The sequence below is a fragment of the Lytechinus pictus genome, chromosome 8 (genome assembly GCF_037042905.1).
Source record: "Lytechinus pictus isolate F3 Inbred chromosome 8, Lp3.0, whole genome shotgun sequence".
Lineage (NCBI taxonomy): Eukaryota > Metazoa > Echinodermata > Echinoidea > Temnopleuroida > Toxopneustidae > Lytechinus > Lytechinus pictus.
In genome coordinates, this window is record NC_087252.1 from 3,167,055 (window position 1) to 3,239,143 (window position 72,089).

The 72,089-nt window shown below is 36.7% G+C and overlaps 1 protein-coding gene across 2 annotated transcripts; it reads right to left on the reverse strand.

Moving 5' to 3' along the window:
- Positions 1 to 9,926: 9,926 nt before the first annotated feature.
- Positions 9,927 to 18,554, reverse strand: LOC129267360 (UDP-glucuronosyltransferase 2A2-like). Of its 2 annotated transcripts, XM_064103039.1 has the most exons (6): positions 17,906 to 18,528; positions 15,578 to 15,898; positions 14,626 to 14,877; positions 12,804 to 13,026; positions 12,428 to 12,647; positions 9,927 to 11,810 (listed from the first exon to the last, which is right to left on the reverse strand). In XM_064103039.1, exons 1-4 carry the CDS (start codon positions 18,227 to 18,229, stop codon positions 13,018 to 13,020), a joined length of 906 nt encoding a protein of 301 aa, XP_063959109.1. In that variant the 5' UTR covers positions 18,230 to 18,528; the 3' UTR covers positions 9,927 to 11,810; positions 12,428 to 12,647; positions 12,804 to 13,017. The 2 variants fall into 2 exon arrangements, with proteins under 2 accessions (XP_063959109.1, XP_063959108.1); XM_064103038.1 differs by lacking the exons at positions 9,927 to 11,810; positions 12,428 to 12,647; positions 12,804 to 13,026 and having other exon boundaries at positions 13,164 to 14,877; positions 17,906 to 18,554.
- Between the last annotated feature and the right edge of the window lie 53,535 nt (positions 18,555 to 72,089).

The following is a 72,089-nucleotide window of genomic DNA, read 5'->3' on the forward strand; positions in this document are numbered from 1 at the left end:
CGGCGTACGTGAGCAGCACGTGTAAGTACGGCCTCCGTTCCAAAATGTGTCGAACGCACGGAGATCGTACGTTGTAAGCAGGTACAACTCACCCCACACGTGCGCGACGTACATTGCACGCAATCGCTCACTGCAAGGCGTGACACGCGGGCAGCGCACGCACTACGTACTTACACCTTGCGTAGTCGTACGAGTGACGTGCGTCGATGCACTTGCTCCCTGCGTTCGCCACTTTTCCCTACGTTTTCAGAAAAACGCAGCGACCGTAGCCTCCCCCAAAAAACGTACGGCCAAAGAAACCGTACGGCGGCTTGTGACCAGGGCTTTAGTAATGAAATATGGTGTAGTCTTTGTTCCAGCCCCGGATATTTCACAATTGCATATCATAAAGAACACTATTAACAAAGACCCCACTATCTCATTGATGTTGAATAACTTGAAAATATAGCGTAGTCTTCCTTCAAGACCCAGTTATTTTAAAATAACAAATCATAGAAAAGATATATAATAATAATAAAACAAAGGCCCCACAGTCTTATTGATGTTGAATAACATGGAAATATAGCGTAGTATTTCTTCCAGACCCACTTATTTCAAAATTACAAATAATTTTTTAAAGAGTCAACAAGAAACAAAGACCCCGACTATAATATTAATGTTAAATAACATGGAAATATAGCGTAGTCTTTCATCCAGACCCAGATCTTTCAAATAACAAATGAATAATAATAATAATAATAATAATAGATTAATAATAATAAAAAGAAACAAAGACCCACGATCCTTTTCATGTTGAATAACATGGAAATATAGCGTGGGCTTTTCTCCAGACCCAGTTATAAAAATCATTAAAAAAACACAACAACAACAACAACAAAACAAATAACCTGCAATCTTATCAACATTGAATAGCATGGACATATGGTGTAGTCTTTGCTCCAGACCCAGTTATTTCAAAATAGGAAATTATAAGAAACAATAAAACAAACAAACAAACAGTATCAGCAAAGACCCCACAATATCATTGATGTAGAATAACAATGTTGTTGTTGTTATCCTGGATTTTAAGGCGCGTATCATATTAATATTAACGCCTATGATTAATTTGTCGTCTTTGTGGTATACGTTATCACATGATTTTTATAGCTTGGCTTAATTATTATTTTTAAGAGAACTGGCTGTGGGGTAAAGACAACATTCTAAACCCAAGCATTTTAACTGGGTTTAATTTTGAAGATTGGTCTTGGCCTTGATTTTTTTTTCAATATTTGTTTATCTTTTAAATAACCGGGTCTAGACGAAAGACTAAGCATAATACTCGTGTTATTCCATAGGAATAAGAATATGACAAAGTTTTATGTTTTTATGATTGTTTAAATTATTTTTTAAATGACTGGGTCTGGAATAAAGACAACGTTCTAAACATGTGCTTTTCTTCATGGTCTTAATTTGGAGGATTGTTTGTTCTTAGATTCGTTGTTGGGCATTGGGTTTTTTATTGCTTTTTTATTCTTGAAATAACTGTGTCTGGAGGAAATTCTACAATTGATCTTCATGTTATTCCACAGTAATTAGATTATTGGGTATTCGTTTTAGAATATTTGTAAAAACTATTATATTTTTTTTCAAATAATAACCAAGTCTTGGGAAAAGATTATTGCTTTACCAATGCATTATTACAATGTTTTGTAGGGGTCTTAGTATTATTTAAAAAAAATGGGTGTTGGGTAAAGACATATTTTTTCTGGGTGTAACTTTTAGAAATTGGTCTTAGATTTGAAGTATTTTTAAATTCATTTTTTAAATAGGAAAGAGTACGTTTTGAATCTCGTCTTATTCCACAAGAATACAAATATGATAGGGTCTTACGTTAGAAGATTTTTTTGGTAATTTTTTCAATGATTAGGTCTGGAATAAAGACCACGCTCTTATCCTCTTTTTAAAACAGGTTTTTAGGTTGAATGATTGCTTGGTCTTAGATTTGTAGTTTTTTATTATTACTATTTGCGTTATTTTGAAGAAAAAAAATAACTGAGTCTGGCTGAAAGACTACGCTTTATGTCCATGTTATCCATCATTAACAAGATTATGGGGTCTTTATACTGTTTTTGTTGTATTGTTATTTATAATTTTGGAATAACAGGGTTTAGAGAAAAGACTAAGCTCAATTTCCATTTTAATTCCACCGGAATATCATTATGGTATCTTAGTTTGGACATATATTATGATTTTTGAAATAGCCGGGTCTGGAAAAAAGACTTTGGACTTATAGTATAATTTTTTAAACAACCGGGTCTGGAAAAAAGGCTTTGGACTTATATTATAATTTGTTTTACTCAAATGGGTCTGGAAAAAAGACTTTGACTTATATTATAATTTTTGAATTAACCAGGTCTGGAAAAAAGACTTTACACTTTTGTGCTATATGAACGCATTACTATAGGGTTTTAGTTTTGAATTTTTAGTAACTGGGTCTGGAGAGAAGACTAAGCTTTATTCTCGATTTACTCTTAGCTCATATATTCTCGATACGCGCCGTACAAGTTAAAACCACAACAAGACATTAATTCCACAAGTTTAAATTAACTGGGTCTGGAGAAAAGACTAAGCTCGATTCTCATTTTTATTCCACTTGAATATCATAATAGTATCTTAGTTTGGACTTATATTATAATTTTTGAAATAACCGGGTCTGGAAAAAAGACTTTGGACTTATATTATAATTTTTTAAACAACCGGGTCTGGAAAAAAGACTTTGGACTTATTTTATAATTTTTTTAACAACCGGGTCTGGAAAAAAGACCTTGGACTTATTTTATAATTTTTGAAATAACCGGGTCTGGAAAAAAGACTTTGGACTTATATTAAAAATTTTTAAACAACCGGATCTGGAAAAAAGACTTTGGACTTATTTTATAATTTTTGAAATAACCGGGTCTGGAAAAAAGACTTCAGACTTATATTATAATTTTTTAAATAACCAGGGGCGGTATTCTGAAAACGTTCTTATCTTAATTTTGTTCTTATCTACGTCACGTTCTCAAATTGGTATTCTGAAAACGTTCTTATCTTTTTCTTATCTTTTGTTCTTATCTTTTTCTTATCTTGCTTTCCATCGATGCTGAGCGCGTAAATTTATAATTCGCGCATATGATACAAAAGCGCGCTAAAAGATAAGAACAAAATAAAGATAAGTGGTATTCTGAAAACGTTCTTATCTTTTTTCTTTCTTATCTCTTTTCGATATTTATGATAATATTTAAGATAGCTAGATGGTTATCACATCTTACGCTGTCCGCCTTCTTTCTTGCTAAAAATCGATGGCCACTGGTAGTAATAAGTATTCCTCCCAACCTTTCTTTCATTCACCCTTTATTTTGCCTGTCTCTTTTTTCTATCCCTTTTTTTTTTCTTTCTTTCTTTTTTTCTTTATTTCTTTCTTTCGTCCTTCCTTTCGTTCTGTCTTTCTTTATTTCATTTAGGCCTATTTCTTTTCGCTTTTTCTTTTCTATCTGTTTGTCTTTTTTCATTTCTTTCATTCTTCATTTTGTTTTATTTTTTTTAATCTTTTAACTTCTTCCTTATTTTTCTTTTGCGTTATTTTATTTATTCTTTCTTTTTCTTTTTTTAATTGAATTTATTTCCGTTAAAAACCAATAACATAAATACATATGAAATGATACATGTGAATTGATAAATGAAAAACGGGAGGATGGCCTAGCTCAGCAGCATCAATCATGGTGCTGCTGGTCTACCGAGGGGTCCTTCCTTTTTTATTTTCCCTTTTCGATTTTTTCCTTTTTTTCTTTACTAAGTTTTTTTTTCTTTCCCATTTTCTCTCTTTCTTTCTGTTTTTCTTTTCCTTTCTTCCTTCACTTTATTTATTTTTTGTACTCTTTTTATTTCTTCATTTTTTAGGGTAAATTATATTTTATTTTTTTCTTTATTCTTTCCATTGATCTTTCTTCGTTTTTTTTTCATTCATTCTTCATTTTTCCTGCCTTGTTATTTTCCTTCTTTTTCTTTCCTTCTTTGAATTTACCTTTCTTTTTATCTTTATTTAGTTTTCAATTTTGCTTTACTTTTCCTTTCATCTTTTATCTTCCCTCTCTTATCTCTTTCTTTCTCTCCCTCTCTTTCTTTATTTCTTTGTTTCATTTTCCCCTTTTCTCTCTTCCGTCACTTTTTACATATTTTTATTCCTTCCTTTTTTTGCTTTCTTTCATTCGTTTCTTCTAACTTTTTTTGGTTCTTTATTCCTTCATTTTATCCTTTTTAATCTTTTTATTTTGTACTTTTTCGTTTTTTCCCTTTAAGTTTTTTTTTTCCTTTTCCTTCTTTATTTTTCCTTCAATGTTTTATTCCTCTTTTTATCATTGATTATCATTCTATCTATTCCTCCTTTTTCTTACTGTATTCTTTACTTTTTTTTATTTCTTTTCATTTTTTAAAATTTTCTTTTAAGTTCCTTTTGCTTGCTTTCTTTCGTTTACCTTTTCTTTCTTTCATTGTTTTCTGCATTGATCCTTTTATTTTTTAAATTTCTATTTCATTCTGACCCTTTTCTGCCTTCTTACTTACCTACTTACTTTACTTCTTTCTTCCTGTTTTATTCTTATTCGTAACTGCTTTCTTTACCTTTTTTCTTTAATTTCTTTCTTTCTTTATTTTGTGCACATGTCTCGAAATAATAATCACTCATTGCGTATAAAATGCCTATTTCGCGCAGTGCGCAAGAAACAGTGCACGCGCAGCGCCCATGATATTCTCTTCACATAAGGAACGCTTTTATTGGTTAAACTGCCAATATAAAGCGCATTTTGATTGGTAATATCTTAAAAATGGGCGTGTTGAAGATAAGAAGGAGGCAGTCCTTACAGAGATAAGAACGCGTTAAGAAGATTTTCAGAATACCGATTTGCAATGATTTTAGCGTCTTCTTATCTCATTGAGATAAGAACAAAGATAAGAACAAAGATAAGAACGTTTTCAGAATACCACCCCAGGTCTTTAAAAAAAAGACTTTAGACTTATATGACAATTTTTTAATCAAACGGGTCTGGAAAAAAGACTTTGGACTTATATTATAATTTTTGAAACAACCGGGTCAGGAAAAGACTTTGGACTTACATTATAATTTTTTCAATTAACCGGGTCTGGAAAAATGACTTTGCACTTTTGTGCTATATCATGAACCTATTACAATAGGTCCATCGCTATATGAACGCATGCATCACTACAGGATTTTAGTTTCGCCAAAAATCCCTATAAATTTATTACATTTGTGGGTAAAGTCATTATTACATTTGTGGACGATCAAAAATTATTACATTTGTGGGTAAAGTGCATTATTACATTTGTGGGTAAATTTTAATTACATTTGTGGGCGTTATTACATTTGTGGGTAAAGTGTTATTACATTTGTGGGCGTTATTACTTTTGTGGGCGTTATTACATTTGTTGGTGCAACAGGGGTACACCAAATCTCAGGAGGGAAGGGGCACTGCCCCCCAGGCCCCCCGTAGCTACGCCACTGTGTCCGAGCTGAAATATATTTTGTATATTGACTTCAAAACTTGATATTTTAAGCTCCATATCAGCATATTGAGCAAGATATAAATATCATCGAACAGGCAGTTCGAGCACGAAGCGTGATCGAAAATTTTATTTAGTAACATGATTTTTTTTGCAAGTCTTCCCCCAATATTATCTTATTCATTCGTCCTCCTCTTATTTTCCTCTTCTTTTTTTCCTTTTGTCTTACCCCTTCTTCCTTTTTTCTTTACTTCTTTCTCCTTTTATTTTTGCTCCGCCAATTTTTTTCAGGGTGGCACCAGAGGGGGGGGGGGGGCACGCCAAATCTCGGGGGGGGGGGGGATGTGCCCCCAGGTCCCCCGTAGCTACGCCTCTGCGTCTACACCCTTAGGGGCAAGCTAAGGTGCAGATGTACACCCCCAAATAGGAGTGGGCTCTGTACACCCATATTCGGGGTGCACGTGCGCAGCGCTAGGAGTACTCGTATAGTACTCGTATAGGGACAAGCCTGTGCACCCGTAGGCATGCTAGGGGTGTATAATTGACGAACCCGAATTTCTTAGTGTGTAGGATGGGCGACGAGACGACTGTCGCATATCACCCACCCCGGATCGCATCCACTGATCGGTATTACTTCACAATAAGGCTACAGCGAAAAATGACTCCTCCAACATCGACGTGACTACGACGAGAGTTATTTTTTATTTATTTTTGTTGTTTAAGTCCGCGGTAAGTTTATTTATTACCTTTTAACTTATCAAAAAAAAAATTGTATCTACCAGGGTAAAATTTGTTTGTGATTTTATCTGAAAGGCTATGCTCCTCCTGCTGAAAATGTTCACATAATTTACGAAAAGCATGCACAAAATCCTTCAATTTTACTTGGCAAAAAGCAAAACACGCTTCAATTACAAGCTCTGTCGCTTTGCTCCCACGCTTTTGATTTTTTAAAGGTGTTTGCGTGCTGCCACCCAAACGAGAGATGTCTGCGTACGTTTTTTAAGTCAGCTAACTTAAATCAGGTCTAAGATCACTGACATGTGTACAAAGGGGACAGTAGTACAGTACAAGAAATTTACATCACTTGAAAGGGTGTAAATGTAATACACTTTAATCTTACTTAAATGCAAAATGCAATGCGATACTAAAATTCGGTCTCCTGGCTCTCAAAACATATCAGATGTATCCTTAGTAGTGAGGTCTAGCTCAAATAATGAAAAGGAAAATTTTAGACACAAAACATTTCAAGCTAGCGAAGAGAGAAAAAAGAAATCCATGCTTACAGCACCCTCCTGCCTAAAAAAAATATTTATAAGTTAGGGTAAAAAAAACAAAAAACAAAAAAAACATTTTAATGATTTTTTTTTTTAATTCACATTACATGGGAAGCTTCTCGATTATGACGTCGCAAATAAAATCCAAATGAATTATAAAATCTTTATAACTCTTTATTTGATTTTCCTCAAACTTTCGCCTATATTTTTTCTGCTATATTTACAATAAACTTTGGCGGGGTGAACTTTCCCTTCAATACAATCGGAAAGTACTACAAGCGCGTGCAAAAAGTCGCGTGACTAGACGACGATCGATATTAGCGAGAAAAAAAAGAAGTTATAACAATTAGTGGGCGAATGTGGGGCGAATTTCATTATAAAAAAAATAAGCCAACCCTCCATATAAATAAAATAATTGGATATGTGAATTACGTTTCATTTTGAACGGGGAGGGTGATGGATCGATTTTTTAGGGGGTAGGGCAAATGGGAAATTTTGAGTCTCTTGGGGGTGATATCGGGACCTTTTTTCTTAACTTTGGAGGGATAAATGATCACACGCACCTCTCACTATCTCCGGCACAGTTTAATATGTGAAAACCAATGTAAAATATCTTATTTCTGGAAAAATATGAATTGTGAAAAGGGGTGAAAAATTAAGGCAGATTGCTCAAAAGAAAATTAGCCCTTCTTCCTACAATGGTTTGTAGATATATACGTACACAAACACACACACATATATGTATATATATCCTATTCTGTCGTCGCTCCTCTGCTGATATATTTGATATGCCGCTGGCATATGATGGGAATTAAACCGTCAAATATAATTTCATTACAGATGTAAATGTTACCATGCTTTCGTGAATGCAGCAGCCAAATATTAAAGGAGAATGAAACCCTTGAAACCAGCTGAATCCATATTAAAGAGAAAAATCAAATAAACATATTGTTGAAAGTTTGAGGAAAATTGAATGAATAATAAGAAAGTTATGAGCATTTGAATATTGAGATCACTAATGCCATGTACATCCTCCCATTGGCAATGCGACCAAGATCTGTAATGTCACACACGTAAAACTCCCTCATTACTTTAGTACTTATTTCACTTATATTCTCATTTTTATAGAGTCTATCACAAGGTGAGGTGTTCTCTTTATGAGAGGACAAGTACAGAGGTTTCACAACATTATATCATTGATGAATCGTTTGTCATATGATTATAGAATGAGCAAAAAGAGATGCTTTGGGGTATATTTTCAGTGTCCAAAAGGGAAGAGTTGTTCATCTGTGACATCATAGATCTTGGTCGCATTGCCAATGGGAGGATCTCCATAGCATTAGTGATCTCGACATTCAAATGCTCATAACTCTTCTATTGCTAGTCCTATTTTACCCAAACTTTTGTTGATCTTATTCTTTGATTTTTCTGCTTTCACAAAAGCTAACTTGCTCCAAGAGTTCCATTCTCCTTTAATTGATCAATTGGAAGAGAGATAAACATACACAGAATAAAAGCAAAGGAAATGATAAATACGTGTTATCATTGAGTTACAATGTTTGTCTAATTTAGGTGTATACATTAAGGCCTCCTGTTAATGAAATGTTGTAAATATTAATATTACATCAAATTATAGTATGCATTTACATGCCTCATTTTAAACTGTTCAGATGATTATAAATATTCAACTATTCCTTTTACACTTTTATTATTTTTTTTTTAATATGAGACTTTGTTAAATATGATAACATAAGTTCAAAGCAAGCTACGAAATTTGTTCACTGTCATATAATCTAACAACATATATTTTTGCCATAATTTTTAAATGGGGAAATTTGTATAAAGTGTAGATAATACTGATCCAGGGCCCGTATTAGTCATTTAAAATGACCCATTACATATTTGTGTGTAAACTGTACATAAAGTAGAATTAATATTTTATGTTGTAATAACGTTAACATTGTAACAAATGCAATTGAAATATGCCAAAATCTGTAATGCCTATATTCCACTTCTGTCGGTCGATGTGTTACTGCGATACCCTACCCCCCGGTCCAATCCCTTATTATTAATTTTTCCCTGGGTATAAGCTTAAATGGGGCATGCTCTTTGCTTGTTGATGGGTCTTTATATTTGATGGGTTGTGTTTGTGAGTCATCTTATTAGGGGAGGGGGGATGAGTGATTGTATGACTGTGTGCGTGTGTGAGGATTTTAGAGGGAGAGGATAACTGAGAGGTAATGTTAAATCTAATGTACGTCATTTTAAGGGACAGTGTTTTCTGCCCCCCTCCCCTTCTCTCCTCCTATCTCTCTCTAACCGTTCCTCTTCTCCACATGTATATCGACACATTCACCAACCCATGCACGTTTTAGGAATGCACCCCTTCCCTCTCCTTTCCCTCCCAAACCTCTCTTTATCTGTCTTTCCGTTACTTGTTATTGTCTTCTTTTGTCTACGCCTTCTTTTTTCCCCTCTTTCCTTAATACTCCTATTCCTCCTGGGGCCCGTCTTACAAAGAGTTGCGATTGATCCGATCAATCGCAAGTATGGAAAGCCAGCAAAGTCAACATATAAAATGCATGTTTGCTCAAAAAAATTCTAGATATGAATGTATATCCATAAATTCATTGATTTCTTGACAATTTGGAGTGCCCCCTTTTGTTTACAAAGGGCATTTTGCAAATTTCCTGTAGAAAAAATTATGACACTGATGAATTTCCATAGAGTTACGATTGATTGGATCAATCGTAACTCTTTGTGAGACGGGGCCCTGGAGTCCTTTTGCCTCTTCTTCACCTTCTTATAATTCATATAATTCTCCTCCGCCCTCGTTCTTGTTCTCTATATCTTTGAATTTCTTTTGCCATCTTTAGGATTTCAATATATATTTTCATACTCTCTGGCTGAGACTCACAGAAATGGTTGAATGAATGCCAATGCAATAGTACGAATATGCATTATGGTAAGCATTCAAATGAGTTAAAATGGAATAATTACACTTTCCTTTTCTCAATGGAATAAAAAGAAGCAAATGCTGTTTGCAACGGAGCGTACAGTTATTATGTACATGGTATGCTCGGAAGTTCATGAATTGATAAAATAAAATAAGATTTTGGATCTTTAAAAGAGGGAGTTTTTAATACATAATGGTTGGTCTATGTTGAACAATTTAGTGTTTTTGTAGTTTGGATGTAAAGTAGGCCCTTTGCGTTGAAATCTGAATAGATAATGAGATACAAAGCAAGGTTGTGCTCATTCGAATTCGGGAGCCAAAAAGTATAAAAAATTCCAGAATGGCTCCTGACCGCCTTTTTTAAATAAATCTGTTTCTGGAGGCCTAAACAACAGTGATACTGAAAAATGGATTACGGGGGCTTAGACGACAAGTCCATCCCAACAAAAAGCTAACTTGAATAAAATGAGGCAAAATCAAACAAGCATAACACTGAAAATTATATTTCCTGGCTTTATCGATAGTTGGCTCGCCCGAGTTTAATCTATACTTTTGTAATTGGTATAACTGACATATTTTTAAATGATTATTTATACCTCAAGGTACATCATTAGAACGGAACTTTGCACTCTATCGTCAAGGAAAACAATTTAGTGTTACAAATGACCCAACGATCTAACGAAGTTTCCAATGTGTTTAGCAAAGCATACAGAGATTATATGTTAACGTGCAATTAAGTTGTCGGTCTTTAATAAAAAAAATAATAGAATGATGGTCGTTTTCACTTTCTTTTTCAAGTGAGAGAGAGAAAAAAACCTGACGCGACCCTTATTTACAAAAAAAAAACATTCGGATATGCATGCCACTTATGAAGAAGCGTACAAGAGGCTGATTAATTCATTCTCCATTTCATATTGCTGCAAAAGTGCATGATATAAAAACTTCCCGATATTTTTTTCGCCATGTTGTATAACTATCAAAGCTGAGCAATGCTACTTTTATTTATGAACAAGAAGCACCGTTTATTATTATTATTTTTGTTAAAGAAGCGAATAGCAGCTATATTTATGCACGTCACTATATAAAGCACCGTATTGTGCATTTGTTTCCATTTCCTAACAGTTTGGTTTCCTGAAAAAAATCCGATAAGACTTTAGTTACTATGTGTGATCATAAATAATATAATATTGAAATTATTTAGGAAGAAAAGTGATCGGCAATTAACCTAAACTTGAATCTTATTTGACTTTAAAAATTATTTCAGGCACCACGGAATATACAAAACAATATAATTCCTAACACGTTCTAAACATGTTAAAGTCTTCCTTTCTGTAATGTAAGGTTGCAAATTAAATTCGGAAAGCAAGCACTTGCTAAATATGCATAATTCTTATTTGTCAGTACATGATCATTATCCAAATAACTATATCCTGAAAACCAGCTCCAGGCATCTTTCTTTTAAAGCGTGTCTCGTCCCAATTAAAGGAATTTTATCGCATTAGATATTTCTTATTCTTACATTAATCCTATACCTTCCAAAATCAAGTAATATTGTGCTTGCCAATGCCAATTATGATTCACACGCCAGTTGTGTTCATTCTACCAATCGACTCCTGTTATAACGAGATGCCAAGCTCGAACACCATGATCACATATCATTATAATTCTCATAGAATCATCAATATATACATATCTTTGGAAATTGTCAATGTCAAGAATGAGAATAATTAAATTGATTTACTTAATACTAGTATTCTGTTCAATCATGTTTTTGCTTAGAAGAAGAGAAACATTTCCGTTTACAGAACCCAATAGTGCGTCGGATGCTATAGAAAGAAACTACTAATATTACTAAGATCACGGCTAGGAGAAAGGCCAAAACATCTAGCATATTACGCTGTATAAAGTTGAGTCCAATCAGTGGGCTTCTCATGTAGCCGCCTCCATGCTTCATCACGTGATTTACCCAGAATGCAGCGCGATCACCCGGATGCATCGACCTACTTTGCAGACGAGAGGACAGTAGCGTTGTCACCTCCGAGTAACTGCGAATACGAAACGTAAAACATTCATAATTCGCACGATGAAGGCGGGGAAATTTTAAGTTCAAATCTTTGTGAAGGGACAGACCAAAATTCGTGTTGTTTTCAAAGACATAGAATACTATCGGTCAGTTTGGAGTCACTTCTACGATAGCATGAGTAAAACCAATCTAAAAGAAACGCCTTTTTTTACCAGGGATTTAATAGATGTTTAGGAGAAATCGTGAAATCGAATACATTCTTTTGATGATGTGGAAGTATTATTGATAGAGAGGAACAATTAACAGCAGTCTTTAAAATAGGAACTGTTATGAGCGTTCAATAAGGTCATGGATGCAATTATATCTTTGTATCCATGGGCGTCAATCAAGGTGGATGGAACAAGGATAAACGTGAAATGATTATAAATTTACAGGCTTGTGTTTCAATAATTGTTTTTGTTTTCTTCAAAATATATTTAATACAGTATGAAATGTCGATAGGGATTTTTTTAAACATACAATGGTGTAAACTGAATCTGGATTTGACTGTACAGACTAAAGCCCGATTTCAACCATATCCCTCAAGGTTCTGAAATAGAAATCTACTCCCGTGCAATAACCATGAAAAATATTAAATACCTATTGCTGTTGAAGATTGTCTTTATTGCATCGTCTAGTACATCAACAGTTACTTTGGTCTTGTCAAGGACTATGCCGAAACCGTGATGAGTCAGTCGAGACCCCTGATCTATGGCATCCCCTGTGAGTGGTATTAGAATAGCTGGGACACCATGGTACATGGTCTCGGAAAACCCGTTGTTGCCGATATGGAAAATGAATAGACGTGTCTTCGGGTGACCTGAAAGACCACACAATTGCAAAGTTTGAATGCGTTAAGATTACCAACGACTTTTGTGAAGATTGCCAACTTCTTTTGTTAGTTGGAGACAATCTTTAGCATAATCTTCTTCAAAAACAGAACTCTGAGTAACCCTAACCCCAACACTATCCTTACCTAAAATATCATTTTGTGGCAGCCATGGCATCATCTTTACATTTGACGGTATCTTGAACTTAGGTTCACCGACGAACTGCCACAAAACCTTGTGCTGCGGATACCGACCAAAGACCTCGGCAAATGGTTCAAGGAATTCTTGTTTGATTTGGGTAACATAAGTACCGAGTGTGAATAAGATGACGCCACCATCGCCAGATGACTGCATAAGGGCCTATAGATCCTGGAAAAATAAAGGAACGGTTAAGCATCAAAATTGTAGTCCTGTGGTATTTACTCAGAAATTAATACATACATTCATACCGTTGAAATCTGGTGGAAAAAATCATATTTAAAAAAAAAACAAGTTCACACCTAGTTACCAATAATACATATAGTATTTCCATTTATTTTATAGCAGGATAAAAGAGCATTGTAGATTAAATGCCTTGCTCACGGACATAGGTGCCGCGGCCGGGGATCGAACCCGGACTTGTTCATGTATAGCCAGGCGCCTTAGACCACTCGGCCACGGCACCTCCATCGTTTAACAGAGTATATTAATCTAGCTCCCTCTTTCCTTTATGTGTATGGTTTTTTTTTCTTTTTTCTGTCTATTTCTCCTGTTTGTTGTTGTTAATGTGTTAGTTTGTTCAGCTTCGGTGTCTGATTATGCGGGGAGAGGGGAGACTCATGGGGCGGGAGAATGAAAAAAAAATTACACTCAATCATTCAATTTGCTAACGTTATGTGATAATTTCTAATTGCTTTAGCTGCATACAGTAGACGTAGAAAATGCTATTTTTTTTATGATTTTGGATTATGTCTCTGTCTTGAAATTATCTGTTATTTTTTATTCATCATTTGATTTGTGTATTCACAGCCGCAATTGATTTGTTATGTTATTTTTGTATGATATTATCTAAATTACGTATGCATGAATTTCATTTAAAGTGAATGAATAATAAAGATTACTACAAAACAATATTAATTGTTATAAACATACGTTAGAAAATAGATGTATCCCTTACCGGAGGGCAGTGGTGAATTTCTTCCCACATGCGTCAACAAAAAAAAATGTACACGATTTCAAAATGTGTGGTAATGATTAACGGTACCCCCCCCCCCTTTGAAGGAGGAATATATTTCTTTCACAAACACATCAAGGGTCCAAAATCAAATCACAGTAGGTAATACTAAATTTGATTTATTTACCCAATGACGGATTACAAACTTGGAGCAAGTTCAATTATGACCAAAAATTATTGAGGTCAATAGAACCTTGGGAGGAAAAGGCAGAGCCAGTATTGTTTACAAACCATTCGAACATCGGTGGGAATCACATTGACTTAGATAAACTAATGATGAATTCTATGGAGGATTTTCGGGCTAAAATTAATTGAATTCTTCCATGAAAATACAACAGAAAACTATTTTTTTTAAGAAACAAAATATCACCGATAGAGGGTGCTAGATAAACAATATTTTTATTATTTGAAATTTTCACAGAGAAGTGGCGGTTGGAAGATCTAAACTGTCTTTACACCTCTGTAAGATTGGTATGTTAGGCAAGACTAGATTATAATTCACATTACTGTCTCTTCACCAAAACCAAAGGCTTGAAAGTTAAGTTGCGTTTGATTGTTGGAGTTGTATTTTATTGATAGTCTTCTTGCACCACTGAGCCTCAGGATCCTGTAACACAAGGGTTAGCGATTAATCTTACTCTTGATTTTGTTTACGATTGACTGTATCATTGTACATTTTATTCAATGCAATCAAACGTATACAAAAAGGTTATAGGATGATTATTGAGCTTTGTGTTACGAGGCCCAGAGCTTACATCTGGTAATGGTGCTGCCGGCCTTGCAGTGATTCCTCCTATGGTGATGATATTCGGAAGGAGCGGGAGCGGGTACTCCACCGCAAAATCCATATTGACCAGGAATAGATCGGTGTAGGTCCCAATGAGGTCCGAGATAGATCCTGGCAAATCCTGCCTGATCTGATGACGTTCTCTGACTGTATTGAAAGGCCCATGCATGTACTCTAATACCTGGAATAATACCTGATTGGCTACTACGTTGTTCACACGCTGTAGATAAAACAAAAAACAATATAAGATTATTTTAAAAGGTGTTTAATTCGGAATTCATCTTTCAGCGATTGTCATATAAAGGAATGAAGACGTTTGGTGTGCATTTTTTTAAATTATGGTCTAACTCTAAGGATACATAATGTTGTAGCCAACAATGATGTATGTGGTAAGAGAAGACAAGCAAAATCAGAAGAACTGAAAATGGGAGTTAATATTTGATGGAAATCAAATTTTGAAAATTTATACAAGTTATGCTTCTGATATTATTTTTAAGGCATCAATTTAGGCCTTTGATGGCAATAATGAAGTTTGCAATCCAGTATATACAAATGATAATTTCCACGTGTGTAATATAAAGGGATCTAAGTTGATAAGGTGAGTATTGTTGGCTTTGTCATGCAGTATATCTTGAACATAATTTCTCTGCTACATACGTATCTAAAACTGTATTTTTAAGGGTGAAATTTATGGGCGCAAAATGCACATACATACACACACAATGTTCTTCCACACACAATATTATTTTACGTAGTAGCCAATGCGCAAAGTGTTTATTTCATCAATTTCTTCAATTGGTACACAATTGCATTTATCCCAACTTGTTGCATTTGATCTTGAAGGATGCGATTCGGGAAATATATATATTTTTTTAATGAACTGAAACATTTTGGGAAGAATATCATTCAAACATGCTTACTTGTAGAAAGGACATTTTATTTGTATAGGCATTCATACAATCTGGAGTGTAAGCCAAATTGACCGGATTTCGTGCGTACATGGACAGCATCGTCGGCACAGCCATTGGGGAAGACAACACTGCGGTTGTGTTCAGTTTCATGGCCACTATCAGACTGCACAACCAGATCATGTCATAGACGACCACGTCGAACTTGCCGTCTTCGAGTTGGTGCATGACGTCGGGGTTTCCGAGGAGGTCTTCGCAGTCGTCCGCCGCACCTTGACGATGGGTTTGCATGAGGTTGATGATGTATGTCGCCGTACTTGGTTCAAGTGCATTCTATGAATAGGTGGATGGTGAAGCGACAATAGAGCTTGATTCCAAAAGGAGCTAAATCCACTTTTGACCAAAATTGATTTTTTTTTTTTTTACAAATATACTGTATGTATCTTAGACGTGGCAATCAAATACAACATATCTCATTTGATAAAAAAAGGGAATGGTTGGTAAAAATTGATTGCAAATTTGAGTTTTGTTCCGATAGGAGCTAAATCCAAAACAGTTTTGTTCCAAAAGTAGCTGCGGTTACTTTAAATTTGTTATTTTTCCTATCTTAAATGAAGTAAATCATTCAATTTTGTAGATACATGTTGTGGATACAAGTTCACACCATCAGTGCAAATTTTGCCGAAAATATAAGAATTTTACATTGTTTATGAATATTTTTGGATTTAGCTTTTTTTGGAATTAGATATCGAAACGTCACCGTCGTTAGAAAGATGACAAAATATCATGTTTTTTTCTTTTAGTAATTTTCGATGGATAAACATCAGAAAAGATGTGAAATGTACTCTAACATCCATATTTATGAGTTTCGTGTTCAATTTAAAATATCAAACATGTCTAAATTTGCAAAAACTGACATTTTACTGGGGTTTTGTTCCAAAAAGAGCTAAATCCGTGAAAAATATAATTTCATTTTTTTTAATTGATAATAAATGCTAGATTTTTGAAATGATGATTTAATTAATCTAAGACGGTAGTACTATCATCTATATCAAAATAAAACAGCAGTGGCTTAGGTATAGTGGTGAATAAAAAAAACTCGATTTACAGAAAATACCAAAAATGGATTTAGCTCCTTTTGGAACAAAACTCTTATTGCTCCTGTGACATTTGCTCCGGTTCCGATATATTAGAGGGCAATATTATAGTTAGAATTAGATTGTAACATTAATTTTGGTTCAGAATAGTATAAAGATAATGATCAGTTTATAGAGTTATGGAGGTTGAATTGTATGTTTGGCTTAACTTGCAGATTTTCCATCGGTGCAATTGTCGCCGGAGCAAACGTCATGTAAACAAAGAAGTGAAATTTAAATACTCTTTATATGTATATATATATATTTGACGGAAATGGAACACATGTTGCCCCGTTTGACATAATATGAGATCAAGTTGCATTTTTTCATTAAGCTTTCGTTATATTCTAAGGTGGTAACCTTTCTCCGTTCATATTTCAATACATTAACGAGGTGCTTGAATGACACTTTTATATACTTCAGTTGAAAATACATTAGAATGAGAGATTACAATAAAAAAAAAGTGCACCTACAATCTTAATTAATTCCCTATGGACATTGGCTAATCCTTTTTTAATTACATACATTTTTTTATATCATGATGTTTGTATCTTTAGGGCTTTATTTAAAATTTAGTTTACTTTATCTATAAGATTGTTTATAAATTTGCATATTAGCAATGAGATAATTAAACAATGACATTAATAGAGATGATTTGATTGTTGATAAAATCTAATCATATTTGATAAAATCTGAACAATTTTCGGTCAGGCTTATATTCATTTGCATATCAGCAATGAGAAAATTAAACAATGAAATGAATACGGATGATTTAATTGTTGATAAAATCTAATCATATTTTGATAAAATTTGAACAATTTTCGGATGGGCTTATATTATAATCCTATTTGAATTATACATTTTTTTTCCTACTATGATATTTGTGTCTTTGGGGCTTTATTTAAATTTTTTTTACTTTATTTCTAAGATTGTTTATATGTTTGCATATTAGCAATGAGATGATTAAACAATGAAATGAAAACAGATGATTTAATTGCTGATAAAATATAATATTTTGATAAAATTTGAAATTTTTTGGTCGGGCTTATATTCACTAAAATGTGAGAAAGGATTATATTAACTAATTGGTCAGTACTCTATCTAATAATAATAATGAACACCTGAGACCATGAGGGATGTAACCTACATGAAAATACTACAGATATCACATGTAGGCAACACAAAATGGTTGATCAGTCTTTACCTTTGAGAAGGCCAAATGTCTTTCTTTGACAGACTTAATCTGCTCAGTCGATTGATGAAACGCAATGAAATTTAACTCCGAGTCGTCAGGATTATCTGCCCGGTGAGCATACGCTTCGCTGACGAGAACCGTCACATTATGACCATGTCTAACGAGGTATTTTCCAATCGTCTTCCCGACGAAATAGTGCGATCCTTCGCCAAGGCTTGTGGTGATTAAGACGTTGCCCGCCAGCAGGCTTGGAGGCAGGATAAGAAGCACCACACAGAAACATATTAATGGGACTGCATTCGATCTTCGCAGAAGAAAAGATGGATTCGCCATTGTCTTGCTTTCTCCCTGAGCGGACGGTCTCCGTGCTCGAGATGGATGTCTCAAACATCAAATAAGGAGTGTAATCATGATGTTTGTATCAGCCAACACAGTGCCATCATGGGGACTCTGATAAAAACCGTGCATAATTATTATTCTCATTGAAGTCCGTTGCTTGAAAGCGGATAATGCTTTCCTTCCGTTCGAGCCCTTGGTAAAAAATAAATATGAACCTTATACCGTGATTACCGTATATAGCTACGTGATGAGACGAAGCCAATCCTCGTTCTCCCACTGACCAAGTTTGTACTAACCAGCAGTCGTGTTGTCATTGAAATGATGTGAATTGTCCCTCAATTTTGGAAGGAAGGTCAGTGCTTTATAATAAGTAAATAGGCCGTTGAAGTGATCAGTTGAGCTTAGTCTGCCTGAACAGACCCTTATTGGTATTTTTAGCGGTGTTCGCAATTTCAGATCATGGCACACATATGGTAGTCGTGTACTGTACATTTCAAAATCTAAGTTTGACATATTTGGTTCGTACTTGGAACTTGCGTATTTCTGTTTGTATGCATCCACATTCGAAAATGACTGTAATTTCAAATTATTTTGAAAATTTTAGGTTTGTGCTTGTCATTGTCCGAACCCATGATCCCGTCTCGCTCGTTTTTCTTTCTCAAACTATAAAGAATAAAAATATAAATTAAACAGATGCAGTTATTTTTTCGTCTTACACGAAATTGACAGTTAATTGATTGACGCACGCTGGAGATTGCCTATACCAGAGCATAGATTTATATAGAAAAGGTAAAAGGAGTATTTAAAAGGAGTTCACTCGTCTGTGAGAATTTTTAAAACGATGTTTAATTTGTATTTTCAAACAGTTCCTATGTTTTTAAGAATTTCATTTAAATGTTAGTCAAATTTCCTCGAACGGGTAAGCCTTAGTAAATATAAGTATTAATGTAAATCTATATTAAGTTCCTAGTTCCCTTTTGTTCTGACGGCTTTGATCATGGAACATCAAAAGCGTCAGAACATGTGTGGTTTATTGCTTGTTTCAGAGCCAAAAGATCATTTTAAAGAGCTAAGATTTGTGTCTATATTCATGTAATGAACTCATCACAGCCGTTTCTTCCAGCGTACACTCTTTTTCACCGAGTGGGGGCGTTATAAATCCAAATAGAGCTCTCAGATTGAGTACATTATTTCTGGTTGAATACTCTTGCGAATAGAGGGAGAGTAAATGCAAATTAATAGGCCTAAATATGCGTATGATTGGTTTCGATTCCTGGGAATTCTTATATTCCCAATTGTTTAAAGCATCAACTGAATTAATCGGAATATAGATACATGCTTTTAAAGCGACAACATTCTAACGGGAATAATTTGCATTTCCGAATAGCATTTTTTTATATATTCAGTTCCATGACATACGGGTACTATTGATGGTTGGGATGTATCATGTGCTGGTTAAATCCTGAAACACTTTGTCGATGATACTCACTTCCTAAATTCCTCCAGAGAGATTCACTTCAACAATGTAAAAAAATCGGAACAAGCAGACTACACCATTGATAAAAGGAGACACAAAAAACTATTTACCAAAGGTGGCGCTATAATATTTTGATGAGGGTGGGGGTGTAGAATTGAGGTGATGTTATTTCTACAAAATAGAATGATATGGTTATTATATATTAACATGGCCCAGATCGATCTCTCATTCTTTTTTATAAACTAATCGTTTTACCGTTATCCCTCTGTGTTTGCTAATTAAAAAATCATGTGCTCCGCCCCGTGTAGCGCTGCCACCGATGGCCTCTTAAAAATAACAGCAATCATCTGTTTTGGAAACATATCCGCCACAAAAATAAATATAAATTTATACTAAATATTAAGAAGATGTATTTCCCAAATTTGTGAATCTTTTTCTGGCAAACCAGCACAAAACCAACAATAATTCTACAAAAATAAATGTACTCTTCTTCCAGTTTTGAAAATATATCCTAAGCTTTGCAGCTACTTTGAAATATTGAGCCCCATCATTTAAAAAACGGGAAGTCCCTCGTTTATTTTCCAGTTTTAAGATAAATCTGAAAAGGTCTGTTTTCTGTAAATCCTTTTCCTTGTTATAGTCTTATCTGTGTATTATGTAGATGGTGTTTTAATAAACTGAAAATATACCTTTATTTATTATGTTCTTATTTCACTGAGACCCATGTAGCAGAATACGCATGAGTTTTGTTCACTATATCAGAGGTTCCTTTAAATTCTTTCCATGATTTCACTAGTGTATATTCAGACTTGTAACACTAAAAGTGTCATCGGTCGTTAGTAAGTTTGACAACCCTTAAAGTTTACATGGAAAACAAAACACACGCACATACCCATACAACGTACTTGCGAAAACACACCTACGCACACACAGCGTCGCATGCCATTATAGCCTCCCACGCCCTTGCACACGCACTCACACCCACTCCCACGACCCTTGCACACCCACACACATCCTTACAGACAAATCCCTCTCTCTATCTCCCTTTGTCTTTTATCTCATTCAATTTTTCTAGTCAGTTTTAATATGCGTTGACATAGTTGGTGCATGTGCAAGCGATTGTGCTGAGCTGCAGGCGGGAAATTTAATGTACATAATAATAATTTACTATTCCAATATTAATTCTTATAATCTGGTCGCACAAGCATCGGGAAATTTTATTGTTTAAAATTAACAAACATAAATATTGCATCGATAATTATGCCGAAGAAACAGTTAACTTTAAATCGTGTTTAAAAAAATAGTTTCACCTGAATACTTAAACATATGCACAAATCTTAATTACTCGGCATATGCCTATCGTGACATTATGCGGAGACGCCGTTTCCATTGGTTGTGTAGTTTATCATCATGTGCTTGTAAAGCTGTTTATTTATTCATTCGTGTATTTGTTCGTATGTAACATTAATAGAACTGCGTCAATCAAAATATAGTACAAATACCATAATACATTATATATTTGTACGTCATAAAATTAGTACTCTTGGTACAAACCTGTAAAAAATTGTTTATTGGTACTTTGAACAATTGCAGCAGTCTATATACTCTGCATTAAAAAAAAATCAATGCGATCAGTTTGAAATCTGCTTGAGCCTAAATTACGGCGCCCAGTAAAGATATCACTTTTTTGAAATGTTAAAGAGTTTCCCTTTCCCCTAACTACCTTTAACAAAATTAGGAAACATTTGAATTGGGTTTAATTAACATTTTAAAGATCCCAACACAATCAACTCGATGAGATCTGTTGAATATTTGGATCAAACTGATTAGATCAACCGAGCACATTTTTGCTTTATCATTATTATATTTTGTTTCCCTTTGTTTGGAAGTGATGATGAGATGGGATTAATTCCTTGAATGCACTGAGCGCTGAGAGGCAGCTCGAGCTAAAGCCGGGGTAATAATGATAAACAATGCGTCTCGGAATATATTATTTCTAGATAGATGGCGCTATATAAATGCCTATTATTAGTAGTATTATTATTATGGGGTTGTCCGGTAACCAGGGATGAAATTACATCCATATTTGAAAACAAACTCATAGTTAAAAGCCATCTGCATTGCTCATCATACCGATTTTCCTAGAATTCCCATCTTTTAGCAATGATTTATTTTGTAAATAATCTATGAGGCGCGTCTCCATCATCAGATCCTACAAAGCATTTCATGGGTCCAATTGTGTGGGGACATCATGTACAATAGCGAACCTATTACGCTTGTGCATGGGCCCATATATTTCTCTTTCATACTTGATGCTGGATACGATAGTCAAGTGGAACCCCAACAGAACCGTCAAGCAACTTTTTGCTGGAAATTGTAGTATAGGGTGTCTACTGCAATATTCCGACGGGTGCCACCTGGGCACACTAGGGCATTTTGTTTTGATTGACGTCATAGGCCACGCCCACTTATCACATACCTTTAAAAGGGCCTAACCACTGACAAATCATTAGGAAATAGAGTCAATACGAAATTTGCAAAAGGTCAAATGACTTGCACAATATGATCCGTCCGTCATGAGCGCCCGTCGGACTAATGCGATAAAAGTTCGGACAGCACAAATTTGACCGAACTCGTGATGGTTATTTACTTCGGATCATCGCAGTTCCAGTTTCCAACAATCCCAATTCCTAGACTCATAGCAGTTCTCTTGATTGCTAAACCAAAATAAATAATCTCTGTGAAGTTACATGTTTCAAAGTGAAAACACACAGTTTACTTCTGGTTTGTTAGTCTACTAACTATTGCTCTCCTATAGACCTCCCAGACATGCCGGCGTATATTACATAACACCCCAGGCATGCAGCCGAGTGAAAGATCTTACATCCCTTCTCCGTTCTGAGATTAGCCTTGATTTCCCTATGATTTGTCAATGAAAGTTTGCTGTAAATATGATTTTCATATATTACGGAATTAACATGTCATGTTTGGTATCAAATTAAAGCTAATAAAAACTGAAATGCAAATTTGAGGATACCTGCGCATCTAAATCACGCATAAGTCAGTTAAAATTAATTTAAGGTCATAAAAGGTCAAATTGCCCTACAAATGTAAGTAAGACATATAATGCGGAACAAACCATGCTTTAAATACAAGCAAGTTATATGCATTTTTTTGCAAAGGTTAAGTTTGAGAGTGTGCATATTAAGATGCCAGAGCTGTGTTACTTTGTTTCACACTTGCAGTATGAACTATGAAATATATGATTCGACGGCCGACCAGCAACTGCATTAATCCTTAAAAGTTATAGAACAGGGTGACGCTGACTTGTATCGACAAGGAAGTTCTTTTAATTCCTTGGTAACAACCACTGTGTCATGAACAAGTACGGGTAGGCCCAGTGACCTGTTCCATGTACTATCAGCTATCTTCTGAAGATGTAATGACAGTAGAAGCATATACATTTTTTTTCTCCGACGACACTGACATTTCTGTTCTACCAGTTATCTCATTTTTGGTTTATAAGTCATTTGAATGCTGATGGAAAAGTAATTGACATTAAAGGTATTGCATTGAAGTTTGTAGAAAAAAGCTAGCTTTGCACAGACAATTCCCTATCAGTTTGTGATACCACATTGTGTCAATTCGGCAAGTTTTCCACTCTAAACTTGCTGTTCGAATAAGATCTTAATCTATAGAGTCCGATGCAGAAGAAGTGGACTGGATCAATTAAATGTGTAATACTCATACTTTTCATCTTTAATAACTAATATAACAAATTACGGTCTTTCTAAAATTACTAAGCACTACTTTACATTATTTAGCAAGAAGACATATGCTTCAAAGATCATGAGCCTACCCCCAACTGACAAGTCAGCAAAAGAGCATGATTATCAATGGTGCTCTTCCTCAGGAGCTTTATCTGGAGAGTAACTGATCCAAATGACTCCCCTGCAACTTGCCTCCCATGTATGGATGGGAAGTATAGGTTGGGAGGGCTCTCCTGTACTCCCAAGGAATTATCAGAACTTGCTCCATGTGGATTTGAATCGGGATCATGTACCATGCTCTAGGCTAAGCATTTGCCACTTATCATGTATCGAATGTAAAAAGTATAATTCTAAATACAAGGAAAACTGAACATGCAGTTGAGACTTCAGAGGAGGAAATCAGTCTGGAAGATGAATGAGAGAACAAAATGTAGTGAAGTTAGGATTATGTAAAATGTCAAATTTTTCTAATTGGATACTTGTCTAAGAATGTGAATTGTGTTGTAGAAGTTATTTTTTTAGGTGTATTGGCTTATGTGAAAAGTGGGCGTGGTTCGTGACGTCAGAAAATGAAAATTGCCACAGGGTGAGGAGGTAGAACCCGTCACATCCTCAATGTACACACCATCAACCAAACATGAGATATTCCACATTATATGTTGCATTAATTACATTTGTGGCACAATTTGACCTTTTCTAACCTTAAATTACCTTTAATTGCCCTGGAAAAAAGTTTTAAATGCCTCTAGTGATGCATGTATGTGGATTTTATTTTGAATTTGATTTGATTCGATATCAAACATGATAAGGTTATTCCGCTAAATATTTATAAGGAATGTAAGAAAGCTGGTGTGGTTTATGACCTCACAAAAAAATTACTCTAGATGCCAAAGTACCACCGGTCGGATTCTTGATATGCACACCCTCAGCTTAACCTTTGCCAATAAAATCACATGATATCCAACTTCCACATCATATGTATTACTTACATTTGAAAGGAAGTTTGTGCTTTCATGAAATTAAATGACCTTTAAGTGATTTATGCGTGATTCAAATGTCCATTCATCCAAAAATTTACATTAGATTTTCTATTAGCTTTAATTTGATACCAAACATGACATGTTTATTCATTAAAATTTGAAATTCATATTTAAGAGGTATGTGAAAAAGTGGGCGTGGCCTATGACGTCAATAAAAAAGAAATGCCCAAGGGTGCCAAGGTGGCACCCATCGGACTCTTGAATTAGACATCCCCATACCACAACTTCTAGCAAAGAAATCGCAGTCATACCCGATTTGACGGTCATGCAATAATTTTGATCATATCTACCCGACTATGATCACTATAGTGGGAAATGTATTATCCCTGAAACACAAAAATAAACTGAATGAAATTAAACAAACTATATATAACTAACGTAAAAATAAAACAGACCATTGTCAGACTATCTTTTCTCGGGATCCTTTATTTATTTTGCAATGATTTGTGCTTTCCTGACATATCTTGGGGAACCTTTTGAGTGACTTTGGGTAAGGAGTGGAAAAGGATTTAACACATCAAATGAAACATTTATACAAACTTCAAAACCTTCAAGGCTATGAATAGTTTTTAGTTTTGCTTTTGTTTTTTAATAATTGATACTTTCAAGCATTATCTATTTCTAGAAAGTGAAACATGTCACCCCTTCAAGAGGAGATGTAAAGAGGTCAACCAAGCACTTCCTTTAAGTGAAGTGTATATGTTTAAGGCAAGAATCGTCACAATGGAACATGTCATATTTTGCTTCAGGGAAATGAATCCCTGAAACTTAATGTTCATCTCAAAGTTCAAGTATGACTTCCACCCCCCATTTTTCGGGGAAGGGGGGGGGGGGTATTCATGGTATTGGAATGCATGTTAAGTGACATTCATTTTCTCACTTAATTGTGTGCTATGCATTCTGATATAACCTGAGAACACTCAGATTCATTACCTCAAATCAAGTTTGTGATCTGTTTGTGAAGTATTAAGAGTGGTGTGCCATATTTTCTTGGAAATGTGAAAAAAAATGTGCAAGTAAATATAAACTGAAATTATTGACCCCCTATGGGCCCCTAACTAGAAAAAAATAACAACAAACACATAAACATAATAAAATTAGCACTTCATACAGAGAAATACGATTGATTACATTTTGTTTGCATAAAACTGCATCATAACTGTTCATCATTACACACACTGTTAAAAAACCCTGATTTTACATAAAAACAAGATTTTGCGGAAAGCAATAACACAATCATTCTGTAAATTCATAAAACGTTTTTGTTTACAATTTACCAGAACAGGTCTGTTTAAAAAGGGGAAAATGGAGTTATTTAAGGAAATTAGTAAGGTTCCATACACCAAATACCAATTTCCTGTAATTTTACATGATATAATGTAAGATTACGCAATCTGGTAAGATTACAGGAGTTCTCGAGACTGCTGCAGGAACTTCTTTTATTTTAAGGATACATTTTCTAACAGTGCATAGTATTAGCTGCGTACTAATGCTCTTATCTGTGGAGTGGTATCAGTTTTGTTAATATGTGTGAGTCTTACAATTATACTGATGCCTAAGTGTGAAATTGATATACGTTGATATATTACAATACATGTATATACATTGATCGTGGATTTGACTAGCCCTACATTATATACATAAATCACAATATCATTGCCACATCTGACCCGTTCACCGATGAGAGTATGTTACATTTGGTACTGATTAGTAGATTAATCTTTCTTTCTTAGGAAATATATTAAATCATGAATTTCTTTTCCGAAGTATCGCAAAACTATTCCACGCAAAAACTCTAATTTGTCCCTCGAATGCAGTAAAAAGTGTGGTGTGGAGAATGCATTATTTTATATACATTATTAACGCATATACGACTTTTAAACTATTTTTATTAAAAAAAAAATTCTCAATCATCTTGAGACAGTTTTTTTAAGACAAATGGATTTCATGACCTGGAATCAATCTTGATATTTAAAAAGAGAAACAAATATATAATGTTCATTTTGTCAAGTCCACGTTGACTATGTAATAAATCTAGATTACAAATAGATTACCAATTCCTATACAATTTGTATTATGTCATCAGATATATTTGTATTTCTTTAAATGTATGTTCCGAAACAATACTAATTCGCTCATTTGGTGATATGTTTACGGTCTATTCTAACTATTTAAACCGCAAACCAGTAATTTTTCTAGCTATGGAATATGACAACTTTTCAATTCAATCATTGGAAAAAAGAAAAAAAATCATAAATATGTGGTGATCACCGAATCGATACCTTCTGACGCAATTCCTCTCTTGGGAAATGTTGTATGACCTGAACAGGATATGTATCCCCCGTCACAGAAATTCAACTTTTGTTGAAGTATGGCATCTAAAGTTGAACCCCCTTGCAGTGATGAAGCACATGCTGATTGTGTCGTATGTAGAAAAGAAGAGTTACCAGGTTCACTGGTTTGATGATTGGGTGGAATACCAGAGTGAGCTAATGGCATCATCTCCATGTATTCGTGAGAATCCTGGATGGTTTGCTTAGGAACCACATCACTTCGGGAAACAGCGGGATCTCCACCAACACCAGGTTTGGTCTACATTTAGGAAAAATGTATGAGATAGGAAAATTTACTGAGTTACACCTTTAAAAGTTGACCTGGAATTCAAAATAGAAATTTATTATTTCATAACTAATATGCTCTTGCCGATAATTAAGAAACAATCAAGCTGTTCGCATGGCTGGATAAAATCTAATGGCCCTCTTATCTCCAATGAGTTTCGATTTGCATCAATTTAATCGTTGTAGATGCACAATGTATAAAATAATGTCCTAAAGTGATACGATTTTTCCATATATATATACTATTATATTTATTTAAAATGTATAATTAGTAACATGTATATTAAAAAATGGCGTCGAAAATTGAGCATGATGATGATCAGCATGTGTATATATATTTTTATTATAAGTGTTGCTTTTTTTCGTCAACAATATCCAACGGAATAGTATAGCCATTTCATTTACCATTGTACAATCCACATATGATTAAATGTTACAGACCTTACAAGATTATGTGATTTGGTATTGTCGCTAATCTAGAGTGGATACTATTCAAGTATATATTCTGTTTTATGTAGAAAATAGAGCTTGATCATGATGATTTTACATGCACAATTTACTGAGCAACAGCTTTAATTTGTATTACAATATTCCGCGACCAAAATTGTCTTGCGATGAATAAAAAAGATCCAGTTGTCAGTACGTCTGTAGATGATGTAGATGGACATCTATCGCCTCAAAAGAGTTTCGATTTGCATCAACTTAATAATCGTTTAAGATGTGTCATATATATAAAAAGTCTGTATTTTACATATGATTAAATGTGACACAAAAATAAAACATTACATAATTTCGCATTGGTTTTATTCTCGAATAGGTTTTATTGAAATATATTTTTAGTTTTACTTAAAAATTCGGTGTAAAAAATTGATCAAGATCATGATAATTTTATCATTAATATTACATGGATTGGTATTGCCAATTATATTTACCATGTTGAAATCCGCATAAAGGGATTCGTAGTTCGAGTCCGTCTGGCATGTCTGGTGGATGGCGGTCACTGACACTCCATCGACTATGTCTGCGTCCCCTGCTACATGAAAAGAAAATTTGAAAATGCAAGAAATTTAGGGAGATTTCATTAAAAAACATATTGTATATATGTACATAATGTTTTGATTACATGTATTGTCCTCGAAGAAATGTGTAATCAACGTGAACAAATAATTAGAAAGAGAGGCACTTTAATATTCTGATATCATGGTTAGATATAGCAACTATAGCAAATTATTATTATTTATTATTATTATTATTTTGATTCGGCAATGAAACGTATACTAAATTGGTACAATGAAATAGAAAACATAATGAATATAACAGAGTATGGATTGAGCACCCACTGGACTGCCAAGATCAAATAAAGTTAACTGATGTATTAATAGTGAAATAATAAATCTAGACAACAGATACGCTGAGAATCACCAGAAGATCGCCAACAAAGAAACAAAAAATCTACATTGACAGAAGAATCGTTTCATCGGGAGCATGCAATGGCAAATAACTAATTGGTAATTTCAAAGTCATCTGGCGCAAACAAAACAAAACCAATTTTGTTTCCTTCTAATCTCTCGTTGCAAATTGCGTTAAAGTGCACATGATGTGCATGTTGAGCTTATCATGCTTATTAACGTTGAATATGAGTCCAAACTGGCTCAATTTTGTTTGAATTGGCCAAAAAGTCAAATGACATTTCTTGTAAATACATTAAAGTGATTGGTTAACATTGGTTTGACTTTTAAAAAATCTGAGCTAGAAGGTCACACTTGTCACCTGTTTCTGTGATATGTTACAAAAATGAAGCCCAGAAAAAATTGCGTTCGAAAATAATTATTTAGTGCTTCAAAAACTGAAATATAAAGTGACCGAAAACACCATCTTAATTTCATCCCATACACTTATGTGTACTATTTAGGCGTCTATAAGACGCCTATTTACAAAATCGGGGTTTGCCTCATAGTTTTAGCTTTTTATTCTCAATACTGGCTATTTTCAGGGTTTATTAGTTCTAATACATGCACTTGTACACATGTTTCATCTTGGTTTGAGAATTTTTTAAAACGGCTGCTCACAAAGTTAAACAATACCTTTAATAAAACAGTTGCGATGAATTATATAAATGGTTATGGTTATAGCTATATAATAGCCTTGTAATCACCATGTTCATATACAATTCCCATAGACATGATAGACTACAGCAAATATCACCAGCTTTTGTTCCTTAGAAAAGACCAGTTTATGCATACTTTCATAGATTTCAGATTTAAATTTCTGTGTCATTAATAATTAAACAACTTAAACAAATTTGATATCACATGGATATTTCTTGATTAAATAATTGAACATAAAAAATCACCTATATCTGTGTTATGTTGTAAACACTTGCGAGAAACCGTTACTGCAATTAGGCCCAGAATCATTGCACTTAATGATCCTCCCAAGATGTATATAACTATATGAAGCAGAGCACAGTTGTCTAGAGTCAAAACATAAAATTACATGTTATTTCTTCTGACAATTATAAATATTAAGTTTTCCCAAAATTGCATGCGAGCCAAGCCAAATATATATATGTCTTACCATTTCACCTCTTTCAGTAATGATATAGTTCAAACGATGTGACAATACAACCAGAATAGTTAGGTGATCAAAAATAATTGTAAAACAACCTATGTCAATTTAGATGTTGTCTGTATAGGATATTAGCACTGAAATTCAAATTAACAAAACAGATAACTCTTAAGACACATTGCTTATTAGGTAGCCTTTACGGGAGCATTCATGTAAATGAAATATTGTAAATTAAACTCTGTGAGCCATTCATTAAAGAATTGATATATATATATTAATCTTCCTTTGGAATGCCTGAAAGTATTAAAGGTTATTCTGGGAACGTATTCTTGTATTCATTTGCGAGTACTCTAAACGAGCAATGTCATGAGATTTTTGTTATGGCATATAATTTCCTCAATCATTATTGATCCGTAAATTAAAATCGGTATCAAAGCACGCGATGCCAACAATGAAATAATGATCAATGGAATAATAATAGTAATAATAAAATGACAATTATGGTGATAATACCAATAACAATAACGAATGAATATAAATATGCTAAGAATGAAACCTTTAACGAAACAAAATGCCTTGTACTGTAAGTTTGAAAACTGATATTAAATAGTAAGCTTTGACCCATTGGCGAATACCAAACATGACGGAACAATTTATTGTTATTCATTATATGGGATGGCAAGTACAATTTCAAACAACTTATCAATAATCATGTTAATCTCATAAAAAAAAATAATACTGCGGTCTACAGCCAATGACCTCCATCTACTCATGCGCAATCTGTAATTACGAAATGGCACATTCAGTCATATTTAGCAAACGAAATAAAATAAAAACAATATCAACCTTGTGCTTCTTCATCACTTGCCAGACTTGGATTACTTTTCTCAGGAGTTGTCGCAAGATATCTGATTGGGTGACTTGTTCCTACATATTTTGGGAAACAAAAAGAGTGCTTAATGTTAACATTCAAACTATTATCAACTGTATTAAAAAATACCCTTGATTGCATTCGTCATGTAACGTCATTACTTGTGTCCAGGATCCTCTAATAATCAAGGGGAACCTATGTATTGCTACATGTATATTGAAAATCGAATAACATAGATATAGCAAAAAATGTCTAATAAAATGAAATCCTGACCTGAGATGGAACAGATTGTTTACCATTTGAATTTCGCACTCGTCGCACTCGTTTTAAGAACATAATGTTGGAATTCATTATCATGAAACATCTCTCTCTAGACAAATTTTTCGAGAGCGAATCACTAGCGGATATTTGATTTTACGCATTTATACCTGTAAATGAGACATCTGCAATTACTAGCTCGTATCAAATAAATGCCATAAACGCAAGCGTATATTTTGTATAAACTGACCCCCAAAATAAAGGCAATTTTAGCGATCGTTTGTAACAATTCTTAAAAAAATAATATTCATACACTTATAAAACAAATAATACTGGTGCAATATGAATAATGCAAATTCCGTTATCAATCTCTGTCGGTTGTTTACATAAATATAAATAGGAGAAAAACTGGGAATGGTTCGAGGAAAAAAAGGAAACAAAAGAAAAAAAAAAATATTTTCATATTAGCAGAGGCGACAATTAGAACAGATTTACCTGTTTACTGTACATCTCTTCTGTGAAATATATAATAGAAGGGGAATACCTGTAAAATACATGTAGCTTTCATGTGACCAAGGAAAAAAAATTGGGAGAACGAAGGGAACAAGATATTCACTTGTGGTAAATGACAGTACACAATTACAGCAGTAGAATTTCGATATTTGTATCAAATTAAAAGTGGAACAAAAAATAATGTTGTTAATCTTCATTGAATTCCACAGTGATTATGTAAAATGAAATAACTACACGTAATCTCTTTAATACAGGGTACAATCTAATTTTCCTGCCAATGCTGAAAACAAATGTTCACACATTGCTTTGAAAAAAAAATCACTAATTAAACTCATTGACTGATTACCTTCATTTCTTATGATGACTGATGTTGTTATGTTACGATACGATTCGTTCGCCACCCTACACACTACCTCAAGCTCATCAGTACCGTTGTATACTGGTGTGAAGACGATAGTTCGTGTAGGCACTGTGAGTCGTCCATCATGGGGAACATTCACATTCTCTTGTAAATCATCATATATATTTATTCCATCTGATACATCCCATTCCAAACTGACTGGTGGTTTTACTGATCCATTGGTTTTGCAGACAAATGTCCTATTTTCCCCTTCTGCAACCGTGAGTAGACTTTGATTATGTAGAACGGCTTGGTCAACTTTGTCGATTACAATAAGTCCTTTAGGTGGAACTGAAATCATTTAAAGATATGCTCTTGAAAGGTAATTATTGTGGTGTTATTATTTTTTATGTGCAACTGATTTAGAAATTTGCTCATCATGCATGTCATGATATTAAGCCAGTTCACTGTTAGCTGATGACTTTTCTCAAATTACCTTTGCGATTTTTCAGTAGGATGAGCACTAACATTTTCAAATGTAGATGTTGCGTAAGTTTTCCCGGCAAAGCATTCAAATTCTACGAATGAAAGGCATTGCATACATGGTATAGAGCAGGTGACTAGAATAGTACATCAGGGGTAAAGTTTTTTTTTTATCTGCTTGTTTTATTGTCTGCTTCTGGCACATTTTGACTATAGTTTCGGCTACTGTTAAATTCCAGTTATTATAAAGACTTTGTTACTCTTCAGCTTGGATGTGATGAAAAAAATATTTTAAAAGTAATACATGAATAATCATCAAATCACAAATGCCTATGTCAGTAAATTTGAAAACCGCCTTCATGGTTCATCGCAAATTAACTTTTACTGCTTGTGCGCAGTTTGCAAACGTGAACAGGCTTATAGGAATATGCTGATAGGGAAAGGTTTCTATAACTTCATTATATATGATATCTTTTATTGTATTATAGCATGTCAGTATTTAATGTTTGGCCTATGATGTTCTTTCCGCAGGTAAAATTTAGAACATAATCATGATTATACAAACGATGATTGTAATAAAAAAAAAATTGATACAATTATGACAATGAAAAAAAGATTATTTTTAAAGGTAATTGGTGTAATAAAATAACAGGCATTCAATATATCCATAAACTTGATATTGCCAAAAAATGATTTAGTGAAATAGATACCATTCACTGTCAGGCTGATGCAACATGTCTTTTTTGCCGGAGCTGTCGCAGTAACAGAAAATATATCCTCATCAGCAAATGAAGTGTTTCTTATTGTCAAATTACTGACAAGCCCATGGTTCATTCCAAGCGTATGTACCGCTGTGTTCTTTCGGCATTTTGTTTTGGCATACTGGGAGCAAAAATATATTGCCGATCCATCACTCCTTTTCCAAGAAATAAAGTCTATTGAGTCTATATCACCTTCAAAATCGCATAACAGGTGAACGCTCTCTCCAGCATTTACCTTGAAATACCTGAGTTGATTACCTAAAAGAGCAAAAGAACAAAATATACATGTAATAATCGTATTTGCATTGCATAGGATGCGACTAAATATATATATATATATATTTTTTTTTTTTCTTCAATATTTTCAAAATAATATTTGGAGTAAGATAAAAGAACTAACTGCATAAAATGCCTTGTTCATTGGTCGAGCTGGGAACAGAACCTTATGTTTTAATGGTTGTCGGGTACTTTGGACCTCTCAGACACGCCACCTCTGTCCTATTACAAGATGATGAGATTATTATTTTTAATTCTATCATGACATTGTATTGAATTTGTATGGGCCTAGAACAGAACGACAAATGTAGGTCAAGCGAAAACTGTTGAAAGATAGCAAGGCAGTAAAATATGCATTCATACGAATGGATTTGTTATTCCATGGAACTTTTTTAATGAATCGTAAATATAATAAAACGAAAATAAAACAACGAAAGATAAAAAAGGCATTTAGGTACAATTGTATTATATTACATTTGTACAAACGATATTCAGAGGGATAGCATATTTTTAGGTGCTGGGCAGTGAGACAACAAAGTAGGCCTAATCTAGAATTAAAGTGAGATAAAAAGCAATGTAGATAAAATAATTATTCACCGTATGCAAAGCCATATTCACTTTCACTGCAAACTCCCATTCCATTAATGATAACGAAGAAAAATAACTGACGCATGATGAAAGCTGAAGATCGCACATTACCAAGGAAGAAAGACGACACATAATTTACCAAGTGAATTGAAATGACGATGTACTCTACAAAAAAAGGAATGTTCTTCCAAAACAGAGAAAACATGAATGGACACTAAATAGTCAAGGTTGGCGCTATTTATGACTAACATCAGTGGATCACACGCGTAAAACATTTCCATAAACATGATAAAGGTCACTGCACACCTTACGACTGTTCGCGATCCGATTTTGGAACAAATCGCACTTTCCTCATTTTCAGAAAATGTGAATGGAACATATCATTTTATTTGAGGTTAAAATTACTGGAAAGAATACTTATTTAACCATTTTGAAAGATCACATGCCTTTATTTTGGAGTAAAGGCCAAATTAGTTTCAAATCGTAGCAAATCGTGCGAATAATATGACGTCATAACGACTAGATGTCAAATTCGCTTTTATTCTAAGAAGGATGTTAGCATAGTCACATTATTTGAACACAGGTATTCGTACAATGATTTCGTACATTATATAGTAAGATATTCCAAGTGTCAATATTAGCATCAAATTCTACTACCTTTTATTCCAAACTTTGGATCGCAAAACATTCGTAATAAGGGCGGTCATCTTAACCCTAAATAGACTGGGCTATTTCGATGCCTAAGAAGACTGATGGAGGGGGGCTCCCCTTATGATCTCGGCCGTCGATTGCACGATCGCAACGAAACTTGGCACGCGCGTTAAGCCCCTTTCACAATTGACGTACGACCCGTTTACGACCACCTGCAACAGTTTTTTCTTGTTGTTGCACGATCGATCCCTTGGTGTCTTGCGAGCACTCGCAGTCGTTGTAGACGATCGCAAAAACTCGAGGTGGTCGGAGGTGATCGTGACTGGTCGCATCTGAACTTTGAACATGTTCAAAATCCAAACGCGATCAAATACGATTGATTCACTCGCAACAGGTCGTACCATCGGTCGGGCGATCATCGTGTGAGTGTTGATCAACGTTGTACGACTTGGTGCGAGAGGTGGCACAACTAAGTATAGTCGCATTTAGTCGACTGGAGGTCGTACAACACTTGCACCTGTGCTGGAGACCTACAGAGACCAGTCTTGCGACTGGGTGCGATAATATGAGACTGTTGCAAGACCGATCGAAATTACGGCTTATAGCATTCCACTACCGTTGCATTCGCATGTATGCGACCGTTCAGCCCCTTTCACAATTGACGTCCGACCAGTTTACGACCGCCTGCAACAGTTTTTTCTTGTTGTTGCACGATCGATCTCTTGGTGTCTTGCGAGCACTCGCAGTCGTTGTAGACGGTCGCACGAACTCGAGGTGGTCGTGACTGGTCACATCTGAACTTTGAACATGTTCAAAATCCGAACGCGATCAAATACGATCGATTCACTCGCATCAGGCCGTACCCGGGGTCGTACCATCGGTCGGGCGATCATCGTGCGAGTGTTGTTCAACGTTGTACGACTTGGTGCGAGAGGTGGCACAACTAAGTAGTCGCATTTACTTGACTGGAGGTCGTGCAACACTTGCCCATGTGCAAGCGACCTACATATACAGACACCTGTCTTGCGACTGGTTGCGATAATAATATGGGCCATAAGACTGTTGCAAGACCGATCGCAACGGCTTACAACATTGCACTACCGTTTCATTCGCATGTATGCGACCGTTCCACTCGCAATCCCTCGTGCAACACTCGCATGTGATCGCACGAGCACAATAAGAGCATATGCGACTTACTCGTGCAACGGGGTTTACTGGTTGTTTTTGTTGTACGACAGCTGTTGCAACTGTGAAAGCCTCTGTGCGATCTTATGAGATGACTAGCGATTGATGCCTGTTGCAGCCTGTCGCACGACCAAAAGGTCGCAAATGGTCGTACGTCAATTGTGAAAGGGGCTTAACCCATGGCATAATCTACAAAACTACAAGATCAAATTCTGCGAAAAATCTCATTGCTAATTTATTATGCTATTTTATGCGTAAAATCAAAATTTTGCTTTAATTAATTAAATAATGCCCCTAAAATCCTAATTTTTGGTACACAGCCACTTTATGAATCTGATCAAATGTCCCAAAAAAATTCAAAATCACATTTATTTTCTTATGTATTTTATTGTTTTCTAAATTTCTTGTGCATTCCTTTGTTTTTTTACTTTTCAATGGACATTGTCGGGGACTTTATTTGGACCATGAATAAGATGGAATTAATTGATTTCAATTAGTAAAAGGAAAAATAATGATACATTTATGATTTTTGGCTAAAAGTCTATTTGCATTGGATTTGTACACAAATTCACGTTTTTTGCAATTTTGGGTCTGCATGCACTTCATGCACTTACGAAATGTTACGTAATTTCGGAACTGCGTACCCGGGGGTCGCAAATTTGGTCTCAAGAGTTGCGCGAGACTTGAATGTAAAAGGTCAGTGAGCGACGCGGTCAAAAAATTTCGCGCGGCGGATTTATCAAGAAAAATGTCGAGGGGGCTGATTCAACGCCAATCCCCCCCCCCCCGTCGTTTTAGGGTTAAGACTCGTGCGTTAAAGTTGGACTGTTAAAAAAAAATCAATAAAAAGTAAAGTTGAAATCAGAGGGTCGAACATTTACTACCAGTGAATATGATAGATACCTGAAATTATATTTCTGACCAGAAAAGGGTACCTTGACTCCCGGGGGGGGGGGGGCACTCGACCAAAAAAGTGGTGGGGGTGTGCCGCGGGCGAGACAAAAACGGGGGCCTTGGAGCGGGCTTATTGTAAAAAGAGGGTCCTCGGAACTACAAATGTTTGTGAAAACGGGGGTCCTTGGAACGGATCGCCAGCGTGTGAGTGCGAATGCATCCCTATGTAACGGGTATGCGTGTATGATGCTGCTAGCCCGGCTGCACGGCCGCCGGGTGCGCTCGCGCACCCGGCGGCCGTGCAGCTCGGACAGTGCTCTGCGGCCAGTGCTCTGCGGCCGCTTTTCACAAAAATTGCAGCTCATTGTAGCGGATCAATGCGACTGGAACGGCGTAACGAAAAATATGCGAAGCTTTGGAGTGGATTTCTTTCCTCTTTTTTCTCGATAAGAAGAAAATGCTATGCTTTGGAGCGGCTTTCTTTGTTCTTTTACTCAATAAGACAAAAATGCTATGCCTTGGAACGAAAATATGAGTGTAAAAATACGGGTCCCCTCCGCGGCACACACCCACTATGCAATATATACTGAGTGCCCCCCCCCCCGGGCCTTGACTAGCTCATTTTAAAATAAATCACCATTTCTGAAGATAACCCCTGAAGGGATCAAGTTCATCACCTGAAGCAGTAAAGTACCCCTAATTTTCCCGCCATAGTCAAAAGTAGCTCCAAAGACTTTGATATATTTTTGCATTTGTTTTTCATTTAATATGATATCATTTATTGTATTTCAACATGTCGGAATTTAATTTTTTGGCAAATAATGATTTTCCGTAGGTTTTTCAGACATGTAAATTGACAATATAATCATAACAATACAAACGGCAATTGCAATATGAATGTTTATACAAATATGGCAATAATAGCATGTTATATTTGAAAGTTATTAAATAAAATTACCTTATTTGAATTTTAAATTCTTTATTTTTGTTTTGTGTTGTCTGTCTATCTCTTGCTAACCCTCTGAAAATCTTTGCAAGTGTAATGTGATATAATTATACCTACATTAGTTTTTATCTTTCATTTTCTCACTTCCGTTTAATCATAGTATTTACGATTCATTGACAATGTTGTATGGTACAATAATTTCGTATTAAATTCAAATAGTGTTGTAGCCAAAATATATGAATGTACCAGTACTTTTCCTTTTACAAATTAAAATCAATATTTCATCCTGTTTATGGTCCTGGACAATTTCCATTAGAAAATACAGTCGAAAGCAAAAGAAATACATAAGTAATTTCGAAAACAATAAAACAAATGAGAAAATAGCACAATGTTTTTTTTTTAATACATTGGATCGAAGTTTTATAAATTGATCTGATTGATTGATTGATTGAATTTATTTCTTCATTTCAAAGAAATCAACAAAGTATGTAAGAACAATCAATATATGAATAACATAAATGAAAAAAAAGGAACTAACTGGAAAGCATCGTTTGTTTATGTGAGTTCCCTGAAATAAATAGCTGAGTAAAATTTATCAAATACAACTAAAAATTGTCAATGTTCGATAGAATAACTGAAAAATACTAATGGGGTCAAGCTTTATATGTGTATGCATTATATAGAAATTAATACAATCATGACAATATAATCATACCCCTGTTATACCCCTACAAATATACAAAACAATGATTCAGATAGTGTATATGAAATAAATTAGATAAGACAAAACGGAATACTAACAGAAGAACACACAGTATACAAAGGAGGACAAGACAAGACAAAACATGACACAGAAACACAAAACACACACACAAAAAAACCACATAAAAAAATCCAAAATACCAGAACATCTCATAGTATCGTAAATTATGCCATGGGTAACGCACGTGGACATTTTCGTAGAGATCGCGGGATCTACGGCGGCTTATTATAATCACTCGCGTCGCGTTCGAAATCATTCGGGTTTTGGATTTTGGGCGATATTTTTTTGTCGGTGCGATTTTTTTTCTAACGGTGTCTTCAATGGGACAAACACGCTGGGAAAATAAAATGAAATTGAAATTCGAGTTTCGTTTTAAGCCGGCAAGTGCCTTAAATAAAATGTACTCGACAGATTTTCGACACCATAACAATTATAATTTCTTTGTCGGCGTTCAAAGCTGGGGGCCCGGGTTCGATTCCCGGCAGAGACATTTTTTCGGCATCACCAGTTTTTTCCAAAACGGTAGATAGCTCTGGGGAACCTTGGTTTAAGCTACGCCTACCTTTGTTCTCTTCATCCATTTCTGTCACACAATATATACATGATATGTATATACAATATAATATGTTCTGCACATTTAACTAACCAAGCCCACAGGTGTTTTCGCCTTGTTGTTGTTGTTGCTTAAAAGAAAAAAATATTAATGTGTAACCCATCTGTAAGCACAGGTACACTAGCGCCCCCTCGTCTATGCATGGGTGACCTAGGCATTTTTTATGTCCGAAATATCGGCACAATTTACCATGTTGAGCGGTAAGATTGCATCTTACCGGTCTATCTATAAAAAACCCGAGTAATTTCGAACGCGACGAGACGCGAGCGATTAAAATAAGCCTCTACGGCCGAGGGCTGAACCAGCCCCCCCCCCCCCGTCTTCTTAGGCCTCAAAGTCAAACGTAAGAAGCCGAGTTTATTTAGGGTTAAAATGAACTACTCTCATAGTTAATAGATGTTTCTTCTTTTCATAATTAAAAAAAAATGCATTTGTTGCTCCATTTGATTTTTCCCTCCCAACTTCTTCCTTATCTTTATGTAATGATTCATATCAAGTTCCGAAAGGTCGATATTACACAAAAGACTGGAATGAATAACGGAAATGGTCTTATAAAATATATCTAATGTATTTTACCTCTGAAAAACTCGGATTATTATTCCGGCAGCCAGCAGCATCTGCCTATCTGAAAAGTTTAACATTGTACATATTCAAAGCAATATTGTATGTAAGAAATGAAATGCACGTCTGGCTGGTCGTTGGTGTATCCGGGAGGGTTATAAAAAAGGCCCCAACCGGCTGCGAAATTATTTTTCCCACCGAGTTCTGGACCGACATATGAATATTCATGACTTGCGTCTTCGGATTGAGAGTACGCATGCGCGTGGACTTGGCCTCGACCAGTGCCGATCGTAAGCATTCACGTTGCTCAGAATGAATTAGCATCGTCAAATTACCGGTACCCTTACATATAGTTACATAGGCCTTATAGGCTTAGATCTATATATACATCCAATTCTTAAACGCTTATCAAACTAGCTGCCATTATTGGCAAGACATGTGCTAGGGTAGGGCTAGCTTAGGCTAGCGCATTAATAACTTTACATCAAATCTGGACCTGTCTAATGCCTAATACTAATAGGAATAGCCAATGCCATGGTTAACTTCGAACTTGTTAATTCCGAACTTTACGTTTGATTAGGTTTGGACCAATATTAGCTTATTTACCATGGTTTAATATGTCTAGTCCGTATACAGAACCAGTCCTAGATCTAAAATAAATATCTTAGTTCTAGTCTAGTCTCTAGATCTAGACTCTGATCTACGCGCTATCAGCATGGAACCACTATAGTGTACCAAAGGGGGGGGGGGGGGCAGACTGCCCCCCTGACGAGTCACAACTGATCCAGGGGACGTGCCCCCCCCCCTTGAGAAGCCAAATTAATAATTTGTAATGTCAAAATGCAACGAAAAAAGACGTATGTCCCCTCTTTTGAACGTGAAGATCTTTTTTTTTCTCTTGTCAAATTTTTTTCAGCTACGAAATCCTTAATTTTGGGTGAAGACGGGGATCAAGATCACTGACGTTAATTTGTGCCTGACGTTAGAATACGTTCCATGCACGCACTGGTGTACCTAGGATTTTCCAAAAGGGGGGCAATTACTTTAGAGGATATTTCGTCCGCGAAAAAATGTGACAAGCCCCCCCCCCCAAAAAAAAAAAAAGGGGTCTTCACCCCAAATTATGGATTTCTTAGCTAAAAAAAAAATTTACAAGCAAAAAAAAAAAAAAAGAAAAGATCTTCACGTTCAAAAAAGGGGACATACGTCTTTTTCATTGCATTTTTACATTACAAATTATTAATTTGGCTTCTCAAAGGGGGCACGTCCCCTGAATCAGTTGTGACTCGTCAGAGGGACAGTCTCCCCCCCCCCCCTTGGTACACTAGTGGTTCCATGCTGATACAGCGTAGATCAGAGTCTAGATATAGAGACTAGACTAGAACTAAGATATTTTTTTTTTAGATCTAGGACTGGTTTTGTATACGGACTAGACATATTAAACCATGGCAAATAAGCTAATATTTGTCTAAACCTAATTAAACATGAAGTTCGGAATTAACCAGTTCGAAGTTGACCATGGCATTAGTCGGCTATTCAGTGTTGTAGTCATGGCTCAAACCTCCAAGGCCAAGGCTTTAATACCCAATGCCAAGGCTTCAATACCAAAGGCCAAGGCCAAGGCATGGAAATCCAAGGCCAAGGCCTGAAAACCTCAAGGCCAAGGCATTTCAAACTTATGATATACAGAACAATGAACTAACAATACTTAGGCGGCAGACATCGCACATGGTAAAATGTATGTGAGCGAGGGGACTGAGCGAGAAAAAAATTAACATTTGTACATTTAAAACAAAAATAATTTCATGATATAGAGACATATTACAATAATGATATAGTTACCTGTGTACACATAATCCATAATTTTTCTATAGGCGATTTACATTGCAATAATTATTATTACCACGGTCATCTGATCCTGGCATTGTCAACGTATGTTTTTCTCCACTCCCTGGGACAGGGGCAGCAGAAAATTATTATGGGGGGGGGGGGGGGTCAACGCCAAAAAGGCACACATTTATCAAAATGAGTTTTTTGTGCAAACATATACATGTATTTTCAAATTGAGATTATGAACTGCGTGAAGTAATTGTGTGTTTTATAGAAATTAAGCTGAGCAAAGGCTTTCTAAAGTGATTTTTAATTATAAGATAGATATTTTGCTTTAGGTTTTACTTCTCAGCGAGAAAGCATAGCGAGCAAGCGGTTTTGAAAAAAAAATCAATTCTGATGTTGTAAAACTTGATTTATGGTCAATTATGGGGCTAATCATTGTTGAAATTTCCTTGCGCGATGTTGCCAGCGCGAGTCACCAGCTCAAACTTCTTGACATGTCGTGTAATAAGACATGAAAATTATTTTATTCTGAGCTGGTTTTGTAATCATGAAAAAGATGTGTATCTAACTAAAAAATAACTTTGCGCTCGCTAATTCTTTTTATATACTGACCAGTAAAGGAAGCAGTTAATTAAGCAGTTAATTACTGCATGAGTGCAGGAAGCGAGCCAAATATTTGTGATATTTCAACCATAAAGCAATATTCTATACATTTTTGTAACCATTAGCAGTATACTGTATATACTAAACAATAATTGATGCAAGCACCATTCAAAATCTGTGATTTTCGAACCTAAAATGTATTATGTTTTATTATTAAAGAAGGTATTTTTTTTTTCAGGGCATATTTCATTTGGAAAAAAAATCCTACAGGGATTTTTTTTTTTTTTTGGGGGGGGGGGGGCAAGAGAGCACAAAGCGCAAGCTAAAATTTTCAAATGCTTAAACTGAAAATGCGTTATTTTTAGGACTCTTGTCAGTTTTCCTATTTTTTTCTGCTTACAACCACTTTTATTAAACAGTTAATTAATCATTAATTATTAATACTTATTGATAATATTAATAATTATTAATTATTAAATTATCTTTTGTTAATTATTATTTCTTGAAACCATATTGACACAAAAACAAATACGTTGTTTATTTCCTTGAAACTGTAGAGAAATGAGATTCAATGTTGAACGATATATGATTAAAAAGAAGTAAACATTTTTTCCCCTTTGTTTTGTCAATCTGACCCAAAACAAATATAAAGTTTAGAAGAGAGATAGAGAGAAGAAGAAGTCCCACCACCAAGAATAAACTTAGACAAGGGGGGAAAGGGAAAGGAAAAGATGGAGTAAATGTGATATTATTTTTTAAACAATCTATTGCAAAATTAGCTTTTCTTATAGAAAGAGGGGACAAATTTTGTTCACTCGCTCGCTTCAATCGCTTTCTTCTTTTTTTGACATAAATTTTGCTCTATATATGCCGTGCTTGGCCCCTCAAAGTTTCTGGCTCATCATGCCATTGACATAACCCATTTGGATATGACAAAATTGGAGACTGTGTTCAAGTTTACCAAATCTTTTCAGAATATCATTAAGACTTAAAACATTCTTGTTGGCCAAAGAAAATAATACAAGGAAATTCCTAATGGAATAAAAATCAACCTTGTTATCGTTCTTTAGAGTTAGCTATGTTTAAAGTATGAAAATTGTTGTCAAAATTGCAGTCAGATGTAAAAATTATTATTGTCATCAAAGCACTATTATCTTGATCATGACCATTATTATTTACTGTCATTATCATCATATGATTACAACACATTACCAATACATAATGCTATTTTTCATAACTGATGTATTCTTTGTTTGAATTTCTTGATAATAGTGACAATTACAATTGATGACACTGCTAGTACACTTACTACTGCTGCTGCTACTGTTACTGGTGATTGGTAGTATTGATATTAAATATATATACAAAAAAACAATTGAAACATTTATAATTACTTATTTAAAACAAACTTGAAAGTACAAAATACAAAATGCCTTGAAAAAGCCTTGAAAATGCCTTGAAAATGCCTTAAAATTTCAAAAATCCTCAAGGCCAAGGCTTTGAAAAAGTAGCGAGACATTAAGGCGCCTGAAGGCCAAGGCCGAGCATGCACTACAACACTTAATAGTACTAGGTATCAATTAGACAGGTCCAGATTTGAGGTAAAGTTAATGCGCTAGCCTAAGCTAGCCCTACCCTAGCACATGTCTTGCCATTAATGGCAGCTAGTTTATTAAGTGTTTAAGAATTTGATATACATATATATATCTATAGATCTAAGCCTATAAGACCTATGTAACTATGTAAGGGTACCGGTAATTTGACGATGCTAATTCATTCTGAGCAACGTGAATGCTTACGATCGGCACTGGTCGAGGCCAAGTCCACGCGCATGCGTACTCTCAATCCGAAGACGCAAGTCATGAATATTCATATGTCGGTCCAGAACTCGGTGGGAAAAATAATTTCGCCAACCGGCTAGCCTTGCTGGAAAGATTGCCCCATGCGATATGTGGAACATTGTCTTGCTCTGTGACAGGGTAATTGAAAAAGAAAATGACTGATATTTTGGTAATGGGGAGCAGCCGCCAGACCGAAGTAAAGAATATATGAATCTCAAGGTATCTGACTTTGTACACTAGCGTAATGCAAAAGTAAAAAAAATAAAAATAAATCAGATCCAGCTTCGCGCTCGCATTCTGTTTTATATTGGGATACACAGCCCGGTCCAATTACAGGTGCAGGATCCGAGTTCTATAAAAAAAAAAAAAAGTTCACGACATGACATGGGGTCGGGTAACTTTAGGTGTCCTAACTTGAGGTAAACTCTCATGTGTGCATTTATGTTGCTGCATATATATACATATATATAGAATGCGTAGCTTAAATCAAGGTTCCCCCAGAGCTATACGTGTACTGTATCAAAACAATACCTTGATCCAGCTGCGACAATAAATTAGGACACGGAAGCAACTTTGTAGTTAGGATCAATATTCAATTAACCGTAATCAAGTCTAGAGTCGGACAAACGTGTTTCCGTATAACTGACGCAGATGACGCTATACCATTAGATACAAATCAACTGGCGTAATCACTTTTTCCTTAAATTTAAATGAAAAGAATTTTGCAATTATCCAATGCAAGAAGCTTTGTAAAAGTATTGTCATATTAAAAAGGAGTTAACTCGCAAACAACTGCAAAGCAAATGCGCAAACATTAACGCGAAGACATACACACTGATGGGACGTCAAACAAAACCCAAAATAATAACCAAAAATTTAAATGCGCAGCATAATTTATCACTAGCACAAAAAATTGTATTTTTTTTATTTATTTATTAAAATATCTTTATACAGGATAACAGGCTCAGATTAACTGTTTTTCAGCCTGGTCCTGTTAACATAAAATAAAAATATATACATAATATATAAAAGAGTAACTTGGGTAATGTACAGTAATGAGTGTATTCAATAACATTTAAAATCAGAATTATCATTAATACAAAATTGTTTAGAGATAAAATACACTACCAGTCACAATTCCCAGACTCAGCACCACCTGCCTCAGCCAGAGAACAATAGAATCAGCATGATCAGTGGACCAAATCCATTGCTCTCCGGCCGAAAAAGGCAATAGTGATTCAAAGAATGGTGACTAGTACTGTATTCATTTTTTTATTTTTATTTTTTTAATTGACGAAATGTGAAAACTATCCTGTAGACAAAACAATAGCTGTGAAATATAAATTAAGATGTATGATATCATTGACATAGTAAATACAAAATTCAACTAAATTTATGAAGGAAATTAAGGATATAATTATCATTGAGCATATCATACTAGACTTAAGTATAAAATTTTACAAAATAAATATCGCCAAGTTAAGTAATGGAAGCTTATTTACTAAGAGTACGAATTATATTACATAAAAATTATTCGTTCCAACATATTTGATATCCCAAATCATTAACACAATTCAAAACGAGAAAAATAAAGTAAAATGGAACAAAAAGCATATAATATTAATTATTGAAATAAAACTTCTTATAATTCAATTTAAATGTTTCGATAGTTTGTGCATTTTGAATATTATGGGGTATGTCGTTCCATCGTTTGGCACCGGAAAATCTGAAAGCTTGTTTGACAATTGAAAGGTGAACAACGGGTGCAACTACGTTAAGGCTATCATTATTTATTGTATGGTAATTATGTCGGTCACATACCATTTCAATGTCATTACAAAGTTGGGGAGGGGCTAATCCATGTATACATTTAAACATTTGTGTGGCAAGAAAGTATTTTTTTCGTTCATCCATATCAGTCCAGGATAGGTTTTTTACAAGTGTTTTAAGAGAAATATTTTGATCAAAGTTTCCAGTTATGTAACGTGCAGCTCTTTTTTGCAATCTATAAATTTTGCTTTTGTTTTTATCAGTAGTATTTCCCCAAATAGGTAGTCCATAATCGATGCAAGGTTGTATTGTAAATTTATAAAGGGTGTTTAATAATGAAGGACTTAAAAATTTTCTTAATTTTCCAAGGGAACGGATCTTGAATCCAATGGATTTGCATAAGTTATTGACGTGAATGTCCCATTTAAGATTTTCATGTATTAAAACACCTAAATAACGAATTGACTTAACTTGCTCAATTTCAATCCCATCAATAAATATTTTCATTACATCATGGGAGCGTGTTTTTAAAAACATACATTTTGTTTTGTCGACATTTATCTTTAAATGGTTAAGTTTATACCAGTCATTAAGAGAATCGATATTTGATTGCAATTTTGAAGTTATTGTCTCAGCATCTTTACCAGTCTCAAATATAATAACATCATCAGCATAAATTGCTATAACACCAGACTTAATTGATTGTGATATATCATTTATAAACAGCAAGAAAAGCGTGGGAGCAAGAACTCCCCCTTGAGGTACCCCTACAGAAAGTTCTTTCTTGGCAGAAAGCTTTCCTTGTGAAAAAACAACCTGATTTCTATTTTTAAGGTAACATGTGAACCACTTAAGCATATTTCCTACTATACCATATTGTTGCATCTTAAATAGTAGAATCTCATGGTCTACACAATCGAAACATTTCGATATATCAAAAAAAACATGCTCCTATTTTTTCTTTTTCATTAAATGCATCAAGGAATTCATCAATGACTCTGTGGAGACACGTAGTCGTTGAGTGGTGTGGTAGGAACGCATGCTGTTCAGTATTGATGAGATTGTGTTTAAGGAGATATCGGAGCAATTGCTCTTGAATTTCCTTTTCTATTATTTTAGAGATATGACTAAGTACAGATATTGGGCGATAATTTGCTTCTTCATTCCTTGGCCCTTTCCCTTTATAGATTGGAGTTGTTCTTGCCAATTTCCAATCTTCTGGTACATCACCACATTTTATACTTAGATTAAAAATTTGGGTTAAGGATTGATGAATATATGGTGCTGCTATTTGAAGTAATCTTGAATCAAATCCTAGTACATCAATATTACTTGTTTTATCTAAATGAAGTAAATGTTTAAGGATTTTCTCCTCTTTTAAATATTCTATTTCAAATTTGTAAATACAGGAGGGATTTTTCCAATTTACACACACATTTTGAGGAAAAGATTGGGATATACTTTTACCAACATTGACAAAATAATCATTCATTTTGTCACTATCTATACAGCAGGATGATGAATTATCATTTTTAGACTTGCCTGTAACTTGTTGCATTTCTTTCCATAATTTCTTACCATTATTACTATATTTCCTGGAGATATCATTGAAATAAGCACATTTTCTTTCGTTTTGAATTCTGTTTAAGTAATTCTTGCATTTAACAAATTCATAATGATCATCTTGAGATTTAGTTAAATCGGCTTTACTCTTTAAATGGTCACGCTTATACATGAGCTGGATGATATCCGAAGTAATCCAAGGGCAGTAACGATCTTTTACCCTTACTTCTTTGAAAGGTGCATATTTATCGCTTATTTTCAAGAATGTTTCTTTCCAAGAGTTCCATAACAATGACAAAGCCTGTGAGCTTTCATTAGGTAAGTTGAAAATATTACTTGTTTTTATCTCTTCTAAAAATTGATCTTCATCAAAATGTTTGAAATCTCGAAAGCGTTTCGATTTATGAATTTCTTTTGTATTGTTTAAGTCAATCACAGTATAAATAAGATAATGATCACTCAGTGATATATTCAGTACATCAGTTTGAACATGTTTTTCTGGGATTGAGCTCAAGATGTGATCAATACAGGTTGCTGATTTGGTAGTAACTCTCGTTGGCTTAGTGACCAATTGCGTTAACAAGAATATATTCTCTAGACAATGAACAGGATTATCATGAAGGGATTCATCAAGTGTATAATCTACATTTAAGTCACCAAGAATAAGTAATTCCATATTTGTGTTATTTGCTTTTTCAAAGTTTTCTGTGATTTTCTCAAAATAAGCTGCATTTGTGTCTGGAGGTCTATATATACAACAAATTAGTAATTTAGCAAATTTCAGGCCTTGAATTTCTAGCCAGATGGCTTCTAAAGAACTGTCAGTAAGATCATCTCTTTCAAAGCATGTCAGGGTACTCTTTACATAGATACAAACACCGCCGCCTCGACGGCCATCATCTCTATCACGACGGTAGAGGGAGTATCCTTGAATTTTCACAATTTCACTAGTAATTTTTTTTTCAACCATGTCTCTGATAGACATAATATATCGATGTCCATAGTTTTCAAATGATAATTAATTTCATCTAGTTTATCAAACAAACTTCGAACATTGAGATGCGCTACTTTCAATTTTCGAGTGTTAATTGTTTTTCTTTGTTTAATTTGAAAGTGTTTCTTCTGCGCATCTTTATCGGCACAGCCTTCCTGGCCAGATTTTTAGTTGTAGTTTTTATTCTTGCAGAATTTGCGTTTGTGACCAAGTTCATTACAGAGGTAGCATCTGATTTTTTTCCCCGTAGCGGCAGTTTTGGTACTTGTGATTTGTTTCTCCGCGGTAAAAGCATCCGGAGTAGTTATGGGAGGATGTAACTTGCGCATAACTCATTCTGTGATTCCATAGTTTAGGTTCATTTGATACATCTATTGCAGGTTGCAGATGTGGGTTTTGCATTGTCATTGAGATAGGATGCGGGGAGGATGATGATGGTATGGGATGTCTGGAAGCATAGGTGGAAGATAAAGTTCTACGATTCTCATCATGCCTTTGTTGATCATCGTTTGAGATAGGCCTATCTCTTTCCGAGTTGATGTGGCGGATAAGACTGTCGGCGAATAATTTCACACCTTCAGGACTGAGATGTATGCCATCATTACATAGATGCCGGGTTGACTCAATGCAGTCGTTGTTGATAAAACCCCATCCATGGGATAAGGCCATTGATTTTAGTTGAGCATTAGTGACATTCAGTTTGTTTAGAAATTCACTTTGATAAGCTCTTCTTTTGATGATGGAGCTAATCGATATCGTATCTAATGAGGTGCATTCACCTTGGACTTGAAGGGCCAGTGACTCTATTTTCTTTTCAATAGTAATCGAGTCATTCACTGCCATATTATTTGATCCAACGTGTATGATGACCTCTTTAGGCAGGGTTTTTTCAACCATATTCCTTGTTGGTTCAAACAAATCTTCTACTTTTGCTCCTGGAAGGGTCTTACATTTAATTATCTTTGTTGAGGACATCGTAGATGGGTTGAGAGGCTTTATCATTGAATCTCCTCTTATAAGAACATCACATTGGAGCTTCCCTTTTTCATTTTCGGCTTTCTTTGCTAGCATGAAGTCACTTTCTTTCTTCTGCCTATAATCTGCCAATTGCTCACAAGAACTCTTTACAATGGCGATTGTTTCTTCTACTTCTTCTTCAGTGTTATCAAGCAGTAGAGTATCGTATCTGTTGTTTACTTCGACGTTAGGGACATGGGCCTCCATGGAAGGAGATGGACTTTCATTCAGTTGAGTATTCATGTTGCTTTGTGTAGGTGAGGTTAATGACTCTACCAATGACGAAATCTGGTCTTCCATCTGAATCAATTGCTTAGAAACATACTCTCTTACAGCTTGATTGGTTCATTGTGATATTGGTACAGGGCTATTACTAGTAGATATCATATGTCGAAAGCCCATGAAATTGGCAAAATGATGACAAATATTAGAGTTAAGATGAGGGTAGATCTTGCATAGGCCATCGAAGATATGTCCGTTTTCAGACATTTCATCTTCCGTAAAGTAGGAATTTAGAAGATACCCAACTGCCGACAATAAACTAGTTTTAGTTACATATTTGGGCAGTTTATAACGAAAAGAATCATTGCCCGATGACCCAGAGCATTCGTTCATTTTCAGATTTGACATAATGAAAGTCACTTGATAAAAAGAAGGTTAAATTTGTGTGCTATATTGGTTCCATTTGGTTTCGGCACGTGTAAGTTAAATTAGATGTACGATAGATGAGTCAAGAACTTACGTTGTAGATCGTGATCAAGAGTTCGTAGTCCGCCTCTGATAGTATGTGGGACTACAATATTTTGGCGTCTAGTCGTAGTCCATATATTTCCATGCAGTGAGTTATATATATCCAGCACCTTATGTTTGATTCCTTTTGCTGAATTCAGATTGCTTTATAGTATCCATGTATATCCTCTCACTTAAAAACGTAGTTTTATCATTTACTGTATCAGTGAACAGACGAAAATGCAAATTTGAAGTAATATTCCGTGATTTTTCGATGAGAAACCGATGACTGGATTAGTTTCTGTGGTTAGGAGTTGAGGAAATGCGCAGCAATTGGTAGTAGGCGAACTAGCTGGAGTGAGAAGAGGTATTTGTTTGGCAAGGTGTGGATCATGAAAGCAATAAACTATCAAATTAGAATCAAAACATTTAAATCGAGCTGGCTTGTTGTTTTTGCTTGGTTGACCGCTGAAAAAAAAAAGCCAGACGCATTAAGGAACCCATTATGACACATAACTACACCTAAAAATCTAAAGCGTACAAAAATGCATTAAAAAAACCCAAAAGATATACACGAAAAAATAGTGTCCATCAGCGAGAGTCCATCAGTAAAGGGCAAGCTGGACAAGGCACAGGCAATGGGGGGGGGGCATAAATGCAGGCCAAAGTCAATCACAAACGTAGTCGCTAAAATACGAAGGGGGGATACGACGGCGTAGGGATACCGCCGGCCAATATTGGGGGCAGTGACGTCAAGAGGCCCTGGGGAATCTGACTGACCAGAAAGTGAAAGGGAAGGACTAACATCAGAGTTCGTGAGGAATATCAAGGGGGTCAGGAGGGGGGGGCAAGGGACATCCGGCACATCAGTAACGTCAGAGGCATTAGGCAAGCATTGTTAGTCATCCGCTGGGGTGGGACTGGAAAACTCCTCATCACGGTCGTCGTCGTCGTCGTCATCAGAAACCCTCGGTCGGGAAGGATGAGAGGTAGGAATCCCTGGGGGGACCTTCAAGCAATCCGAGCGCCGGACACGGTATGACGTAGAACGGAGTTGGCTCGCAACAAACTTGCGAATGTTGCACCAATCGTTGTCGACACTGCAGACAAGGTAGCGAGGTCTGGCCTTGGTCTTAGTCCGGTCCGAGCGCAGGTAGACAAGGTCACCAACGTGAACAAGAGACCCTCCCATCCAAGATAGGCGTTTGGGTGCCTTCGATTCCATACTGGGGCCATGGTTGGAGAGCAGTTTCTCATGTTGATTGGTAATAACGTCCATGTCACGCAACGGAATCTGTTCACTTGTGAATTGGTCACGCTGGGTCCGAAGTTCACGAGCAGAGAGACCAACGCCACGGATGCGGCTATTAAGACGTGCGGTGGCCAGAGCAAGCGCAAGTGGAGTAACAGGACCACCACGGGGATCATCACGAAGCAGCTTATCTTCCAGCTCACGGACAGCTTTCTCAGCAACAGGATTCTTGTTGATGTTCTTGGCACGGCCAATCTCTAAAGTGATGCTCTGACTGCGCAAGGACTCATCGTGTTGGAGAGCAGAAAATCCTGGCGCAGGGTCGGTGCGGACGACAGATGGAGGGCCATCAAGTGGCCTGAGAGGTGCGCATAGTTGAAGGAGGGCTGTGCGGAGATTCTCCTTGCATTCATCTGCAATCAAAGTGCTTACAGTATAAGAAGTGACACTCTCCCTGAGGATGAAAACTAGTTGGCGGGAACGCTTGATGACATCCGCAGCAAAAGACACCCCAATGACACAAGGAGGGCCACCTGTAGACTGAGGAGTAGCAACACGAGGAACATTCTGGAGGGAGAGACAGCTGTGACAGCCGATAGTCACTTGTTGAATTGCTGCATCAAGATCCAGGGGGAAAAAAGGGCATAGAAATACCGTGAGACAACCTGCTTGAGTTGGTGTGATGTGGGGTGACCAAGTTAAAGATGAAGGGCAGTAAGAATCCCCTGTAGCACATTGCTGTGGCAAGATTCCGGTGGACGACCAGTAAGCCATCACGAGCGATAGTGGCAACCTGGAGATATCGCTTCACATCACTGTCAACTTCTTCGACGGCGAGTACCCTGAGTAAGGTGGGCATGGGCACGGCGGAGGGCCGGACAATCAGACTGAATGCGTGACGAGATGTGAAAGGGAGGCGTATCTTCCCTGAGAGGATGTCAGCAACAGAAGTAAGATGGACAACAGAGTCTTCCATCCATGAAATGAAAGTACAGATCTGGCATCGAACATCATGGCATGGGGGAGCATTCCTACTCGCAAAGTCAGCTGGGACATTAGCGGAGCCCGCCAGGTAGAAACCCGTGGACTGGCAGAAAACTCACCATGACACAATTTCTCATAAGCCTGAACACAAGGTTTGCTGTCAGTAAGAATGCAGACAGGGTGGTGAGACTGGATGATGTATGGGCTGAAATGCTTGGTGGCGGCAGCGATGGACAGTGCTTCTACTTCACAAGGTAACCATGTGATTTGACGACCACGGAGCTTCGCGCTGAAGAAACCTGCGATGAAAGGTGTCCGGTCTCTTGTGACGTACATGGTAGTGCCGAGACCATGATTCTTCACGGATCCATCAGTGACAATCCATAGCTGATCAGATGGCCGGGGTATAGTAACCGTACGAGTAGACTTGATGCCGGACTGGGCTTTGTTGAAGGCATCATGAAGCTCATCCGTCCAGCAGATGCGGTCTTGAGATTTCATACCTGCAATCGATTCATCCAGGGGGCCCAGATAGGATGCGCAATTTGGGAGAACGCGAGCAAGCATATTTTAGACTCCAATGAAAGACCGCATCCCCTTCACGGTTGAAGGGCATGAGCACGTTGACACAGTTGTTATCCTCTGAGGACTTGCTTTGAGGTTCCCTTCAGACTAAACCCACCCTAAAATAGTGGTGGTTTTTTGACAAACGGTAGGCTTAGATGTAGAAAGGTGAAGATCATTGGAGGCTAGTGCATGTAACACCCTGGACCAGTTATGCAAAAGGGCCTGCCAGGTGTCACCACCACAGGACAAGTCGTCTGCAAGCTTGACAACAACACCTTCAAACAATATATCTCCCAGCACTCGACATATCAACCCCTCCAATGCCGTCTCTGATCTTGGCATACCCATAGCACAGCGGGTGTAAACTCTGATGCCGCGGAAAGGGGTAGCAACACCACAATACTTCATCGAATCACGAGAGTGAGGTATTTGATAAAAGGCACTTGCAAGGTCAGATGCAATAATGTACTTCCATTGACCTATCTTTCTCAGAGTGGAATCAACATCAGGCAAAACTGAGGGCTGTGGCTTAGAGTAGCGCCCAATATCAGCAAAGGCTGTGACAAGACAAGAGCCGTCATTCGGCTTCTTCACAAGAAACGACGGGTTGACATATTCAACCGTAACACCACTATCCTCAGGGCGTGCAAAGACGCCGAGTTTCTCAAGGTCATCAAACTTTCCCTGCAATTCAACAAGCTTATCTTGGAAATACAAGGGAAGGCGACCCTTGCGTTGTGGGGGCCGCACAGGACTCATGTTCACAACGGCCTTGAATGGACCAGATGCACCATTGTAGCCCTTTAACGAAGGGCTAAACACACAATCATGTTCTGCATGAATAGACTGAAAATCGCCCCTTGCTTTGGGGGGGGGGGTGGAGGATATTATCAGGATCCACAATAACAGACTGAGAAGGCTGTGATAAGGTCGGCCCTCCCTGCACCACAGAAGGAAGGGCAGTCTGACTAGGAGGAATTTGCGCAACCTGATCGCCATCTGAGATAACCACTGGACAAGCCTGACAAAGATTTTCATTGGGACGGATAACACAAGGGTTCCATGACAATTGCTCCGCCGACATCTGCTCCGCCGACAATTGCTACGCAAAATACGACAACTGCTCCGCCGACAATTGCTCCGGACAGTTGCTCCACCGACAGTTGCTCCGTCGACAGTTGCTCCGCCGATATTTGCTCCGTCGACACTTGCTCCGCCGATATTTGCTCCGTCGACATCTGCTCCGCCGATATTTGCTCCGCCGACAATTGCTCCGCCGATAATTGCTCCGCCGACATCTGCTCCGATTATACCACAATTGCTCCGCCGATATTTGCTCCGCCAAAATCTGCTCCGCCGATAATTGCTCCGCCGAAAATTGCTCCGCCGTCATGTGCTCCGATAATACAATTGCATGAACAAATTGTTTTGTTGTTGTTTTTTTCTTATTATTCGTTAATGTTTTATTTATTTATTTCTTTCTCCCCTATCATCACAGCTTTCTGCTTAAAAAAAATGTTCTCCCTGCCGCCGCCACTTGACAAATTGTAACGCAGAAGGGGAATGACACCCTCCCCATTGAAATTGTGAATCTGGATTTTTGTTCATATATTATTATCATTAGTTTCAATCCGGACTTGAGCGGGGAGAGAATGGGGGGGGGGGGTGGTGCTGGACACAATATCTCTTCCATAGGCGGATCCAGGGGAGGGGCCGAGGGGCCCGCCTCCCCCCCAAACTATTGGCGGAGCAAAAAAAAAAGATGGAAAAGAGAAGAGTAAAAAGAAGAGGAGGAAGACGAGCAAATAAAATAAGATGAGGGAAAGACTTGGAAAATAAAAAGAATCTTTCATATCACTGTATAAAATTGCCTGTTAGGGGATTTTCATATCTTGTTCAATAATTATGGAGTTCAAATATCAAGTTTGGAAGTCAATATACAAAACATTTTTCACCTCAGGAATCGAACTTTCATTATTTTGTGTGATTTACAAATTGATTTTTTAAAAGTGCTCTGTAAAAATGTCAGTTTTATGGTCTGATTTTTAATATTTTCTGCTCGCGCTGCGCACTCGCAAATTTTGATTTATCAGGTACCTATTATTTTCGTGTATTCCGTAAAGTTGTCAAAATATCCCTTTTCAGGTCTGATTGTCAAAACGTATAAGCTAGCGCTGCATTCGCATTTGAATGGAGAGTTATGTATGTCTCAATATTGAATATACAAATAAACTACTTAAAATCCCCATTTAATGACAGTTTATCACAAAATTTGGCTCGCGATTTGCGCTTGCATTAATGGTTAAAAATATATTAACTGATGCATCCTATTCATGACTACAAAAGTGCTTGAAATGTCCAGTTTTCAGACCATAATATCATCAGATTTCGTTCCGTCATTAGGCATTAATGAGTAAGATATTAATTTATAAATTAAATTGTCCCTTTTGTTTTGTCTCGCGCTTAGCAAGAGAAATAGGAAAATAGTCATCATTTTCATATGATGGCATGTCCTATATGTCAAAACTCAAAGTAATAATAGAACATATCAGCTCTTTATTAAATGCAATCCATATCCACCTCACAATTTCCCTACAAAGTGCTTGAAATTGATTCTGTTTTTTAGTCGGAATATCAAAAAGTTTAATCTATTTAAATCATTATCCAGTTTCAGATCACAATATCAAAAATTTTCTGCTCGCACTTTGTGCTCGCATTATCAAGTTAGGAAGATCCCATATTACTCATTCTTTTCATGATTTACAAAACATGAATAGAGTGTCCCGTTTTAGGTCTAAATCTCGATTTTTCCGCTCGCGCTTCGCGCTCGTAATTGGTTAGTTAATAGCCATCCTGTTCACGATTACAAAAATTGATTGAAATTTTCCATTCTTTATGTAGAAATTTCAAAATGATTCAGCTCGCGCTTCGCGCTCGCATTATTTGATTGTTGAAATATGTATCGTCTTCATGGCTAAGTGCAAGCAGTCCTTAACAGGTACCTTTTCGATCACATTAAATGTATACATATAAAAATTTTCTGCTTGCGCTTTGGGCTCGCATTATTAATGTAAGGAAGATCCCCAATTACTCATCCTTTCCATGATTTACAAAACATAGAGTGTCTCGTTCAGTAGGTCTAAATCTCGCGCTCGCATTATTTGATTTTTAAAGTATTTAACGTATTCATGGCTAACTGCAAGCAATATTTAACAGGTACCTTTTCCATCAGTTCATTTCTGCTCGCGCTTCGCGTTTGTAGTAATTATTTAGTTGCATACACATCTTTTTCAGGATAACAAACATTGACCAGAATGTAAAAATTTTAGGAAAAATACATAAAATTTCCTTATATGATTAAGGATTATATTATATATTTATGTTGATTTATAATAAAGCTAAGAAGTGATTATTAGGACTACCCCTTCAAAGTGACCAAAATCATCATCGAGCGGCCGATCGGGGAAAATATGGTTTAAACCCCCCCCCCCCTATTGGCGAAGGCTGGATCCGCCCCTGCTCTTCTGCTTTCCAGCAACTTATACACCATACATTCGCGCACGCCCCTCTCTCTCTCTCCCTCTTTCTCGTTTTGTTCTTTCACACTATTTATTTTCATTGGTTACCGCTAGATTTATTTCACATTTATCAGCATTATAATTATTAATCTTTTTATCAATATTTTTTAATACGTCTTGGGCTTTATCTACCCTTGCACCTTTTTTCATTCAAAAGAAAGCATGATCATCACTGGCGTACAGATAGGGGAGGGGCGTGCTAGGGGTCACGGATCCCCCCCCCCCATTCTCCCTACCAATAAAAAAAAAAGAATAAAGGAAAGGAAACTAAATGTCATCCTTGTCTGGCCCCCTCCGTTTTTTTTTTTGGCTCATTACGCTACTGGTGAGTTACTGCAAGACGAGACTTCGGTTGTATTTTATTCTATTCTGTGCAATAGCAACACTATAAATATATTTCAATAAATGAATATATGTATGTATATCTCTCATAACGTATAAACAAATAATGTTGTTTTTAAAAGAAATAATATATATACATACCAGTAATAATATAGTAACATATTCATGAAACCCAATAACGCATCGCACTGAATTTATAATGCGAGCACGAAGCGCGAGCTGTAATCAACCTGGAAATGGGACATTTATACGCATTTTTTTTTATTGTAAACATGAAGCATACCTATTGAATTTCACCTGGAGCAAATATCTCCAATTCGGAGCATATTTCGCCAGAGCGATTTTGACGCTAAGAAGTTTTCTTTGTACTGTCATAATAATTACATGAACACGCGTAATTTGGGGCTTCAGCCCCAATTTTTTTCCCAAAACCGTGTACAAAAACGTAAAAATTACCATATGATTGTGATTTTTAGCATGGTCAGCCCCCACTTTGAAAACCGTTCCGCGCCCCCTGTTTATGTCATGTAGTATATCATGCAAGCACAGTTTAAGTTTACTTTGCATTGACGTCTTCATCCTGTGCTACAATTGTTACGCGCATGAAAGTACGAATAGATGAATACATAAATGTCGCATTATCGGAGCAATTTACGGCGGAGCAGAAGTCGGCGGAGCAAATATTGACGGAGCAGATTTTGGCGGAGCAAATATCGGCGGAGCAATTGTCGTATAATCGGAGCAGATGTCGACGGAGCAAATATCGGCGGAGCAAGTGTCGACGGAGCAAATATCGGCGGAGCAATTGTCGACGGAGCAACTGTCGGCGGAGCAACTGTCCGGAGCAATTGTCGGCGGAGCAGTTGTCGTATTTTGCGTAGCAATTGTCGGCGGAGCAGATGTCGGCGGAGCAATTGTCGGGTCACCAACACAAGGACCGCGAGAGAGGTTTGGTATGCGGATCCTACCAGCAACACTTGAGACCACACCTGGAGCCGGAAAGAATTCTGTGATCATTGGTGTAGGAGGGGAATCCGAGCGAGGCTCCAAGACAAGTGTCTCATCAGCAGAAAACTCAGGAGGGAGGGAAAACTCAACGAATTCACCAGGCCAAATGGTGGTAGTTTGAGAAGGGGCACGAAGGACAAATGCGCGACGCACTGCATGACCATCCTTAGGCTTACTACAGGAACCGTAACTAAACACAGTACCATCAGCCAAGGAAATATCCCTCCTTGCTGGCCTGATGGCCACATCATTCCTTTCCATAAATGGAGTACCAGCCAAAGAGTCAACATCAAGGTTCTCAATGACCAATCCTTCAAAGTGGAACTCATGACTGCCACAACAAACGGTGAAACGAGTTTCACCACATACCTGCAGCGGGGAGGACCCATCAGCCTGATGAGCTGACTGGGTGGTGGAGGACACGTTACAACCTAATACTCGGGCCGTAGAAGCACGCATCATGTTCCCAGTAGCACCACTGTTGAGGGTGATACGAACAGCATGATGAATATAAAATGCGTCGAAATAAGGAGACTGGCGAACTTGGACATGCAGTGTGGAAGAAGTACCTCCACGGCCAGGGTCTGGTGACAAACAAGCCTCGTCACATGACTCCTGGGACCTGTTGCATAAAACTTTTTACCTGAGAAAACTCTGGTAAAAACTGAAAACTAAGGTTAGTCTGATTTTTGCCATTGACTTTAACACAGGGCAAAAACTCAGGTAAAAACAACCTGAGTTTTCTCAGGTAAAAAGTTTTATGCAACGGGCTCCTGGGGTCAACATCAACGTCAAAATCATCAGAACCACCATCATCGAAAATCTTGGCAACCTGCATGGCCTTTGCCATGCACTGCGGATCAGAGTCTAAAAGGTAAGGACAGACACTAAAAAAATGGTCACTAGGACGGCCAGCCTGAACGCAGAGTGGACAACATTTGGAAGGCCTGGGACGGAACTTCGCCGGGGTTCGAGAATGAGTACGCTGGGGAGCAGTCTGACTACGACCACGAGGCGGAAAGCCGCTGTACGCATTGCCCTGGAACATTCAACTGACTCCAATCACTAGTAAGGGCCTGAGAAATTTCAGGTTTGAGGGATGCAAGTGTGCGTGAACGGAGTTCTGTGTCGTACCTTTGCTTCACCACCTGGGGAAGGTCAGGGTGCAAAAGGCGAAGCCACTGCAGAACGATGAAATTCTCAATTGTAAGCGAAAGTTCTTCATCATCCAGGATGGGATCACCGTGATGGGTAATACCACCACCAGCCGTCAACAAATTGTCCTCGACAAAGGCAAGTAATCTCTGACATAAATCTTCTGGTCGCTCATCAGATTCCAGCTTTATCTCGCAAAAATCCAAAAAATGGGCACCTGTTGCCTGGAAGCCATAGTGAAGTCTAGAAGTGGCCCAAATGTCATTCAAAGAAGTGGAATTGCGAACAATAGAATTTCTAGCAATGACGGGACAAAAATTAGCAATCTGACCGAGCATAAGATCAAGGAGGTTCGCTTTTTGTTGAGCAGTGTTGCGTAGCTCTGAAGGAAGAGAGGGATTGTCATCTATGAAACCCCTTGTGGGGTTAGCTTTTGTTTTCTTACCCCATGTTACCGACTCAGAAAGGAAGAATGTAAAGTTAGGGTCAATATTCAAGGTGTACAAAAGATTATGTCTCCATCCTTCAAAGGATGTAATTGATTCGAATTTACCCAAGCATCATTGCTTTGGTACTTTCGGCATACTGCACGCCATTGTAAGGCTGTGGGACCAACACTAATTACGGCTAGATCTAACCAACTACTCGTTCACGGTAAACTTACATTTACGGTGCAACCGGCAAAGTCCAGCAAAGTCTCAGCAAAGTCCTTCAAATGTGGCCTAAGAAAAACATTCAGGCGTGAGTAAATCCCAATAGCGGCCACCACGACAATAAATTAGGACACGGAAGCAACTTTGTAGTTAGGATCAATATTGAATTAACCGTAATCAAATCAAGGAGGGCGCTATTTCCACTCTTTCTTGTAAGTTACGACTTCATGAAGCTCTGGAAATATCTCTCTACATCGACAAAATCAAAGGATTATTTGGAATATAAATTACTTGGACTTGAACAATATAGACAAAGGCAGCAGGGATCTGTTGTTTGGACGAAAATTTGACTGGATTCTGTCAGATTTTGGATATAGTTTATGATACGACTTTGCAATTTTGAAAATGGCGGCTTATAACACGGAAGCCAATGACAGGCAATCATACGCAGCTGCAACAGGGATCAAAGACAAACACACCATTACTGGTAAGCCAGTTTTCTTTAAACGTCGGGATGTACCCCATGTTATGGAAAAGGACTTGGAAAGTCAAGAAGTAAACAAGGCCCTACTAAAGTCTGTACCTACATCTCATATCATGGGCATACAGAAAGTTGGTGGGCTATGGAGGTTATACATTACACATCAGGACTATAGAATTGCACTGATAGCAAACGGTTTGAACATTCGTAATGCATGCGTAGCAGTGTATGATTCTAACCCATTTCTAGCGGGTGGAAATGAGAACCTTCTTAGACTAACTGTGAAAGACATTCCTTTGTAGACAACTCAGTGATTGTAGATGAACTTGAGAAACGAAAATACAAGGTGTCGGGAAAGGTTACGTTCCCAAAGTTGAGGGTAAATGGCCAACTAACAAACTGCCTAATGGGCGACAGAGTCATCTATATAGAAAAACCAGCACAACCTGTTCCGATAATCTTGTCTTTCGGAAATTTTCGTGGAAAAGTCTTACATGCAAACCAAGTCATCAAAGATCAAATCACATGTTCAAACTGTCTTAAGAAGGGACATCATCGTTCAACATGCACAAACCAGATAGGTCGGCTGTGCAAGAGGGAAGGGCACTTACAACGAGATTGTCCGAGCCCCGGATTAACAAGCGAAGAAGGCCGAGAGGAGCTGATCGGTAAGCAAGGAGCCTTGGATATTCGGGAGCGAAGTCAGAACGACAAAAGGGAGCCGATGCGAGCCGTCGTCAAGACAACCAGCCACATAGCTTACATCCAGGCTGGAGTTGAGCTGCCGAAACGGACCTTTACCAAGACAACGAGACGAACAGCTGACAACTAAGAGGCTACCGAATTGCAGACCCTTTCACAAGATGAAACGTCGGGCAACACACAGTCAAAGATTACGCAATTTATTCGTAGCGAGCGTCTCAAACAAGCAGACCGGGATCGAGTTCACACATAAACCAGCGCTGACGAATCGAGTGATGGTGATAGTCTAGAAATCGAGACGGATGATTGTCCAGAATCGGAAGTATCAATAGAGTCACTCGAGTTGCCGAAGACCAGATCTCAACTCGCAGCGAAGAAACCAGCTAAGAAAAGGAGAAGAAATCAAAGAAAAAGTGAGGAAAAATCTTATTGGTGTCTCACCGTAATTTTCTTACATCATGTCAACGTGTCATCTTTTGAGCGTTAATGTGAGGGGATTGCGCAACAAAACCAAGCGGAACATCTTCTTCAAATGGTGTCAAAACCAAAAAGCTGAACTCATTTAGCCCAAGAAATGTGTTGGTCGACGCTGATCGAACCAGTCATTAATAGTGAATGGAAAGGCAAAGTTTTTTTATTCTCATGGAAGCAATCGTGCAAGAGGTGTCGCAGTTATAGCAAATGAAAATATAAATATCAACATGACTAAAGACAGTAGCTGTGTAGATAACACTGGAAGACTATTAGTGATAAAATTAACGTAGAACTCTGCTAATTATTGTCTGATTAATTTGTACGCCCCAACAGAGAAAAAGAACAAATATTCATTTTTTAGGAAACTATGAAAAACAATCGATCATATCCAAAAAGAAGACAAAGATTGTTATCTAATTATTGGAGGCGACTGGAATTCTATATTAGACCCAGGTAAAGATACAAAAGGGTCAAAAAGCTTTTACTATAAAACTCCACACAATCTTAAAACTTTGCTGAAAAATTAAGTGTTTGCAAATGTCTGGAGAAAATTTAACAAAGATGTAAAACAATTCACTCGGAGAAATATGAATATGGATATTGCATCCAGATTAGACTATTGGATAATAAGTAAGGACATGTTGGGGAAAGTTGTCTCTACAGACATTAGACCCGTTATTAAGGGATATCATAATGCAATTTCTTTGAAATTAAGATTGAGCGATATAATTAAAGGTCCAGGATATTGGAAACTAAATACTTCCTACCTTAGTGACAATAACTTTAAGACAGTGTCATGTACCTGTGCGATTCTTGTCAGCGCATGGGGGCGCCTTCGCGTAATAAAATAAGTGTCAAGGTAATTTTATGAATTATTGTCTCTATTTCCGTTCTTTTCTGTTTTATATTGTTGATGGAGTTGTTGTGATAGTCATACCAGGAAGGGTATTTTCTAAAGCTTGCCTCCCTGATATGACATATGGGGGCCTGTCCGGGAGTCGAACCCGGGACCTCTCGCACCCCCAGCCAAATCATTGCCAAGCAGCATTGTGATCCCCTTCATAGGCAATCGAGAAACAATGCCAACTGTCACTCGCCCAGAAACCAGCCCACTACAAAGTTCTACATCATATAGAGGAACAGATTTGAAACTCTCATTCACATCTTGGATCAGAACTCTCATGCCTGTGAAACAGCAAGATTCCAAGGATGACTCATCAGCAATTAATAATGTCTGAACAGAGCCAGTATCTCTCAAAATCACAACAGGAAATTCTTCTCCATCAACAGTGAACTTCACCGTGCCATCAGAAATAAATTCCTTGTATCCTTCATCCACCCCATCACGAAACTTCTGCTTTACCCCATCACCACACACAGGGTCTCCTACACAAACCGTAGCCGGCCGAACAAAACCGCTGGCCTGGACTTTATTCTGACCAGTATTCTTGTCCTTTAGTTTCTGACAGTGAGAAATAAGGTGTCCATCCTTCTAACAGTATGCACAAAACAACCTGCCCTCTGGTTTAACACCATTAGCTTGGCAACCACCACTCAACTTACTCTTCGGTGACTTTGACCTCTCTACTTCCTTATGTAACGTCTCGAACCTACTCCAACCAAAACCACTCGCTAACGGACTAGGAGGTTGGAGCTGCGATGCGCTACCTCTATGTGACAACTCATACCCATCTGCCAACATTGCAGCATTTCTGACACTAACAACAGCATGATCATTCATGTATGTTTTAACATCACGGGACATGCATCTTGTGAATTCATCAATCAAAATAACCTCACGCAGTGATTCATATGTCGTCTCAATTCTCAGAGACCGGATCCATCTATCAAATGCGACCTCTTTGCGACGTGCAAACTCAACACAAGTCTCTGCGGGATCCCTCTTGAGATCACGAAACATCTGACGGTATGCCTCTGGGACTAGCTCAAACGCCTGAAGGATGGCATCTTTCATTTTCCAATAGTCAAAAGCATGATCATAGCTCAATGCAGACACGACAGACTGTGCCTTGCCTCAAACAAAAGAAAGAGCGAGTCTAAATCAGTCTCATCATACCTTGGAATAAGCTTTACCCTGGCAGAGAACCCAGCTTCCATTGACCTTTTCTCTCTCTCACCCAACTGACCACTCTGAGACACCATTTCACTATGCCGCATCATCTCAAACTCCAGTCGCTTTCTTTCCATTTCCCTCTCATGCTCAGCAGCTCTCAGCCTATCTCTTCTTTCTTCGAGTTCAATACGGGCCAGTGCAAGCCGTACCTCATCACCGTCAAGTTTAGTTCTGTCATCACAATCATTATCAGAATCACCACTCACACTTTCAGGTATCAATTCCGCACGGGCCGCAATAGCAGAAAATAGCTCTGCCTTAGTCTTCAAACCCGAAAGATCTAGCGACATTTTCTGTCCAACCGCTATCAGATCATCTTTACGCAGCTGACGCAAGCCAACGAGTGTAAGGTCTGCCTCCAAAAACGCATCTACATTAAACTGTTCCATATTTCTCTATCCAGTAAATCGACAGAAAAAAAGAATAAAAAGAAAGAAACAAGTATTTAGGAGATCTAACAGTACACTGTCTAAAAAAAAATCATTAAAATGTTATGCGCCCATGCCACGGCCCAGGCTATGTCACACGTGTTTCAGTTTCGAAACCATAAGTTTAGGCCTAATGTCAAAATGGTATGACCCAGTCTAACATTAAAGAGACAAAACAGAAGTCACATCAAAAACTCCTCTAACTCTAAGGCTCTAGAATGGCATAGGACCTAGATTGACTAAAGAATCAAGGATAGGTCTAAATCACCGAAGTAGACAACGTTACGAAATGAAGTCTGTTCTTGCCGGCCAAACTCATCCAGGCAATGAACAGAGCAGAATCGCGACGAAAAAATGTCCTGGAAAGTGCAGAAAAATGCACAGTAAAAATATTAAATAGCACCAGCCAACGACTAAAGTACAAGCTATTTAATAAATAGACCTAAATCCTGAAATCGAGATCACAAAGAACGTACAAAACTCAGAAGTAGCCGAGACTAGTAGGCAAATGCCAAAGCAGAGAGAAAACCCCGACATCAAATTAGATACGTGGGACAATCACGTAAACCAAAGCGAGATCGGACACAACCCGAGCAAGAAAAATGGCTTGTAGAATTATATTTCTAGTCTTCAAACCCGAAAGATCTAGCGACATTTTCTGTCCAACCGATATCAGATCATCTTTACGCAGCTGACGCAAGCCAACGAGTGTAAGGTCTGCCTCCAAAAACGCATCTACATTAAACTGTGCCATATTTCTCTATCCAGTAAATCGACAGAAAAAAAGAATACAAAGAAAGAACGAGTCTAAATCAGTCTCACCATATCTTTGAATAAGCTTTACCCTGGCAGAGAACCCATCTTCCATTGACCTTTTCTCTCTCTCACCCAACTGCCCACTCTGAGACACCATTTCACTATGCCGCATCATCTTAAACTCCAGTCGCTTTCTTTCCATTTCCCTCTCATGCTCAGCAGCTCTCAGCCTATCTCTTCTTTCTTCGAGTTCAATACGGGCCAGTGCAAGCCGTACCTCATCACCGTCAAGTTAAGTTCTGTCATCACAATCATTATCAGAATCACCACTCACACTTTCAGGTATCAATTCCGCACGGGCCGCAATAGCAAAACATATCTCTGCATTTGTGACCCCACAGGGGTTATTCCAGTGTCGGGTAATGCCATTTGGCATGAGGAATGCTCCAGCGACATTTCAACGGCTCATGAATTGTGTAATTGCCGGACTTGACAATGTTGTAGTATATCTTGATGATATTCTAGTAGTTAGTGATACCTGGTCAGATCATCTAACTTGCTTGAGAGACGTGTTTGTCAGATTGACCAAGGCAGGACTTGTTGTGAATTTGTCATAGTGTGAGTTTGCGCAGGCGACAGTAACTTACTTGGGTCATGTAGTAGGGCATGGACGCGTTGCCCCACGAGAGGCAAAGGTCCAAGCTATTGTGGATTTCCCTGCCCCTTCCACAAAGAGGGAGGTGATGAGGTTTCTGGGCATGTGTGGGTTTTACCGCAAGTTTGTTCCGAATTTCAGTGACATTTTTGCTCCTCTTACAGATCTTCTCAAGAAGGGGACCAAGTTTGATTGGACCAAACCATGTGAGATTGCCTTTCAGAAATTGAAAGCTGTTCTGATCTCAAAGCCTGTGTTGCAGGCTCCTAACTTTGAGCATCCGTTCCTACTGGTCACTGATGCAAGTGAGGTAGGAGTTGGTGCAGTTCTCCTTCAGTTGGATGAAGAGGGTTTCATGAAACCCGTGAGCTACTTTTCGAAGAAGCTTGATGTACACCAGTAAAGATACTCTACGGTAGAGAAAGAGTGCCTAGGTCTGGTGCTGGCAGTTCAACACTTTGACGTGTATTTGAGTAGCTGCCCTGATGTGACCGTTTTCACGGATCACAATCCACTAACCTTCCTCGAAAGGTTTAGGAACAAGAACCAGAGATTGTTCCGTTGGAGTCTGTTTCTTCAGCCTTATGGGCTGAACGTGACTCATATCAAGGGAAGTGACAATGTTATTGCGGATGCACTTTCTAGAGTTTAGGCAAATCTAACAGTCAATTGCCGAATAACCTCATTAGAAACAACAAACAAAACAATAATAAAAAAAACAACAACAACAACAAAACAAACAAAACCGGAAAGCTGCAAACCGTTTGTTAACTGGTATTCACATAAAAAAATAAAAAAATAAATACCAACAATAATAATATAAACAGAAAATGTGATTTTCTTTTTACTCCAAAATCCAGGTGGTCAAGCAATGTTTCGAAATGAATGTCTATAACAATTTATTAACAACTATCTTACTTTTAGTGACAAAATCGTTTTATCAATTACGTGGAACAATTTATTATGTTCTAACATGTCTATATATTCTAACTCTTACTCTCTTCATTTATTTTATTTTTTCTCTCTTTTCATGTTCTGCATTTGTAAAATTGAAGCTGGATCAAAGTTCTTGCATTTAAGGGCTTAATTTCATTTGTTATGATTAAATAGCTCATGTTGCTATAGAAAGGTTTTATATAAATGTATATAAGAGACAAAAAAGTCTTACATAGTTTTGAGTCACCTTGTTGTATTGGCATATGTTTTTTTTTCATGTGATATTGGAATTTCTAAGGTAAAAAAAAAAAAAGCTTGTTATTGACTGAAGTTTTCTGCATCTCTTCTTGAAAAGGTTTTATGATGCTACGTCTTGAATATACACTTGAATGGATTTTTTTGTTTGCTTTCATATTCCTCGTTCTTCTGAGTGTTATAATGTTATGTTATTTCAACATGCTCCTTTAAATGAAAGAAAGTTAAATTGCTATAACTTTCTTCTTCTAAGGGGGGAGGTATGTCATGTACCTGTGCGATTCTTGTCAGCGCATGGGGGCGCCTTCGCGTAATAAAAGAAGTGTCAAGGTAATTTTATGAATTATTGTCTCTATTTCCGTTCTTTTCTGTTTTATATTGTTGATGGAGTTGTTGTGATAGTCATACCAGGAAGGGTATTTTCTAAAGCTTCCCTCCCTGATATGACAACATGAATTAGAAATGTTATATCAAAATGTCTCAGTGATAATGAAAATACCTCTATGATGAAACTAAAGATTCTGAAGATTAAATATAGAGAATTTGCTCAGAAATTCAGCAAACGAAAAAGGAAAACAAACGTGAAAAAGAACTTTTGGAAATTGAGTTAGCCAAATGTGAATGTGATTAATGATATATCAAAAGAAAAATACCTTCAAGTTAAAGAAAAGTTAGAGAAATTATACATAAATGAATGTAAAGGGGCCACAGTAAGGTCACGGATCAGATGGACGGAAGAAGGGAAAAAAACACAAACTATTTTTTATCCCTTGATAAAAAAATTTGGAAAATAAGCTTTTTACTCAACTAAGAATGAATAGGAAGAGACATGTAGTTACTAAGCAACAACATGTCTTAAGAGAAGTTAAACTGTATTATGAAGATCTGTATAAGAGAAATCATATTAATCTAGATCATATGAATGAATATGTGTTCTCACAAGATGTGAAAAGGCTTAGTCAAGATGAAATAAATAAATGTGAAGGCTTAATGAATATGGCAGAATGCAAAAAGGCTGTTTTCTCTATGAAGAGGAATAAAGCGCCAGGTATGGACGGCCTGCCTATCGAATTTTATCAAGTTTTCAGGGAAGAAATAGGCGAGTTGTTAATTAATGCATTCAATGCATTTTTCAGTAATGGACAGATGTCGCCTTTACAACGAAAAGGTCTCATAACTTTGATTTATAAAAAAGGAAACAGTGACGATTTAACACTGTTCAATTGCGACTATAAAATAATTGCAACAGGTCTAGCATTAAGATTACAAAAGATTTTAACGAGTATTATTATGGAAACACAAGTAAGGTATATTAAAGGACGATTAGGAGGTTTCAATGAAAGAATTGTTAAAGATATGATAGATTACATCCATGAAAATAATGGTTGATTTCACCAAAGCATTTGATTGTATTGATATATCTTTTATAATGAAATGCTTAGAAATATTGAATTTTGGCAATGAATTTTGCAATTGGATCTGTGTCCTTTACAATCAAATAGTAAGTTCAGTAATTGTAAATGGCAGGATAACAGAATAGTTTCAAGTGCAAAGAGGAATACGGCAAGGCTGTCCTATTTTGGCACTCCTGTTTGTGATTGCAGCTGAATTCTTTGCAAACAAAATACGTAAAAATGATACTATAAGAGGTGTTTGTTTTGATGAAACCAATGGTCACTTTGAGTTAAAGGTATTACAGTATGCAGATAATACTACCTTTTTTGTTGGAGACGATATCTCATTAGAAATTATTTTAACTGAATTAGAAGATTTTGGTAGTGTAGCCGGTCCTAAAATTAACAAAGAAAAAACTGCACTCTTATGGATAGGTAAGAAAAAAAAAATCGATGGGTGATACAATACCTTGACCTGACATGGGCAGAAAACCCGGTAAAATATTTGGGCTTTTTTAATCTCTAATAATGAGCAAATTGCTAACAGTGCAAATTGGGAAAATAAGTTAGAGAAAATGCAACGTCTCCTAGATAATTGGCGTAAAAGAAATTGACATTATATGGTAGAGTGACGATTGTGAAATGCCTGGCACTAAGCCAATTAGTTCATTTGCTTATGTTTAATTCAGTTCCATCAATAATTATTAAGAAAGTAAATAGAATATTTTTCAAATTTCTTTGGAACTCACGAATGGAAAAGGTTAGAAGATGTGATTTTATCAAAGATTACACACAAGGTAGTTTGAAAATGGTTGATATAGAAAAGAAAGTAGTCAGTTTCAGATTAAGGTGGTTATGAAGGTTAACAAATGAGGTAAATTATATGTGGAAAACACTTGGAAATTATTGGTTTGAGCGTTTTGGAACTCGTAATCTAATCTTGAATAGCGACTTTCGGGTTCACAACGTTACCCCATTGTTTTATAAGAAAATACCTCCATTTTATGTTGAAATAATTCGATCTTGGAGTCTGATTGATAACGAAATGTTATTCAGAAAAGAACATTAGCTTGAAAATATGTTATGGTTTAATCATTATATTGTTTTTAATAAATCACCACTATTTTTCAAGGAATGGTACAATAGCGGAATAATATACTTAGAAGACATTTTGAATGTTGATGGAGGCTTTAAAGATGTATCCGAAATTTTATCGATGTTGAAATTTAATAATAGTAAAAGGTCTGTCATATTTCATTATTCAAAATTGAGGCAAGCTTTACCAAAAATTTGGCTTTCAAAATCTTTTATTAGGAACCTACAAAGATCTGCGCATCTTGATATACCGAAACTAAAAATAGGTAACTCAGTAAAATGTCTGGACCACGTACCTTAAAGATACTTTTACAATTATATTATACGTCTTGAAGGGTCAAATTCACGTTGTTGTTTCTTTTGGGAAAATATTTCGAAAATGAGTATAGGCTGGAATATTTGTTTCGGGAGAAAACTTGTTAACAGTAAAAGAAAATAAACTTAGATCATTTAATTTAAAAATACTGTATAATATATTGCCTGTGAAAAGAAATTTATGTAAATGGCATATAAGTGAAGATGCTTATTGTAATAGTTGCCATGTAGAAGAAGACATAACACATGCTTTGATCACTTGTAAATTGAATCAAACGTTTTGGTCATATATAATTTGGTTGATTAAACAATGTCGATCTTTTGATAAAAAATAACGAGCACAGAGAACTAGATGATATCATTAATATAGCTTTTTGGACTGTGTATAAATCAATTTTGCTACGTAATTACAGGAAAGTAGACAATAGACCATCAAATAAAACGTTTTTATTTAAATAAGAATTGCGTAGGAGACTAGAAATGAAAACTGTACTGGTAAATCTCTGTATCGTCTTCCGTATGTATTATTTGATTATGTTTAATGTATTTTGATGTAAATGTGAAATGTATATACAGATGATTAAGTAAATGCTATTGAAAGAAAAAAAAAACACGGAATCAAGTCTAGAGTCGGACAAACGTGTTTCCGTATAACTGACGCAGATGGCGCTAGTCATGGCGGCTTGTCATTGTTCAAAACCCACCTTCACCCGACAAAGGAAATTCTAATTTTATAGTGTAGAAAATCTGACGGTCAATCGGGGTCGCCCTATCCACTAACCCGTCTCTGTGGTCTAGTGGTTAAGGCACCGGCGTTCAAAGCTGGGGGCACGGGTTCGATCCCCGGCAGAGATATTTTTTCGGCATCACCACTTGGTCTGATAGCCACTTGGTCTAATACCCAATTGGTCTAATGACCACTTAGTCTAATAACCACTTGGTCTAATGCCCAGTTGGGCTAATCGTCATTTGGTCTAATTGCCATTTCGTCTAATGTATTTTATTGCCACTTGTTCTAGTTGCATTTGGTCTAATATTAGTTCGTCTAATAGTCGGATGGTCTAATACTAGTTGGGCTAATACCAGTTGGTCTAATCCTCACTTGGTCCATTATTCATGTGGTCTATATTGCAGTTGGTTTAATCCTCACTTGGTCCATTATACAGTTGGTCTAATGTGCAGTTGGTCTAATTTCCATCTCGGTCAATCTCCACTTGGTCTAATTTCCAGATAGTTTAACATTCATTTCGTCTACATGCATTTTGGTCTAATTTGTAAAGTCTGCATGGTGTTTTGTTTTCAATTTTCTGGTGAAATTTTTAAAGTAACTTTCCGCGCGCTGGCTTCGAATCTTCACACGCACGCCCCTCGATATTGGACTACAGTTACAGTGACGTATATTTCGTCCCCCAACTGAATTTTGAAAATATGGGGATTTTCGAAAGCCTGTGGGGACGAAAAAAATATGGGGATTAAACAAACTTTGGGGATTTTTTAAGGTTTTGATGAAAAACAATAAAATTAGCTATTTTTCTGTAAAATAACGCTAATATAGAGTTGGAAAAAAATATGATATTTATCTATCAACCTCTATGTATACGATCTATTGTAGATAGTTAACGCTTGCTTAACCCAATCATGGTTCCCAACTTTTCAAGAAAACAAAAATCCATGATTTTTCTCTGATGAAGTTAAAAAATTCCCGAATTATTTAAACCCATTCCCAGTTTCTCATGTTTTTTAAGTTGTTGCAGTGAAGTACATGTATTATCATTTTTTTTTGGATATGCATGTATAATGTACCACTAGGCCTATACTTGTATTGTTGTAAAAGAGGCTACACTAAAAAAAAAAAAAAAATATATATATATATATTAATATACAATAAAATATAACAGAGTCTGAATGACTATCGTGCTTTCGACTCTTGGGCCGATCAAAATTCCCTGATCTTGCCCTATTGAGGCATTTTCCCCGGATTTGAGGCAATCCTGACTGGAGAAACGTTTTAAAAAATCTCCGATTTCCCTGATGGGGTGGGAACCTTGCCAATCCATTTTAAGGAGGAGGCGAAGAAGTAGAACAAAAAACAGATTAAGAAGATGTATAAGATGGATGACTACTGTGGTGATAACTAATAAAGGTCTGCAAGCGTAGACTATACTGTGTTATTACCAAAGAGTTAAATACGTGTTTAGGTTCATATAACTCTATGGTCTACGTCAGAATGATGTGGCTGCTACCAAGATGGTCGCAGTTATGTTGTTGCAGCTAACCCGATAGACCTCTATAGTGTTATCAAACTATATCTAACTGGTCTGTTATTTGCCTCCAAAGAAACTATTTAATTAACTAAACAAAATATTCATAACAAAATTACATGATTTAATTATAATGGCTTTGTAGTTTTGGAATCCCCAAACTGCTTAACTAGCCATCAAGTTATAGTATCGTCCGTAATGTAATGGTGCATCACAATGATTTAAAAGAGGCATAAACACGTTTACCGAAGACGTATCCACACCATCAAATACAATATATTTTGGTTCCTTTCTCCATAATAATGTTATTCTGATGAAACCCCGCCATTCGACCATTACAAGCTACAAGGTCCCCAAATTATTGTTCTGTAAATGTGCATGCTGTGATGTAATGATTATGAGTATGATTAAATTTTCATCATCATCTTATAATCGATATAGAGGCCTAATCTTAAGAATTATTTGATGAGCGACTATCTCATCATCGATAGTCCTTCACGGTGAGGTTTTGCGCCCACCAGCCCCACCCCGGCTCTACCCCTCCGGATCCTTGCGATATGTATATATTAACTAATGCATGGTATTTATCCATTACGTACCATATTCGCTAAATCTAGATAAAATAAATAATAATAAATGATACTATATTAGAATAAATGGACATTAGACCAAGTGACGATTAGCCCAACTGGTCATTAGTCCAATTGGCGATTAGACCAAGTGGTCACTAGACCGTTTGGCTATTAGTCCAAGTGGTCATTAGACCAATTAGATAGTAGACGAAGTGGAAATTAGACTAAATGGAAATTAGACCAAGTGAAAATTAGACCGAACGGTCATTAGACGATGTGGCAATTAGACAAAATGGTAATTAGACCAAGTGGAAATTAGCCGAAGTGG

What these genes read in the sequence shown, in the direction of transcription:
- LOC129267360 (XM_064103038.1), bottom strand. Translation starts at nt 18,229, where the DNA reads ATGGCGAATCCATCTTTTCTTCTGCGAAGATCGAATGCAGTCCCATTA. An exon ending in GACATTTGGCCTTCTCAAAG is followed by an intron (nt 15,899 to 17,905) that starts GTAAAGACTGAT and finishes ACCTATTCATAG; the next exon opens with AATGCACTTGAACCAAGTAC. An exon ending in ATAAAATGTCCTTTCTACAA is followed by an intron (nt 14,878 to 15,577) that starts GTAAGCATGTTT and finishes TTTTATCTACAG; the next exon opens with CGTGTGAACAACGTAGTAGC.